A 72,089-nucleotide genomic window follows, 5' to 3' on the forward strand; every position below is an offset into this window, starting at 1 on the left:
GCACATCACTAGCTCTTTGGACCAACAGCTATCTTGGAATACACTTGGTCACCTGGTCTCCCATCTCATCTGTGAGCTCTTTGAGAGCTAGTCCTTATTTTCACCTGTCTATCATGGGAGGTCCTAATTCATTTGTTGAATGAGCAAATCCAAGTTTTTAGCTGAGAAGTTTGGGGACACAGAGAAATTCAATTAACTTACTTAAAGTCACCAGTTTCGCTCGTGGGAGATGTGAGCCTAGAAGTGGAAGTCTTCTCGCTCTTACTACAGTGCCTTCCCTGAGACCGCAAAGACAGCCTCTACAAAGTAAGAGATACATTTGGGGTGATTGTTTTCTTTGCAAATCATTTTTTTAATTTTAGGGGCTTAACATCAATTACCTTCAAATTGCAAGCCACTCCAGTTCATTTTAAAACTAATTTGATTTAGCAAATGTCAATGTATCTGCAGCTTGTCGTTCGAATACCTGTCACACAAAGCAAGTGCAACTGGATCCCGACTTGAGATGTTAACTGAGGGGCATTATCAGGATGACTAACACCATCGGTGAGGTTGGGGGTCAGTTTGTTGTTGTCTTCAAGGAGAAGACACTGAAAATTTACATAAAGAAGTCATGAGTGTAAGGCTGTGATTTGTTCTCAATTTATGGGTAATTCATCCAAATACTCAGAGAAGTAGAAATAAAATCTAATAGCGCAAAACTCAAATTATTTCTCCTCCAGGACAAAGAGGTCTCCTCGTGATGTCAAATCATGATTGTAGAACACAAGGACAGTGAAAAAGAAACAGTCAGTGATCATCCTTTACATTGGCTCTTAGAACTCAAAGACATGTTTTAAAAGCCCAGGCCATTGATTTCTAAGAACCGAGACTGATGGAACATAATACCTAGCTAAAATTTTCTAGCCAAAAGTTCAGATTTATTGATCTACGATATGTCATACCCTATTCTGGTAAATGGGACTCCATGGAGAGCTACACACTACCAGCCACAATACCAGCTTAATGGAGAGGCTGTCTTCCAGATAAAAAGTAACTGGGAAAAAGAAGAAATAAAGGTCTAGAAAAGGGAAAAGCTGAAAAGAGACCCATTGAGAATGGGTCCTCATGGGATGGCGTACATGTATGTGCAAACCCACATAATTCACACACACTCCTCACCTTGTAGCCTTCCCTCAGAGAGTTCCACTGCAATATTCAAACTTTTTCTGCCTCAGGATCTTGGACAAGGCAGAAGGAGCAAGCAGGGACTCTGTGATGGCAGGTTGGCATATGTAAATCAGATCATCCTCTTTGCCAAGGCCACGGCTCCATGCAATTTTCACCAAAATGCTCCATGCCCTTGTCATCACAATGCTCCACGCCCTTGTCATCACAATGCTTCACACACTTGTCATCAAAATGCTGCATGACCCTTGTCATCACCATGCTCCATGACCACTGTCATCACAATGCTCCATGCCCCTTGTCATCACAATGATCCATGACATTGTCATCACAATGCTTCAGGCCCCTTCTGATCACAATGATCCATGACACTTGTCATCACAATGTTCCATGACACTTGTCATCACAATGCTACATGCTCTTGTCATCACAATGCTCCATGCCCTTCTCATCACAATGCTCCATGCCCCATGTCATCACAATGTTCCATGACGCTTGTCATCACAATGTTCCATGCCCTTGTCATCACAATGCTCCATGCCCCTGTCATCACAATGCTCCATTCCCATTGTCATCACAATGCTCCATTCCCATTGTCATCACAATACTCCATGCCCTTGTCATCACAATGCTCCATGACACTTGTCATAACAATGCTCCATTCCCCTTGTCATCACAAAGCTCCAGGTCCCTTATCATCACAATTCTCCATGAGCGCTGTCATCACAATGTTCCATGCCTTTATCATCACAATGCTCCATGCCCTTGTTATCAAAAAGTTCCATGCCCTTGTCATCACAATGCTCAATGACACTTGTTATCACAACGCTCCATGCATTTGTCATCAAAATTCTCCATGACCCCTGTCATCACAATCCTCCATGACCCTTGGCATCACAATGCTCCATGTCATTGGCATCTCAATGCTCCATGACCCCGGACATCACATTGCTCAATGCCCTTGTAATCACTATGCTCCCTGATGCCTGGAATCACAATGCTCCATTCCCTGTCATCACAATGCAATATGCCCTTGTCATCACAATGCTCCATGCTCCATGTAACACAATGCTCCATGTCTCTGTCATCACATGTCTCCATAACCCTTGTGACAATTGTCCATGACATTGTCATCACAATGCTCCATTCCCCTTGTCATCACAATGCTCCAAGCCCCTGGTCATCACAATGCTCCATGCCCCTTGTCATCACAATGTTCCATGACCCTTGTCATCACAATGCTCCATGACGCTTGTCATCACAATGCTCCATGAGCCCTGTCATCACAATGATCCATGACCTTTTTCATCACAATGATCCATGCCCCGTGTAATCACAATGTTCTATGATGCTTGTCGTCACTATGTGCCATGCCCTTGTAAGCACAATGCTCTATACCCTTGTCATAACAATGATCCATGCCCTTGTCATCACAATGCTGCATGACACTTCTCATCTCAATGCTCCATGACCCCTGTCATCACAATGCTCCATGCCTCATGACATCACAATGCTCCATGTCTCATGACATCACAATGCTCCATGTCACTTGTCATCACAATGCTCCATAAGCCATGTCATCACAATGCTCCGTGATTTTTTTCATTACAATACTCCATGCCCTTGTCATCACAATGCTCCATGGCCCTTATCATCACAATGCTCCCTGCCCTTGGCATCACAATGCTCCATGAATTTTGTCATGCCAATGCTCCATGTGCTTCTCATCACAATGCTCCATGATGCTTGTCATCACAAAGCTCCATTACCCTTGTCATGACAATGTTCCATTCCCCTTGCCATCACAATGCTCCATGCCCTTGTCATCACCATGCTCCATGACCCTTCCCATCACCATGCTCCATGACCCTTCCCATCACCATGCTCCATGACCCTTGTCATCACAATGCTCCATGACCCTTGTCATCACAATGCTCCAAGACACTTGTCATCACAATGCTCCATGTCCTTGTAATCACAATGCTCCATGATGCTTGTCATCACAATGCTCCATGACCCTTGTCATCACAATGCTCCAAGACACTTGTCATCACCATGCTCCATGTCCTTGTCATCACAATGCTCCATGACGCTTGTCATCACAATGCTCCATAATACATGTCATCACAATGAGCCATGACACTTGTCATCACACTTCCCCATGACCCTTGTCATCAAAATGCTCCATGCCCCTTGTCATCACAATGCTCCATGACCGTTGTCATCACAATGCTCCATGACACTTGTCATCACAATGCTCCATTACCTTTTTCACAACAAGGCTCCATGCCCTTGTCATCACAATGCTCCTTGAACCTTGTCATCACAATGCTCCATGCCCTTTTCATCACAATGCTCCACCCTTTTTCATCACAATGCTCCGTGACCCTTTTGATCAGAATGCTCCATAACCCCTGTCATCACAATGCTCCATTACCTTTTTCATAACAAGGCTCCATGCCCTTATCATCACATTGCTCCATGGCGCTTATCATCACAATGTTCCATGACCCTTGTCATCACCATGATCCATGCCCTTGTCATCACAATGCTGCATGACACTTCTCATCACAACGCTCCATGCCCTTTTCATTACAATGCTCCATGACCCTTCTCATCTCAATGCTCCATGACCCCTGTCATCAAAATGATCCATGCCCCGTTTCATCACAATGCTCCATGACGCTTGTCACCACAAGCTCCATGCACTTGTCATCACAATGCTCCATGCCCCATGTCATCACAATGTTCCATGTCACTTGTCATCACAATACTCCATAACCACTATCATCACAATGCTCCATGACCTTTTTCAATACAATGCTCCATGCCCTTGTCATCACAATGCTCCACGGCCCTTATCATCACAATACTCCATGCCCTTGTCATCACCATGCTCCATGTCCTTGTCATCACAATGCTCCATGATGCTTTTCATCACAATGCACCCTACCCTTGGTAACACAATGCTCCATGACCATTGTCTCCACAATGCTCCATGCCCTTTTCATCACAATGGTCCATGACCCTTGTCATAAAAATGTTCCATGATCCTTGTCATCACAATGCTCCATGACTGTTGTCATCACAATGCTCCATGAAAATCGTCATCACAATGCTCCATGCCCTTTTCATCACAATGCTCCATGGCCCTTATCATCACAATGTTCCATGCCCTTGTCATCACAATGCTCCATGGCCCTTGTCATAACAATGCTCCACGAACCTTGTCATCACAATGCGTCATGACACTTGTTATCACAATGCTCCACGAACCTTGTCATCACAATGCTCCATGACCATTGTCATCGCAATGGTCCATGACCCTGGTCATCACAATTCTCCATGCTCTTTTCATCACAATGCTCCATGACCCTTTTGATCTCAATGCTCCATAAACCCTGTCATCACAATGCTCCATTACCTTTTTCATAACAATGCTCCATGCCCTTGTCATCACAATGCTCCATGCCCTTTTCATCACAATGGTCCATGACCCTTGTCATAAAAATGTTCCATGATCCTTGTCATCACAATGCTCCATGACTGTTGTCATCACAATGCTCCATGAAAATTGTCATCACAATGCTCCATTCCCTTTTCATCACAATGCTCCAAGACCCTTGTCATCGCAATGCTCCATGACCCTTGTCATCGCAATGTTCCATGACACTTCTCATCTCAATGCTCCATGACTCCTGTCATCACAATACTCCATGCCCTATGTCATCACAATGCTCCATGCCACTTGTTATCACAATACTCCATAACCCCTGTCATCAAAATGCTCCATGACCTTTTTCATTACAATGCTCCATGCCCTTGTCATCACAATGCTCAATGGCCCTTATCATCACAATGCTCCATGCCCTTTTCATCACAATGCTCTATGACCCTTGTCATCACCATGATCCATGTCCTTGTCATCACAATGCTCCATGCCCTTATCAACACAATGCTCCATGACCCTTGTCATCACAATGCTCCATGACCCTTGTCATCACAATGCTCCATGACCCTTGTTCCTTCAGTCTTCATGCTCACCCTCCACAGCTTAATGCCTCTTTAAACTTTGGCTCGAATGTTTATATTTGCTTTCCTGCCCACTAGCAACAAACTTCACCTTGATTGTAACTAGCAGTATGTGGTATAATTTGAACATATTATATATTAGCCTGCAAATTATATAAATATAATCCCTACATTATGAATGTACAATCCCTACATCCCTACATTATGAAGGATATCATGGTAACTAAGTTTTTTGAATATATTTTTAAGTACAACAGTTCTCACATTAGGCAGTAATTTCTGTGTTCATTTGTCTGTCTCCCTCACTAGACTTTGAGTGTTTTAAGTGTGAAGACCACCTTGTTGAGAAAGTTGTGCAATGCCTGACACATCATTGAATTAATATTTGATGAATTAGTGAACAAATAAATGTACATACGTCCAGGGACAATGTAGCTGAAAGTGGAGATTCTGAGGCCAGACTACCTGGATTCTAATCCCAGCTCCATCCTTACGAGCTGTGTGACCTTGCACAAATTTTTAATCTATCTCTTGAATTTTCAGATTCCTCATCTATAAACGTTGCAATACGACTATATACTTCATAGAATGTATATCACAGCACCTGACACAAAGTAAGTGTTATCAAACGCAAGTCCATGTGCCGGACGCACAGTGAGGCCAAACAATACCATAACGTCAGAGTTTGGAGCAGAGAAAGGTTTATTGCAGGGCCATGCAAGGAGACAGGTGACTCATGCATTAAAAACCCTGAACTCCCCAAAAGCTTTCAGCAAGCCCTTTATAGGAGAGGTGAGGGAGTGGCATGATTAGTTGTTGCAGACTTCTTGGTGTCAGATTCTTTGTTCTTGAGGTCAGATCATGGTCAGGTCACCATGTTCGTGTAAACCTCCACCAAAATAAATATTATTCTTTCTTCTGACAAGAAAGGACAAGGTCCCAAGGCTCAACTCTCCCCCTCCGAGGTCCAGGCCTGGCTAAGAGGAGGGGTCCCTGCACAGCCCGGTTACCCTGCCGGGGAGCATTCATCCAGCACCCAGTCTGGGTCCTCCCACCAGTGCCCAGCCCCGGCTGAGGAGGCAGATGTCAGCTGGTGGCACCCTCAGGGCCAGACCCTGCCCAGCCATCATCACTGAGGAAGCCAGGCTCCCAGGACCCAGCTGGCCCTCAGGCTTTTCTTTCTTTTTTTTTTTTTTTAAATATTTATGTATTTATTTAGGCTGCGCTGGGTCTTAGTTGCGGCACGCAGGATCCTCGTTGTGGCACGCGGACTCAGCTGCGGCATGCATGAGGGATCTAGCTCCCCGATCAGGGATCGAACCCAGGCCCCCTGCACTGGGAGCACAGAGTCTTACCCACTGGACCACCAGGGAAGTCCCTCAGGCTTTTCATTTAAACTGGAAAGAATCATTTGCTTAGGATCAATAGGAATATGTGTAGCAAATACCAGTAAGGTTAACTCCCAGCTCACAACTGCCCCTCTTTGGGAATAGCGCCAACCACAGAGGTGGACCCAAAGTAATAATGTGCAATGTCCTTGCAACTTAGCCCTGACCTCTGGCCACCTCCTAGGGGTAGACAACTGATCCCAGCTGGACCAATTTTTGAAACTTGAACAGAGAGACTGAAGCTGGTTGAAGCTGTTACCTTAGTGGCAGTGTCCATATATTCCAGTTGCTGAAGCCTCCACGGACTGTGACCCATGGAGATGCCACCACCATTAGGTCGCAGAGGTGGGGATGTGGGAGAGGTTCGCTGCTGCTCTCTGGCCTGCTGCTTCCAGGCCTGGGCCTGGCCAGCGGGCGGCCGTGGAGAGGGCTCTAGAGCTCTGCGGGACACAGCCCTCAACCTGTCCCCGGGCCTCCCATTTCACCCGCCAGGCCCGAAGCCAGAGGCCCTGGAGGGCCCGAGGGAGAAGGACGCGATCCGCCTCTCACCGCACCCTCTGCCTGGAGGACCACTGCGAGGCTGACTGCTGGCCGCGCTCGGGGTCTCGCGATAACTGTCTGGCTCTAATATCCGCGCTCGCACGGCCCCTATCACATAAGTACTCAATAAATATATTTCTATTGTTACTGCAATTCACAATGTCTGGTCACCATAGCTACCAAAAGATTCCAAGCATTTAGCTGGTTTAATCCCCAACTTTAGTCAAGAAAACCCCATTTTGCAAGCCTTCATTTCACAAGCTGAGACATGATTTAATGGGCTTACAGAACGTTGGAAGAGCTCCAGGCACAGGTGGTGGGGAGCTGCTGTTTTCCGTCTCTGCTGAGGACCAGCTGAGAGTCGTAAGGAGCCACATGAGTGATTTGGGTGGAAAGTACTAGGAATAGCTTCCTAATAATGTGTGAGAGTGTGACACCCTAGCCTGAAACCTCAGGGGAATCCATGGAATCCTTCTCTCTTGAGATTCTTTAAAAATGGGATACTTAATCGGCTCTAAGTTGGATAAACACCAGGAAGGCATCTCACATTAAAAGAACAACATTTGCATGGGTCAGTCAAGTCTGAGTTGCACTGCTGTTGACCTAGTTCCTGCAAAGTACCATTACCTGGAGACACATATAAAAAGGAAGAGAGTATGGGAAGCAGATTCCTCTACTTAGTGAGATTGCAATGAAAACAGTTTAATATGCTCTAAATCCTTATTCAACATAACTTTAAATCTCATTAAGAAACCATTTCTGAAGGATCTGAATGAATGGTGCCTGGTATAAGTACTTCATTGAGAGCAGGCAGTGTTGAAGGCTGTGTTTGAGGCAAACCCAGGTAAGTACCTAATACCCTATCATGTACAGACCATGCCATATGCAATTTCCAGTTTAAGATGACAAAAACAAGAGGGGAAAAGGCACTTCCATGCCACTCTCTTGGTGGGGGAAGTGTCAGAGAAACCTCTGTGAGTGGAGAGACCCAAATTACACACCTATTATTCTTTTCACGTGCGAGAGTGCTTTGCATATTTCCTGTGGGAAGAAAATATTCTGATTTTAGTGAAGAGGTGGATGCAGTCTCCTGCCCTTCTTGGTTGCTCAGAGGAAGAAACCAAAGAGAAAGGAGATTTCTAGGGTAAAGAAAAAAGCTAGCAGAGACTTTGATCCTGAGCAACCTGAAGCTTGAGTTAGGGCTGAAAGAGGAGTATGTATAGGTGACTGAGGAAGCAGGCTTGTTTGCAGTTTTATAGCCATATAAGGGGATTAGACAGAAGGCAGGAATGGTGATATGTGATGAAGACACTTACATGGAATTTAACAGTTTATTCTCTTCCAAATTACGGAACATTAGGTTTAAATGTTTCCATATAAATATTAAATTATATGTATATAGCAGGATCGCAAATTTGCACATTACCACTCAGTTTTTTAAGAAAAATGTAGCTTCTTTATTTCCTATAACTATTCTTCCTCCAAGCTCATACCCCATTGAGGAGTAGGGGCACAAACAAACTTGCCAATTAACAATATATCAGTTTCTTCCCTTTTAAACAGTGTCTTTGGGTCATTCCTTTTTTAAAAGAGAGAGAATTCTGTTTATCTCCTCTCCCTAAAATGGCCTGTGGTGATGGGAAAGAAGGCCTATGGCTGACACGGTCAGCCTTACGCCTTGCAGGTAGCTGGTCTGGCCCGACGCTGACCTGGCATCTGCAGGGGACAACTGGTCCCTTGTGGCCTTTTGGGACACTGTGCAATCATTGCCTGCAAGAGTCCACATACACCAGACTGCAGGGAGCTGGAGGCTCTGCCTCAGACCATGATCAAACCCAAGGCCAAGATGCTATGGCTCCCAAGCCAAAGCCAGCTTCTCCTTGGCCTGCAGAGGCTTGCAGCCTCTCGGGAGCTATAGATGAGGAAAGGGCCCAGTGTTCTCAGGCTCCCCGTTCCCAGCAGCATATTTCTAGCACAACCTGTTCTACTCCCCAAGCTTCCACCTTGTAAAGGAGGAACAGAGTATTTTCTTCTTACAGCTGCATTTGCTTTGTTTCACCACAACTGGTTTTAACCCCTAAAGCTCTAAAACAGTCATGACCTTTAGCAAACTCACCACCATCACGACCACTAAGAAAAGCTGATAAACAACTAAGAACTCTGAGAGACCCCAGTTCATCATACCCTTACTAGGCCCAACTGAGGGCTCTTTCCCGAGCCCTCAGGAAATGAACAACACGACTTGTTTTAACCAACCATGCTCCATGTTAATGGATGCATTCTGACTTTGCCAGAGTACAAGCTTCCAATCATGCATTAGCATAAGTACCATGGCCTCCTCCCTTTCTAGTGCATAAAACCCTCTGATTTTCCCCTCATAAAATGTGTCCACTGCTGCACATATTACTTCCTGTGCCTGGGAAGTAACTAATCTCAGTACCTGCTTTGTTGACACCGTAGTCACTTGTTTTCCATGAATAATCCCAACAGGAGGCAGAAGTGAGGACACAGGCATCCGATGTCTTTACCTTCCTCTTTGGTCCTCACTCTCCTCCTCTAAAGTGCTTCTTTTTATGGGGTAGGACTTCCCCTATGTCATTGTTCCTGGGGGCACTAAGCCACATGACCTAACATTGGTGGCAGGTGGGATTCAGGGAGAGAAACTGGCTTAGTCATAAGAACACCTATTGAGAAGTAATTTTAAATTATTCTTCCCATTACACACCTGTATCAAGAAAGAAAAATCTCATACAGATGGCCAACAGGCACATGAAAAGATGCTCAACATTGCTAATTATTAGAGAAATGCAAATCAAAACTACAATGAGGTACCACCTCACACTGGTCAGAATGCTCAACATTAAAATGTCTACAAATAACAAATGCTGGAGAGGGTGTGGAGAAAAAGGAACCCTGCTACACTGTTGGTGAGAATGTAAATTGGTACAGCCACTATGGAGAACAGCACGGAGGTTCCTCAAAAAACTAAAAATAGAGTTGTGATTCCTGCAATCCTACTCCTGGGCATATATCCAGAGAAAACCATAATTTGAAAAGTGAAATGCACTCCAATATTCAGAGCAGCACTATTTACAATAGTCAAGACACAGAAGCAACCTACATGTCCATCAACAGATGAACGGATAAAGAAGATGTGGTACATATATACAATGGAATACTACTCAGCCATAAAAAAGAATGAAGTAATGCCATTTGCAGCAACATGGATGGACCTAGAGGTTACCATACTATGTGAAATAATTCAGAAAGAGAAAGACAAATACCATATATCACGTATACGTGGAATCTAAAATATGACGCAAATGAACTTATTTACGAAACAGAAACAGACTCACAGACACAGAAAACAGACTTGTGGTTGCCAAGGCGGAGGGGGAGTGGGGGAGGCATGGGTTGGGAATTTGGGATTAGCAGATGCAAACTATTATATACAGAATGGATAAACAACAAGGTCCTACTGTATAGCACAGGGAACTATATTCAATAGCCTGTGATAAACCACAATGGGAGAGAATATTAAAAAAGAATGTATATATGTATAACTGAATCACTTTGCTGTGCAATAGGAATTAATCAACTATACTTCAAAAATATAATTTTTAAAAAAAAGAATGAAAAATCCACAGTTTAATATCACAGGCAACAAGATAAGGCAATTTTACTTATTAGATTATATACTAATAATTTTTTTAAAACACACACATAAAATGCTTAGCATGTACTAGGTACTTTTTTAAGAGCTTGACTCCTTTAATTCTTGCACTGTCCCTATATGGTAGGTACTATTGTAATTATCATCCTCATTTTATAGATGAGGGAACTAAAGCACAGGACAGTTAGATAACCCTGTCCAAGACTACAAGATGAACTGTGGATGAGCCAGGATTCAAGTCTAAACAATTTGGTGCCTACGAAACTCACAAACTACTGACATGGTACCGCCACTGGGTGTCAGCATACCAAACTGAAGGGGCTGCAGTCTTTTTTAGGGAAAAAGGGAACAGCACTTACTGAGGGCCTTCTAGATGAAAAACACTGGTGCACACATTTCCCAATTTAATCTGAGAGATGAATAAACTTTTTAGAGAACAGAACATGCAATATTTAGTTAACAGAGTAACCAATTTGCATCAGAGGAGCTTTTGTCCATATTTTTTTAACTGAAAAAATAGCAGTAGACTTAGAAGTTAAGAGGATCATTCCCTAGATTCTTCATTAACAAAGGGCTTTTACCAGCTGTTTGCACCTATCACACAATGAAACCATTATTAGAAAGACTTCAGGGAAGAGACCACTCAGTGTGCTCTCTCCCTCTGCAAAAACCAGCCGGAGACAAGCATCTGCTATAAAATTATGTGGTTTAATCGCTATCAACATCAGAACCATATTACGTTAAAGTACAAAACCTGTATGTACAATTACACATACAAAGAATGTTCTTTGTGAGGAATAATTTTCAGCAAATCTGACAAACGCAAGAGTTACTCCTATTGTGGGTTTGAAAGGAGAAATGGAAATTTCCAAGATGTCCCCCTCCTCCCTCCGGCTCCTCTGACCCTCCGAACATCCATTTGCAAAGGCCCAAGGCAGGAAGGGAGGTATTAACAAACTCGGGCACTCATTCCTCCTCTCTTATGGAAGGAGTGAATTTTTAGGGAACATTTTCCATCCTTTATTACACTGATGTTCCATCCATCTGCATCATTAGGTTCAGTAGTTACCATGACAATATGATGCCTACAGCAATCTAACTTGATAGCCAGATGCCAGAATGTGGAAAAATAGGACCAGCTAAGAAAGTGAGAGAAATATAATTAATCTGAACCACATAAAAAATGTGCACAAAACTAAAACCAAGAGGGAAACTGCCAAAATGTCACCCAAGAGGGAATGATGACGGGAAACAATGATAAGTTTCCGAGATTCAAAACTCTTTTGCTAACTAGAGCCAAGAATTGGTCTGTAACTAAGGCTGAGGAAGAAGTCAAAGTTAGTCTAGGGCTTCCCTGGTGGCGCAGTGGTTGAGAGTCCGCCTGCCGATGCAGGGGACACGGGTTCGTGTCCCGGTCCGGGAAGATGCCACATGCCACGGAGCAGCTGGGCCCGTGAGCCATGGCCGCTGAGCCTGCGCGTCCGGAGCCTGTGCAAGTTAGTCTAGAATATTGCCCTGAGTGCCTCTCCCCCAGTCATTTCCTGCTGCTGAGCCCAGTGGTGTCATCACTGATTCCAGCAGTGGGATTCTTAGGCCCTGAATCTCCCGAGGATCTCAAGCGACATTCTAAGTGCTGCTGCCACAGCATTCTGCTCACCTCCAGTCTGCTGTTATGCCCAGTTTTTCCATCCGATGAAGCCATCTGCACCATCATTCTGAAGCTAATCTTAAGACACTGAACTGAGCTATGTCCTGGGAGACCCTGTCCCCTTGCGTTCTCTATGTCCCATGGAGGCAACAGGTTAGCACAACCCTCTTGGGGGCCCTGATGTGGCAGAGGGGCTGGGAGATTAAGAAATGAGAACAACATAAAAGTTGTGCTTCAGGGAGACCAGCCTGGGATGGGTGGTCCTTCTCGTCACTGCTGGGTTGGATAGCGGCGCTGAGCTAGGCGATTTGGCCGGTTCAGGCTGGTAGCCATGGAGAGCTGGAAAAGAACAAGCGTGGCACTAGATTATAGCCCCAAGCATGACTCCGACCAGGGCTGACTGGCTGGATTGAGCTTGGGCATCCTGAGGGTCTAGAAACCCTTCTGCTGTATTTGGCTTCCCATGGTGGTGTTCTCAGTACTTGCTTTCACCCAACACCTTCACCTCTTAAATAAGGAGAAAGAAATTCAACTTTATATAGAAGGGAGGTCAGTAATGCATCAGAACAAGGAGTCTGCCTCAGATCATGCAGAAGCAGGGAGTTTAGCTTCAATCAAACTTTGCAATGATCCCCTCGCCCCCAGGACACAGCCCTGGTGCAACCACACCATTGACACCAACACCAATTGTCTCTCCTGAGTCTCGAGACTTACGAAAGGTCAAGTGAAATATTAATAATAGTGACATTGACTGAGCATTTTCTGAGTGCCAGGCCCTTCACATACATGCTCCGGTTTAATCCTCACAACTACCCGCTGAGGTAGCTACTACTAACCCCATTTTACAGATGTAGAAACTGAGGCTTAGAGAGGTTAGTCATTGCTCAAGAACTCAGGCACAGTAATTTGTTATAAGTAAGATATAAACCTTGGTCTCCTTAATCCAGAACCCATGCTCCTAACCCCTCTCCCTCAGGGCCTCCTTACCTGGGGGACCTGGGATGGGTTGTAGAGAGGGACAGCCCCTTTCAAGGTGGGTGGGGGAAGCAGAACACCAGGGTTGAAGTAGAGCCCAGAGGAAACACCCTGTGATGGAAAATAATGGAAAATCCTCTTAGTCACCACTCCCCAGATTCCAGAACATCAAGGGCTTCCCTGAGCATCAACTTTGGTCAAGAGATGCAGATGTGATAGAGCTCAGGGAATCATGAACAAACAAACGGGGTTCAAGTGGGCACAGCCAACCCCTGGGTCAAGGGTGGCATTGCAGAGCCTTGGTGCTGCTGCATGAGAAGAAAAGGCCATAATAAATGTATTAATAGCATCATAAAAAGTAACCTCATATTCTTTGAAAGACCTGGAATACTACAAGAGTGCTGTAACCAGGCCACAAGAAATAAACATGTTTTCCTAGCAGTTGGCATGAAATCCATCCTCGTGTGGACAATTCATCAAGAGTTTATCACAGCCCTTGCCAAGGATACTGGTGAACTCTGGCTCCTACTGGGACAGGGACAGAGGCCGTTCTCTCTTTTTTTTTTTTTTTTGGCCATGCCACATGGCATGCAGGATCTTAGTTTCCCAACCAGGGATTGAACCCACGACCCCTGCAGTGGAAGCACATAGTCTTAACCACTGGACCACCAGGGAAGTCCCAAGGCTGTTCTCTAGACATCACCTAAGGAAGCAGTTATGGGCTAACTCCTGTTCCCCCCAAACTTCATATGTTGAAGTCCTAACCCCAGCACCTCAGAATGTATTTGGAGACAGGGTCTTTACAGAGGTGATTAAGGGCTTCCCTGGTGGCGCAGTGTTTGAGAGTCCACCTGCTGATGCAGGGGACACGGGTTCATGCCCTGGTCTGGGAGGATCCCACATGCCGCGGAGCGGCTGGGCCCGTGAGCCATGGCTGCTGAGCCTGCGCGTCCGGAGCCTGTGCACTGCAGCGGGAGAGGCCACAGCGGTGAGAAGCCCGCGTACCGCAAAAAAATAAATAATAATAAATAAATATTTAAAATAAATAAATAAAATTTTAAAAAGAGGTGATTAAAGGGGCTTCCCTGGTGGCGCGGTGGCTGAGAGTTCACCTGCCAATGCAGGGAACACGGGTTCGTGCCCCAGTCTGAGAAGATCTCACATGCCGTGGAGCGGCTGGGCCCGTGAGCCATGGCCGCTGAGCCTGCGTGTCTGGAGCCTCTGCTCCGCAGCGGGAGAGGCCACGGCGGTGAGAGGCCCACGTACCGCAAAAAAAAAAAAAAAAAAGTTAAAGAGGTGATTAAGGTAACATGAAGCCATTAGAGTGGCCCTAACCCATTATGATTGGTGTTCTTATAAGAAGAGAAAATTTGGACATAGACACACACTGAGGTAAGACCATGTAAAGACTCAGGGAGAAGATGGCCAGCTGCAAGCCAAGGAGAGAAGCTGTGGGGGAAACCCACACGGCCGGCACCTTCATCTCAGATCTCCAGCCTCCAGAACCGGGAGGAAGTAAGTTTCTGGTGTTTAAATGGCACAGTCTCTGATACCTCATTCTGGCAGCCCTAGCAAACTAATACAGAAGCTTTCTCCATATCTTCCACGAGTCAGGCCCTCACAGGGCGGCACCTACAGCCCACGTGAAAGTTCAGTCCGCACAGAGGCGGCTGGTGGGCTGCTCACCTGAGGTCCCAACAAGCCTCCATTCCCCGTGCCCTCGGCTCTCCCCGCCCCGGACGCTGATCCTCGGGCTTCACTGCCACCTAGGAAGCAATGAGTCAGGGGTGTTTCCGCTGCTCGGGACAGAGGAGTCCCCACTCCCAGAAGGCACCCCCACGCCCCCGGGGAGTGCAGAGAGGACCACAGACAGCCCAGAGGACATGAGGTTGGCGGTACCTGTGTCCCTGGAGAAGGCGCCGGCGTCCGGCAGAGACTGGGGAGCTGGGGGCGGCGTCGGGGAGAGGCCCGGGCTGGGCCTGGGAGGAGCAGATGCTCGGGGGGCTTCCTGCTTAGTGCAGAAAGGAAGGTGTCGCTGACGGTAAATAAACCGGTGCTGCCTGCTTGTACTCCTGCAGGGCCCACATGGCGGCCAGATGCTGGCCTTCTCTCCCCCAAGTTCCATTTTCTTTATGCCGGTCCTCTGCTCAATGATCCAAGTTAACTCCTGGCCCTCGAAAGTTAAAATTCTTCATCCTGACTTCTAAGGCCTTTCATCATCTGCCTTTCTCCTCACTGGACCAATTTGTTTCCCACAATCTTCCATCACTAAACCTGTTTCACCTGGCCCAGGGTAGCGATGCCAGCTCCAGACCCTCCTAGGGCCCCTGGAAGGGGGAACTTCCGCGCCCTCCCTGCCCAGGTTACCTCAGAGTCAGTACTGTCAGATGCGTCCTCATCTCCAGAGGGGGGTGCGTCGCCGGTGGGCTTCGGGCGAAACCAGCTAAGCCAGCCAAACCCCAAGCCCTGGAGGGAGGAGGGCGAGTTCTGTGGCCTGCAGGGTTGCTTCTCCCTCTGAATGAGATTAGCCAGCCTCCCCCACCTGTGATGCTGGTGAGACAGGAGGGGCAGGGGCACCACCAAAGCCCAGATTCCCAGCTCTGCTCCGCCATCTGGGAACAGAAGAATCCCTCCACCTTTGTATTCTCCTTCGCGTCTCCGAGCTTTCCTCTCTGGGCGGTGTTTTCGGAAGACTTTTTCTTCTCTGCCTCATCGGAGGACTCCCCGTCATCCTCCTTGACTGATACAGTGGAACTCTCAGAAATATTTCGTGCTCTGGGAATCAGTGGCACCTGGGATTAAAGAAAACAGAAGTAGCATTTTTTTTTTTTTTTTTTGCGGTACACGGGCCTCTCACTGTTGTGGCCTCTCCCGTTGCAGAGCACAGGCTCCGGACGCGCAGGCTCAGCGGCCATGGCTCACGGGCCCAGCCACTCCGCGGCATGTGGGATCTTCCCGGACCGGGGCACGAACCCGTGTCCCCTGCATCGGCAGGCGGACTCTCAACCACTGCGCCACCAGGGAAGCCCAGAAGTAGCATTTTTATAGCACTTGACAGGTTGCAAAGGCACATTTACACATACTCCCTCACCTGACCTGCTCAGTAAAGCAGTGGGGAGAGCCCGTGCTCCGCAACAAGAGAAGCCACCGCTCGAAGCAACCAGAGAAAGCCCAAGTGCAGCAACGAAGACCCAACGCAGCCAAAAATAAATAAATTTATTAAAAAAAAGAAAGGTTAAGCAACCTAAGGTCACATAACTAGTAAACGGCAGAGCAAGGATTTAAACTTAAGCAGTCTGACTCTCCTTCTAGGAATTTCTCCTATTTGAATAAATTGGAGGAATAGACAAGGGCTTATATACTAGAATGTCCATCATTGTGTTTTACATAGGAGGGCAAGAGAAGGGAGGAGTAGTGAGAAAGAGTAGGAAAGAAAAGAGACACACTTGAAGTGTTTTAACAATGGGGGAAAGATGAATTAAAATCTGAGCTCCTTCCAGGGCCTACCAGGCCCTCCATGACCCAGTCTCTCTCTGCCTCTCTGGTCTTGCTTCTTAGCCCTCTCCCCTGTTGCTCCCCACTTTCTAGATACAGTGACTCCATGCTCTTCCTCGACTGTACCAAGTCAGTCCCATCATAGGCCCTTTGCTCTCCCTATTCCCTCTGCCCGGAACACTTGTTCCCTGAATACTCACCTGGCTTCCGTCCACCCTCCATGCTGACCTCAGAGATGCCTTCCCTTCCACTCCGTGTAAAGTAACATCCCTCATGCACACAGTGGTTTATTTGCAGTCACCTCCACGGAACAGAAGCCCCAGGAGGGCAGGCTTTGTCTGCTTCCCTGTGTACCCCCAGCCCCTGTAACAGTGCCAGGTATGTTGTAGGAGCTCAGTATTTGTGAATGAATAAATGCATGAGTGATGGTATTTCCATACAATGGATTTTCTCACACCAATATTAAAAATCCTGTTTAGGAATGACATGGAAAATCTCAATTTTATAGTATTAAATAAATAGAAAATAAAGTTTCACCTGCATATGTTCTTAACCATTTAAAAACACATGTGCGTATGTATACACATTTATAGACACACGTATACACACAGACAGGTCTCCCCCACTTTCTGAAAGTTGGCATTATGTCACTTCGCTTTTACCAAAGACCTACATTAGTACCTGTTTTCCCTCCTAACCAAACAAAAGTCCAAAGAGGATTTTCGCTTTTACAAAAAAAAGGCAGAAAGTGAAAAAAGCATTCAACGTTTGTTTTGTGGGAGCCGTTATAGAGGCAGAGCGTACCCCAAGCAGCGAGAGTGGCCTGCCAAGCTCCTTCCCAGAAACTACGCTCAGCATCTCCGCATCAAGATGCCATAGCGTTGAACTGTATCTGTGAGCACCTGTACTTCCTTTCGATTTATTTTGTGCCTTGTTGGCAAGATGTGTACTGAGGTAACTGCTTCTTCCCTTCATGCCATTTAGACTTACGAAAGGTTTCATGGAAAGGCTCTACATTCGGATAGCAGGAGAAACCCGTACATAGAAAACATTTTAGAAGGAAATAACGAAAATATTTGACTATGGGCTTCTGAGTGATGTCTGTTTGACTCCTTATATGACACTTTTTCTTCATCTTTCAAGTTTTCTATAACAATAACGTACTAATTTTTCAGTTAGAAAAAAAAAAAAAAAAGTAAAGCATAAAAGTGTTTTAAGCCTTGCAGCCCGGTTACGACTTGAGGAAGTTCGCCTCCAGCCAGGCAGGTTTGGGACCAGCAATGCCTGCTGTTGGAGGGAAGGGATTCATTCATTCAACAGCTGGCTGGATGATTACTTAGACGCGGTTCCCTCCAACACTTGATGGCACACCTGGGCAGAAGAGATACAACTGCGGTAGGTCCTTCTTGGGAATAAAGCAAGGTAAAAATTAAAAGGAAGAAAGAAATATCAAGAGTCTTCCATGGTGGGGCAGATCACAGCAAGTGTTCAGTGCAACAGTAAGAAGAGGGCAACAGAGGGAGCAGATGTGTGAGTTCAAAGCTACACCCAGCCCTGCTGGCCCTGCCCCCATGGATACAGGTTGGCAGGACTGGACATGAACTGGAACAAGCCTCCTCTCCACCTCTCAGGATCTGGTGTAGAAAGAAACAAGGTGAAACATGGAAGAGAGGGCTGGTGCAAGGCACAGGAAGGCATCTGTGAAACCGTGGCAACTGAAGGAAACCCACAGCTCAGAGTGGGCACCGCATCTGCTGGGCTCTGTCCTCTCACCTGCGGTTTGGAAACAACCTTCTGCCCATCAGGATGCTGGAAGCTTTCTGGAGACACTGTGTTCTCTCCTATAGCACAAAACACAACAGAAATCGTGATGTGAAGTGGGGCCTTTCCCATCTATCCTGAAGAAGGGTAATGGGGACACAGTTGGCTTTCCTAACTGCAAAGCAGCTGGAGCTCTGAGCTGCCCATAGCCCCAAGTGCATCACAGTAAATGCAGAGTCCATTTGTACAAGCCTCTGAATTCCAGCCACCCCAGGACATGCTGCTCACCCAACCTTCACCCTGAACCAAGGTCCTTCCTCAGGAACCCCGGAAATCAGGGCCACGTCAAGCTGGATCGCAGGGATCCTCCCTGACCTTCCCCTCCATGTGAGTCTCCCATCTTGGACAGGACCTTGTCTTAGAAGCTCTAAGATCTGATCCTTCTGCGTGGTTTCCCGCACTTCCCTGGCATCACTCAGCAATGCTCACCCATACTCGGCCCCTGTTGTCCAAGGCCTGATGGGAGAAGACAGAAGCACGAGCCTCTGCCCGCAGTCCCTGACACTGATGACTTCAGAAAGAGGACTTGGCCTAAACTACAGCTCCAAGGCACAGGTGGCATTTCCTTGCCTTCTCCAGCCGAGATCCTTGAAACTACAGAATCCAAGGGGATGGCAAGAGCGGCTGCGGTTGGCTGTGCTATGCTTGTCCCAGTAGACACGTGGGCTGGACTGGGAGAGAGCCGTCTCCCTCAGAAGAACGTGAAGTACCAGGCCCTCAGTCATGTGCACACCCACCACTCAGGGCTTTACCAGGTCCCACCCCACACCTTGCACTGGTCCCTGCACCTCCCTCTTCTGCTTGCACCCCTAGATACCTCGTCACCCAAGTTCGCTGCCTCGCTGGCAGGTCTTACCGGGGGGCGGGTGCATCTGCTGGGCTTCCTCCCAGGCCCTTCCTCCAGGAGTCCCTGTCACCGCCACGCTGCCACCGGTTCCTGGCAGATGGGCCTCAGGAACTGAGTAAAGAGGCACCGGGACCCCCGTCTGCCCGGAACCTCCTCCTGCTGGGTAGGAGCTGGGCTGGAGGGGAAAGGGCTGCTGTGGGCTGGGCTGGGCCGGGCCCATCGGCTCCAGTGTTGGCCACAGGGCTGAGCGGTCCCCAAGGGCTTCTGAGTTGCCTTGATGTCCAGAAAGATCCTGGTAGAAAGTGTCGTCTAAGGACATAGGGCAAAGAGGAGGAAGTGAGACCTGTAACGTGGCACTTGTGTGGACTAATCACACCAGGAACAATCCTGCCCTTTGGAAAGCAGTGACAAGGACAGGCCACTTGGTGTGGCTGCCATCGATGTGATGACAAGTACAACACAGCAGTAATTGTAACACCTCTCACCGCTGATGACTCAGAGTTTACAAAACCATTTCCCTCACTACCTTGTACGATCTCTGAGCCTTAAGCCAGCGGGTTGGGAGGGCAGAAATTACCATCTCATTTAACTCCACAATTTTTTGCATTTGGATAAACGTTCTCTTTTAAGGATCTCCTAAGGGACTAGGTACTTGAAACTTAGAACGTTGCCAGTTAAAACCCAAATCAGACTACAGAAATGATGGCTTTGCTTTAATGAAGCAGAACCTTGGCCCAGGAAGGGACCTTGGTGGTATTCATTCTGGCTCTGCCGTGTTGCTGAAGAGACAGACCAAGGTGTGGACGGGGACAATGGCTGCCCCAAGGTTATGGAACTGGTGTGGTCATCTGACCCACCTGCTCCATTGGGTGACAGGAGATACAGCTGCTTCCCAGCGGAAGTGGCCACTCAGAAACACCCAGCCTGCTCTCTTGCAGCCCTTCACCCTCCCAGATTCTGGGACGCAGCAGCAAAGCTGGGAAACAGAAACCAAGGCCTGCCCTTCCTTGCTGCCCCCTCGCTTATCCCTGAAGGAAGCAAAAAAGGCTGGGAAACAGCCGGAAGTAAAAAGATGAGGCCCCGTCCTGACCCCACCAGGGAGTGCTGTTTGGGGAAAGGGCACAGAATTAACTGGGGTAACAACGTCTGCCCAACCCAACACTCAGAGGCATCCTGAAGGGAGAGGAGGGGTCTGTTGAAAACACTTTGAAACCTATTTCATGCGTGCGGCAACTGATGCTCAAACACCGTTCCTATGCGCTTCCTATGTCCCCACCGCTAACATGAAATACGGATAACCCACCACCTCAAAGAATGTATTCAGCTAGGGAGACAGTACTGACACAAGTGAAGCAATTAGATAACAACACAACATAACAAGATTAAAACCTGAGTGTGAAGCAAAACCTCTAATAATGCAGAAACAGAAGTGTCAGGGACGGGGGCTTCCCTGGAGGCACAGTGGTTGAGAATCTGCCTGCCAATGCAGGGGACACGGGTTCAAGCCCTGGTCTGGGAAGATCCCACGTGCCGCGGAGCAACTAAGCCCGTGTGCCACAACTACGGAGCCCACGTGCCACAACTACTGAAGCCCACGCACAACAACAAAGACCCAACGCAGTCAAAAATAAATCAATTAATTAATTTAAAAAAGGAAAAAAAAAGTGTCAGGGATGCCTGTGGTCAGCAGAGCTGTGTGGAGAGGGGGGGCCCAGACTACTGAGTCAGATCGACACAGGCAAGGAAGGCACTCCAGGAAGGGAAGGGGGAGAGTCTTTTAGGTTGCGTTATCTCGTCTAATCAGATCCTGAGAGTCAGCTATTACACATTCAGTTCATTGGTTTGGGTACCTGTTGTTTTTCTGGCTCCCAAAATATCCGAGTGAGCAGAGCAAGGATCCCCAATGTCTCCTGCTACCTTTTGCTATTAAGATAAAGTAAACACCTCTTAAGCAACACAAAGAAAAACAAAAACACTGAACCACGGTTTAAAATTAAGTCAGAAAAGAAACTTCAGGAGTGATAAGGTAAGGGAGTCGCAGGTGAATGCAGGGGCTGGAGGGGGAGGGGGAGGGGCAGCCTCAGCCCTTCCTACCTCCCAGCTCTGCCCAGAGCAGTCAGGGACCAGGGCAGCATCCTCTCCCAGGGGAAGGGGCAAGAGGAGGGAATGAAACCGTGGGCCCCAGAGCCCACAGCACATGTAGGAAGCAAGGGCCGTGTGTGCCTAAAAAAATCCCCCTGCCCTTTCTCAGCGACAGAGGGAGAAACAACATGGAGGAGGCCCTGTTCCAATTACTGTATAACAGTTACTACCTGCCGCTTTTGCAATTGTCAGAACAAAAAAAGGAAAGGCCCGGAAGTCTTTTAAGCAATTGCCCTACATTACATGAAAGTGACAAGGGCCACTGTGAGCCATTGTTCCTCACAGAGAGATGGAAGCTTTGATGGTCAGAAAATGTATTTTCTGGGACCACAGAGAAGGGTGGCTGGGTGCTTTGGAAGAGGGCCCCACTGTCTCCCACCAAACACAGGAAAATGTTTCCACCCGGGCGCAGCGGGGAAGCTGAGTGCCACCCCTTTCCCAATCAGGCTGTGCCTCATGGGTGACAGGAGACCCCCAGAGCCCTCCATGCCTACCTACTCTGGGTCTAGGGCAGACAAGAGGGAAACAGAGGCCCACCCCGCTGACCTGCCCCCCCACTTACCTGCAGCTCCTTGTGATGCCCCCGAAGGTGTACCAGCCAGTCCGGCTCCAGGTCCCTGTCTCCTCGGTGACGGCGGTGGCGTTCTAAAACCAGAGGATCTGACAGCTTCAGTCTCTCTGCAAGCTGTGCCAGGTTTCCAGACGGTAAGAGAGGGAAAAGGAGAGAGAGAAGTGAGTGAAATGGACAGACACGGGGAGAGGCAGTAAGAAGAAAGAAGGGAGCCTTGACTCGTAAACCAGATTACAAAGAATTGCCAAACAGCAAATTCAGCAGATATCTTCCCCGAATTGCAACATAAACCAACAGTTAACCCCTCCTGTTGCTAGACACTAAATAAACTAGCAACAGGGGAGGAGGAGAGCAACAGGGAAGAAACTGTCACTCTGCTTTATGTCTCTGCAAGGCTGCCCTCAGGAGCAGCGCTTCTCAAGCTTCAAGCCCGGTAGGAACCACCTGGGACCTTTGCTAAAATTCTGGTTCTGATCCCAGAAATCTGTGGGACCTGAGATTCCGCATTTCTAACAAGCTCCCTACAAGGAGACACCTGTGCTGCTGGTCGAGGGACTGCCTGTATCGTAAGGCTATTCCATCATTAAGTTCCCAGACTTCCCTACTCCTCCATTCTGGGTCCTGAGCTGCCTACAACCGTCATCCTGTTGGCAGAAATTCGCCATGAAGGGGGCTCAGTCCCGCAGATTTTATTGATTACAGAATCCAACACTGGGCCTGATCTAAAGCGAAGAAAAAATTGATGGTAGGCTGCCTTTTTACTCTCAGCTAATGGATTTTTCTTCAATTAATTGGAACAATTATTTGCCTGATGGTTTTCTTTCTCAGGAACTAAAGGTTGATATGTTTTTGTTTCCTCTTTTTGAATGTATCTCACAAGTGATAAAACATTCCATGCATTTAAAAGCATTTTAATAAGGATCATTTCCTGTTTTAACCCCTAAAATATATTTTCTAAGCCCAGCTTTTATCATTAGAACAGTTCACCGTAACAGGCAGTTTTACTGGACCAAAAAAGCAGATGCAAGAATGAATGTCCTGCATAGCACATGCCTGGTTTTCAGTCCCCCAATTTCACTGCATCCCTCCCCACCGCCATCCCCGCCCATAGCATCCTTCTTTGTGCAGTGTCAGGCCTCTGCTTATCACATCTGGACATGCATATGTGGTCAAAGACAGCCACGGGCTCCAATTTTACAGCATGTGCAAAGAAGATGAAATGGGGTGTCTGAGCCACTTTACAATAGCTTCCTCTGAACGCTGAAGATAACACACCTGCAGAGAACCCTCTGAGAAGCTCACCTTGATGAGTTCCACTAATAGCACAGGGTGACTGTTCTCTCCCTGGCTCAGGAGGGCTGTGCCAATGGCTTCGCAGTAATGCAAGGCCTGGGATGCAAGGCCGTAATCTGCCAGACGGGAAGCATAAAGGAGCTTATACACCTGTGAAGAGGAGCAGGGCCAGTGATGAGCCCATCCAGGCAGGGACAGAAGGAGAGAAGTGGAGATAAGACTTCTTGGAAGTCAGCTGACTGCCAACTTCCTCTAACTCTGGATCCAAATATTAAAGAGGGCCTTATGCCATTTGGGGCGTTCTATCTGTGTATGGGCACAATTCCAAATCCAGCCTGCAGTTCTGTCCTCATAGAGGAAGGGCTGGAAGGCACATCAGCTGAATCTCCCTAGGCTCCGGTCAACATGGAAATGCACTGGACTCTTATCAGGCAGCCCACATCTCTGGGAAGCCTGGTGTATGTGGGGCACAGGACCAGGCACCAGGAGGACGGATAAAAGAAGAAAAAATGACTGAGGTGCAAGGGACTTCAAGCCCAAGGGAGTGTACAGACAGAGACAGGTAAGGGTTCAGAGAAGCATGAGTGACAGAACTAAATGGAGCTTGAGGGCTGGAAATCAGACAGACTCAAGTTCAAATCCCAACTCCATGCTGGGTGTGGCACATTGAGCTAGTTACCCCACCTCCTCTCTGTGCCTTGGTTTCCTCACTATAATATGGGGATGATAATATGATCTACCCCTTGGCTGTTGTAAAGATTCAGTGAGATAATCCATGTAAAGTCCTTAGAACAAATGGTACCCAAGAGATGTGAGCCAATAGCATGTAACTCCTTGGAACCTGTCTTGTAAAAGGGGGGTAATCATGCCCGGATTACCACAGGATTAGAAATCATACAGTCAAAGGACCATAACACAGTTCCAGGCGTGTAGAACTCATTCCCTAAAAACAGCTAATCTCACTGCTATCGGCCCAAAGACAGCTGAGAGGTGGGATGACTACAGAACAGAAAGAAAGAGACTGAAGACCTGCATGGACCCAAAGGAGCTGTTCAGGCAGGGCTCTGCTGGAGAAGGTGGGTCTTTGGTAAAACTCTTACAGAAGATACTAACTGGGTCATTGCCCTATAGGCAGTAATTCATTCATTTCCAAGCCTTTGTTTTGTGTTTGGTGGTGGTGGTGTGCATGTGTGTGTGTGTTGTTGCCACCGAGTGCACTCTCAATACAGGCACAGAAGGAGTCATTATGGATTTAAGGGGACAACAGGGCATCCAGTAGAGAGGTTGAGAAGAGAGGTTAGAACCTGCGTGGACACCACCTGCACAGCTGCAGCCCTGGGGGGAAGAGAGGAGGATGGGGGCCAAGGACAGAGCAGGGAGGAATTTCCAGAGTTAAAAACAGAGTCATCCAGGGCTTCCCTGGTGGCGCAGTCATTGAGAGTCCGCCTGCCGATGCAGGGGACGCGGGTTTGTGCCCCGGTCCGGGAAGATCCCACATGCCGCGGAGCGGCTGGGCCCATGAGCCATGGCCGCTGAGCCTGCGCATCCGGAGCCTGTGCTCCCAATGGGAGAGGCCACAACAGTGAGAGGCCCGCGGACCGCAAAAAAAAAAAAAAAAAAAAAAACAGAGTCATCCAAAAGAGATGGGAGCGGCAGGTCAGAGGAGAGGAGGAAGGGTGAAGAGCCCCCAGTCGGGTCTTCTTGCTCCCGCTCCCAGCAGGATGACCGTGGGGCTGAGGAGAAGTGGAGCGATCTGGAGACAGAAGAACAGAGGGAGCTACAGACAGCGGGGGAGCCCCAGGGCTGCTGGCATGATTCTCATTGTCAGCAGTGAGGCAGGAGCCCCCAGCACAGAGGCTGCTGCAGCGTTTTGCTTTCCTATCTTAAAATGCAAACCTTTAGGGGACCTAGAAAGACATCCTAACCCTTCCCACATTCCAGCTAATGAGGAAAAGTCCAGTGGATGACTTAGCCCAGCCACTACGTGCCAGATAGCAAGGCGGAAAACCCGGTGGCCCACAGCCATGTGACGCAGCTAAGGTGGTGGCCTCGTGAGGGTTCAGTTACCTGGAAAGAAGGGATGAAGGATTTGGGGCGGCCCAGCATCTGACAGTACTCGAAGATTTCCGTCCTCTGGATAGCCTCAGTTGTTGCAAATTTCAAAAACTCTTGACTAAAAACCAGGGAATAAGAATAAAAGAGATTGAGGTGGGGACAGATTTAAATCCTAGTAGATGACCAAACACCAGCTGCATCCATTCATGGTAGAGTCTCTGTCCTGGGCTGACCCTTGGGGCAGCTCCAAGAATGGAAAGAGAATCTGCACCTCCAGAGGCTCTGGGGGAAGGCGAGGGGGAGAGACTGGGGGGAGGGGGAGGTCGCTGCCATCTTTACTGGAGGGTCACGTAAGGCAAGCTGCTCTCACACCCAGCTCAGTGGGGCACTGGGTCCTCCCCGTAAGCACGCTGAGAGCCAGCCTTAGTGCCCTGAGAACCCAGAGCGGGCGTCTGTGAGAGGCCACCATAGCCTGAGCAGAAGAGCAGAAAAGAGGGAGTGATGTGATGTTCGGAAGCACTGAAGAAAGAAGGCCCGGCAGAGAGAGGGTAGCACTGTGGAGCCCCAAATCAGAAGACGGTCCCTGTGCTGGAGGTTCATTCCAGTGAGGAAGCAGGCTGGGTGAACGTGATCTGAGGGGCCCTCAGAGTCCTCACGGGTCCCAAAACAGCTGCTGTGAGGTTTGAAATCATAATCACAGGGGCTATGCCTGGGGTCAGGACTGTATCTCCAGAAACATCCTCGTACAATATAAACATAGGAGGGGGACACATTAAACCGTTTCACTTACTGTCCCATTTGGCCCAGACAGGCCTCTTTGACAAGCCAACTAGGTGCTATCAGAGACCGTGACCTTGACAGACAGGCTATGAGAGGATGCGTTTCTACAAAGAAAAGCCTGACAGTCTGGATTCCAAGTCCAACCTGACCCCACACTAGCTGTACCATCTTAGACAAGTTACTTAACCTCTCTGTGCCTTGGTTTCCCTCCTCTATAAAGTGAAGATTAAAAGCGTACCTTCTTCACAGGGTAAATGTGTAATGATTAAAGGAAATAGTGCAAATAAAACGGCTGGCACAATGTAAGAGCTTAGGAAATCTTAACTATTACAGGGAAAGAGAAAGAGAGATCTAGAATGTGGAGGGCAGCTAGAGAGCAAGCCGGTCTTTTTGTCCGTTTATTCATTGTCTGGGGGATTATTAAGGTCCTTCTGTGTGAAAAGCCTAATACTACGGCCAGCAGGGAATAAGTGACAGGCGGGACTCTGAGTAGCTTGTGCCCCAAGTCAGTGTAGGGTGTGGTGGCTAGACAAACGTCTTCCACTTTCGGGTTTTGCCCAAGGCAGGCTCTGAGAACTGGTCCAGAGATGCCTGACGCAGAGGCTCAAGCCGCCGCGCTCCCGCTAAGCATTTTCTGAAGAGTCACTCTCTGATCACGGGGCCAGGGCGCCACCGAGTGGCCATAGGGGTACAATGCAACCCACAGGCACCAGTTCACAGCTTCCCCGGAGCAGGGCCTGGACCTGAGGCCCCCTGGCGGTGTGATGCGGCACCCACCCGGCATCTCCTCCGCCAGAGCCTACCTGTGCGGAAAACCATCCCAGAGGAGGGGACCAGCAGTGGCCGAAATTCACACAAGACAATGGAAAATGGAGCCATGAAGCCCAGCAAGGGCTAAACCAATCCCCTGGAAGATGTCCTTCCCACTCCCTTTCCCCCAAAAGATCGCATACCTGTGGCTACTGCCCAGCAAGGCCAGGTGGTCTGTCTTCACGGTATAGGAACCGAAGGGCACGTGAGCCATGAGGTAGCAGAAGTGAGCTGCTTCCACCAGCCCCTTCCCAGCTGCAGGAGGAGAACAAGCCCCGGTCACGGAACACGCCCACGTGAGGACCCACCATCTGGGAGGGATGGGAGAGGGCTGGAGAGGGGCTTGGGGGTCGGAGCGGAGAGCCTCGTGGGGATAAAGGAACGAGCTTTTCACACTACGAGTCACAGACCCCAAACCCCACTCCCTCTCCTACCGCATTTTTGGCCTCCGACATTATTTCACTTCTCTTCAGCCAGAATAAGGCACTATTTCACGTTCCCCCAATGGATTTTCAATGAGGACGTTTCTAAGCATTTTAGTCCTTCTGGAGAGGGAGAAATGGGTAGAAATGCCTACACCCGAGCAGAGAAGCTGGCCGTTGGGAGTAGCAGTTTTTAAACTAGGCTTCTTGGGGCACTAATGCCTCCCCTGCTGAAGTCAAACAATAGAAGACCTTTCCCAGTGATCATAAAAATTACATTCATTACCAAATTGTTCCCAGTTTTAAAACGTTCTCCCATACATTTTCCATTACCTCAACATTGAATTAATTCAAATAGATAAAGTAACTAGCACGGGGCCCGGCACCCAAGAAGGTTCGGCAAAAGTTAGTTCTCTTTCTACCCCGGTGCTGAACAACCTGCCATTTGACTGGGCACAACCTTACGCGTAGCTATTTTAGGTTTAGCAGAGTGGTATTTCACAAAGTGCCACAAAGCGATGATTTCTAGACGTTCTGGCCCTTGACCAAATCTGAGAACCACTGATCTGGAACATTTAACAGCCCCTAAGTGTTTATGAGGCCACATTCACAGAGAGGTGATAGAAATAAAGATTATACGATTACCCAGGGTAGTTCAGGCAAAAATAGAATTTCCTATCTGGTTGAGCTGGGTCACCACGGGACTAACAACAACAGTAGGCGAGATGCCCCCATGTGTTAACTCCATCTGCACGGGAATCTGACCCAGGCATAGGAATCACCTACTCAGGGGAGCCTCCTACAGTGGCAGACCCCAGAGTCTCAGGGGCCTGGCCTGCACTGGCTCGCAGCGGAAAACAGAAACAGAAAGGCAAGAAGGACACCCCTCTCCCTGGAGTTTCTGTCCCCAAAGCACTGAGGCTCCTGGGTCAAAGGAAAGCCTGAGGCATAGACTCGGGCCCAACACAGAACCTAAGAATCTAAGCACAGAGTGGTTAAAGCTGGCCTGGAAATAGAGGAGAGGAGGGGATGGAACTGGTGTCTGCTTACCCAGGGTGTCCCCCATGGTGACAATCGTGCGCTGATACAGCTCCGGGTCCCCACCTTGATTCGACAGAATCACAGCCAAGTGCGGCCTCCAGTCTCCCCACTGCTCGTCCCCACAACACTGAAAAGCAGCAGAAAAATTGAAAATTGACTGAGCAATGTAGCCCTGACCAGAATATAGGTAAGTAAGGAAGGTTGTTGTCTATTTCCTGGTTTTCCGGGAACGCCCATTATGCTGCCGGCAATGTGGCCACTCATTGATTTTGCGTTCTCTTTTTAAAAAAGCAAAACTCTTAGAAGGATGAATAGGCAGGCAGACAGACACATTACACACATACGTACACACACACACACAGGGATGTTGGGAGTAGATAAATGGAATGACACTCTTGGTCCATAATTTTCAGATTTCCTCCTGGTGCCCCTAACCCCAATAGCTAGGGACAAAATAAAAAAAAACCAACTGATGTTTCAGTGGGAGGCAGAGGATCAAATACCCTTGGTTCATGGGAAGAGTTAGAAGCCAGTTAGAAGACAGGGGAACACTGGGCTCCTTGATACCTATTACCAAATGGCTAATGTTTTCTGGTTTTACAAAGCCAAAGCCGTCTCTCACACATCACCTTCTTTAATCTTCACAACAACCCTGTGAACTCTAATTCCTATCGCCTCTTGAGGAGTGAGAAAACCAGGCCAAGTGGCCCAGCCAGCACTGTGTCCCCTTCCTCTGGTGACCATGCAGAGGCAGCAGAGCTCCACGAGGGGGCGGTAGAGTATAATCAGAGAAGTGGGAGCAGGCAGAAGCCCCTCACGAATGATGGGCCGCGCTTCTCCTGAATGAAGGGGAATTTCAGGACAGGGAATATCAATAAGGAAACAACACAATGTCACAGAAATGACACGGGCCCTGGATTCACCTGGGGTCCTGCCTCTTGAGCAAGTTTCTTTATGTCTTTGAACCTTTGTTTCTTTATCTCTTAAATGGAGATCATGATGTCTACCTGCCAGGATTTTTTTTTTTTTTTTTACATCTTTATTGGAGTGTAATTGCTTTACAGTGTTGTGTTACTTTCTGCTGTACAACAAAGTGAGTCAGCTATATGTATACATATATCCCCATATCCCCTCCCTCTTGCGTCTCCCTCCCACCCTCCCTATCCCACCCCTCTAGGTGGTCACAAAGCACCGAGCTGATCTCCCTGTGCTATGCAGCTGCTTCCCACTAGCCATCCATTTTACATTTGGTAGTGTATATATGTCCATGCTACTCTCTCACTTCATCCCAGGATAACTGTTGATAATAATATAGTTAGGTGAAGCCCATAGCATAGTGCCTTACACTTGGTTTGCACATTATAAATTACATGTATATAAAACACACACACACACACACACACACACAGAAGCACAGCAAAGGAAAGAGGTGACTTGCAGACCCGTCTCTCCTCCAATTTGTTATACTGAAAAGATAGAGCAGGAGATTGACAGTAATAGCTAAGATCTGGAGGTCAAAACAATTCACAGTTATTTGGTATTGTCTTTGTAATTATCCCATAGAACAAAGGATGCTTTATCCAACTCCATTTTATAGTGACTCTGTTTATCTGGGCAATGCAGTGTGAATGAGGACGAGGATGACAATAAATCACAATAATAACAGCAGTTCTCACTTACTGCACCCTGACCCTGGGCCACAGCCTGTGCTAATAAGCATTTCTCCTAAGAACAGTCACGTGCATTAGGTACTATTATTATCCCCATTTTAACATGTGAGCCAGGCTCTTTCTTGCTGAAACTAAAGGGACTAGCAAAAGAAAAGCCCTTGCTAAAAGAACAAAAACTTAGAAATAATTCTTCTGTCTCCTCCCCCCGGCGATTTGGAAAAAAAATCACTGTAAAGCAGGTCTATGGAGGGAGAAGAGAGAGAGAGAACGCTTATTAACTAACTTGAGTGGGCCAAGCATGGTGGTTGATATGTTCAGATATTCTCTCCCCTTTAATTTTTACAGTAGCTCTGTTAGGCATCAAAATGCCCACAAAGAAGAAAAGCTGAGGCTCTGAGATTAAGTAGCAGGGTCCAGTTCCCACAACAGTGAGGAGTAGAGTCTAGGTTAAGCCTCTGACAGAAGCCCACGTCTGTGTTTTCCAGCTGCCATGCTTTTTCCACTACTCCTCTTATTATAAGTACCAAAGTCTAGCCTTTTACTGGATGCTACGATGCTAGGAAACTCTCAAACACTAGGCTCAAATACTGCAAATATCACCTCTGGCTCCTCGGTTTTCTCACCCAAGAGTAGGGAACATTTAGCAAACTCTACCAGTGTAATGAGACCCAATGGACTGTATGCTGATTACATCTTTTCCTGCATTTAGTGCTTTGTGACATGGTGCAATTTCATTGCAGAGCACAGGCCCTCAGCAGAATTGTGAGGTGCACCCCATGTTCCAGTATAGCCAGCTGGTTTGACGAGGGGGCATGAAAGTCATCATTTCTCTTTTCTTTTCTTGAAATTGTCCACAGCAATAAGAGAGGCAAAAAAGCAAAAGCGTGAAGTACATTTTCATTGAAACTAGGTGTCAGCAAAAATCCAAGCCTCTAAACACAAGAAAAGGCTTCCAAAAGTAATGGAGATTGAACAGAGGTGGGTTTAGGAGGCAGAGAGAATACCAGAAGGAGGGGATCCCACAGCCATCTCCACTGGCTGAGGAGAAGCAAAAATGGTCACAGAAAACACCAGGTCATGCGGAAATGCCAGCTGCCCTGGAATATGGCCCTGGCACCTCCCCAGCTCAAACCTCCCATAAATAACCCATCCAGGGAAGACCTGAAGCCTATGAAGGAACAAGTACAGAATCGCTACAAATATACCATCAAGATAAAAGGAGGGGGGAAGGTAGAGAGAACATTCACCAGAAAAATGTTTCCACAAAACAAAGAATTGTCACCAAACATTGCATCATGAATTTAAGTAAAATAATGAAACAATTTGTTCTATGAAGCAAGGGTCTAAAGCTAAGTTACAGGAGCAGAGGAAAGAGATGGTGGAGAACAGGAGGAGGCAAATGTGACCTGCAGAGCTCAGGAGAGAAGTGGGAGAAAAATCAAAGAAATAAAGACAAAAATGGAAAAAGCACAGAAGCCAAGAGACACTGATGAAAACACAGTAAGCGACACACAGGATGGACACACAGCAAAAAAGAAGAAAGAAAGAATTGAAACCAAAAAAAATTTGTTTTAATTAAAGAGAGAATTATATATATATAATTCACATGTATATATGTATACAGTTCATATATATATATATATATATATATATATATATATGAACTATATATATTTTGTGTATAGAGGGTGTTCCTGAAAAGAAAACCAAAATAAGAGAACAAAATAAATACTGAAGGATATAATTCAAGAAATTTCTCTGGAACTGTAAGATACGGATGCACATATTAAAAGAGCGTGCTGTATCCCCGAATAACTGACACAGACAGTCAACAACAAGATATATCTCAGTAAAGTTATTGGACTTTGAGGATAGGGAAGGAATACCTTGGGACAAAAAGATCAACGCTCTTATAATGGGAAAACTATCAAGCTGGCCTCAGGGTCTCCTGAGCCACATCCCACACTGATGACGTAGAATCTAACATGTCCAGCTTTGAAGGGTCACGTGCAGTGGTGGGGAAGAAAGAAAGCCTGGTTGTGGGAAGCGTGGAGAGCAGCCTCGGGTTCTCTCGCTATTTGCCACACAGCGGGTAGCGGTGGATTGTGGAAAGGGCACAGTCTTTGGAATCAGACAGACCCGGGCCCATCCTGACTCCACTACTCTTAGCTCTGTGATCTTGGTCATTTTACACCTTTGGGACTAAGTCGTCACGTCTGCAAAACAGGGCTAATCATTCCTACCTCCGTGCGTTAAACGAAATAACATGCATCACAGCGCTTAGCACAGGGCCAGGCACCTGGGAGGTGATTAACCAACAGTAATTACTTATTTTTCATCTCTAAAGCCATCACCTCATTCCCGAGCAGTCCCTACCCCCTAAACCCTTAGGGTGCTGGGGTGTTGAGGGGGTCCTGTCACAGAGGGTACCGTGGCTGCCTGTGGGATCCTTCCCGACATGAGCTGGAAGAGGGTCTGCAGTGGGTCGTTGAGCGCCAGCGTGCTGGTGAAGCTGCAGAGAGAGGAGACCGTCCGTCAGTGGGAATCCAGCCAAGAGAGCCTCTAACCCCTTGCCTGTGAGGCACAAGGCCTCATCTACTTGTATTTGGTTGCAGCAGCTTCTTTCGGAACTTGAGTCTCTCTTTTCAGTTGTGCTTCTGCTCCATCCCACGTTCGGATCTCCATCCCACCACACACGCCAAATAGACCTCATTACTGGGGAAGATCTTCGGTATTTCAGCACTGACTCCCTAACTCTTGAGTAACTATTTTGTAGGCCTCCGTCCATCACGGAGGTGAGCCACAAATACTTCAAAGACCCCTGAGAGCCCAACGGTGGGCACCTCCTCCCCAGGCACCCTCCACGCCCACTGCCCCACAGCAGCCCTCCTTCCCAAGCCCACAGCTCTCAGTGCTGTTTTCCGGGCTCATCGCTAGCCTGGGTGTCTACTGCTTTTGCTCACAAGCACTATATAGTCATTTTCAGTAACCAAAGAGGCGCAGAGCAGGGACCAGAAATGATCATGCTGATGACCAACCATGGGATCTGCTTAACAAGGACCTAATAAGCTCTATGGCTGATTTGAGATTTAAGCATACTCAGTAAGAGAGTTTTCATGATTCACTGGGCCCCATCAGATAGCAATGGCCCAAGGCAAAAATCTATAGCCGAGATATATGCTACAGTGTGGAGTTGTGGGACGTTCGTTTCCAAAACCCAAAGGAAACTCATCCCTCGGAACACCATCTTTTTTTTTTTTTTTTGCGGTACGCAGGCCTCTCACCGCTGTGGCCTCTCCCGCTGAGGCGCACAGGCTCCGGACACGCAGGCTCAGCGGCCATGGCTCACGGGCCTAGCCGCTCTGCGGCATGTGGGATCTTCCCGGACCGGGGCACGAGCCCGCGTCCCCTGCATCGGCAGGCGGACTCTCAACCACTGCGCCACCAGGGAAGCCCAACACCACCTTTTTTTTAACAGCACCTTTCCTCCGGAGCTCAGAGCGCTTATCCTAATAGAAGTTCAGTGCTTCTCACCATTCCGGTCTCTGAACGTAATGAAGTACGTGGTGGTGTCACTAGTCCCCGGGAAAACCGAGGGTCAGAGTAATAAAGAGATTTCATGGAAGCCATGGTGAAGAATGGGCTCCCAGGTAGTGACAGACGTTAGCCCCACAGACTGAACTTAAAGTGTGGGTGTCCATTTTCTCATCCAACTCTCTGCCCAATGGGATGTACGGGGGATTGAAATATAAGATAAGCAGAGACGGTAGCTTCGCGGCTTTAACCAACATGAGAAGATAAATTTTGAGGTACCATCCTTTTCTCCGTCTAACCCAAGGCTGCTCCTTATAGGAGGGCTCCCACCCCAGCCCACCCCTGCCACACATCTGTCCCCGACAGTCCATGGATGCTAACTGCAGCCTGAAGGGCTGACCCCTTACAGCACCCCATACACCTCCACCTCCACTTGGTTCTGAGTCTCTTCAGCTGTTTCATTGCCCTTGTTCTAAACTCCTGGCTAGGTACTCACACCTCCATTCCTATTCCGTCCTGGTTTGGGTATTATTTCCGGTCCCCCCGGCACCCGGGTCCTGGTGGCCCAGTGTAACCTGAAGGGACGCCTTCAGTCTTGACATCTCCCAGTAGATGAAGGCTGCTGGATCTAATCCCCAGTCCTATAAACCCCTTTCTACCACAGCTTGCAGTCCTGCTACCCTGTATCCCTCCCTACTTCCCAGCACCCACACCCGTGCTGCAGGACGAAGCAGGAAGTTACTAACTCTCAGTCGTCAGGCTCTGTCAGTTTCCCTTAAGTGATCGACCCCCTCACTGATGGAACTCTCCGGAGCAGACCCTCCCAAAGAGAGAAGGCTACTGCAATGTAGAAACCTACTTACTTTTTGGAAACTTTGACCCTGGGAAACATTAGTAAAATGTTTTATTCAATTTACCAGCTAGAAAGAATGTGTCTGTGTCTAGTTTATTAGGATCTGGAGAAGAGAAATGCTACGTCCAACTTAGAATTGGAAAGATGCTTGGAGGGTGGGGCCTTTCAGCGCATCTTGCATTTCTCCCCACCCTCACCTCCACCTTTGGAGGGGAGGCCGCTCTGCTCCATTGGTCTTCTTGGCACGTCCCCAACTCACCCACTCATGACCCAGCTGTAGGTCCTTGGGTCCATCTTGCTGGCAAGGAACAAAGCATGACCCCACAAATGGTTCTTCATGGCCCACTCCAAGGCTTCCTGAAAACACAGACATCACCTTCAGTACCACCTTGCTCACCTGCCTCTAAGAGCAACAGCAAACGACTGTGCTTGGGGACTGCCCCACCCCCACCCCCGAGCAGCAGAGGCCGAGCTTCCAGGAAGACTCTCAGAGCCTCCCCTGCGAACGTGAGAAAGGAACGGGAGAGAAATGGCTTTAACTGGCAGGTACTTCTCTCTAAGCTGCCCCTTTCTCCAGGCTTCACCTTATCAAACCCCTTATGTGATTGCATTAGCTCCCCCTCAGACATAGTTTCCAGTTAGCTTTATCTCTTTAGCCAAAGTCACACAATACTTTTATGAACCTAAGCACCAAAAAATGAGAGAAGCATCTCACCCCCAGCACTGGGTCTCAAAAGACGAGTTGCGAGATGGTGTTCATGGGGGCGTGGTAGAGGAACCATTTCTTTCTTTCTTTCTTTCTTTTAATTAGTTTTTATTGGAGTATGATTGCTTTACAATGTTGTGTTAGCCTCCACTGCACAACCAAATGAATAAGCCATACACATAAAGATACCCCCTCTTGAGGAATCATTTCTTTTTTTTTTTTTTTTTTTTGCGGTACACGGGCCTCTCACTGCTGTGGCCTCTCCCGTTGCGGAGCACAGGCTCCGGACGCGCAGGCTCAGCGGCCATGGCTCACAGGCCCAGCCGCTCCGCGGCATGTGGGATCTTCCCGGACCGGGGCACGAACCCGTGTGCCCTGCATCGGCAGGTGGACTCTTAACCACTGCGCCACCAGGGAAGCCCCAAGGAACCATTTCTTTATTAACAACTGTGGCAGAGACTGCTAGCTCCTCACCCAAATCCAAGTTCCCCTTCCTAGGCCAAGAGCCGGACTGCATTTCCCACCTCCCTGGCACTGAGGTGTGGCACTGAGATGGGAAGGGAAGCGATGTGTGAAGCTTCCAGGTCTGGCCCGTAGAACCCCTCCCCGTGCTCAACCCTCCACGGCCTCTTCCCCGTCGGGCTGGAACGAAGATGACTCCCAGAAACTTTAGAGACTCTGCATTGAAGATGGTGGAGCCTCCTACAGCTGAGTCCCCGGGTGAGTACATGGAGGAGGGCTGCCCCATCTTCTGTTCACCTGCCCGTTACTCTCGCATGAAAAGAAAGAGGCTGCTATTATGGTCTGGAGGGGGAGGGTTGTTGGTTGGTTTGTTTGTTTTTGGCTGCACCACGCGGCATGCAGGATCTTAGTTCCCTGACCAGGGATCAAACCCATGCCCCCTGCTTTGGAAGCGTGAAGTCCTAACCACTGGACCGCCAGGGAAATCCCGAGGCTGCTGTTATGTTTAAGCCAGTATACATAATAGTTAACCTACCCCCAGCTAATACTATAACTAACTGCTTACTATCAAGTGCTTGTTAACTATCAACTTCATACGTCAAATTAATGACACTGTTAACTTGGTGACATGGGTTTGAAGCTGCAAATTTTAAAACATACACACACACATACTCACCTCTTCATTTAATTTTCAAACCTATTTAGTAAGAACTTAGTTTATATGTGAGGTTGACCTGGTATTAATAATTTCCTTAGTGCCCCCCAAATAATGTGATTTTTGGACAGGAGGTCACTAATGAGGTATTTCCACCTCCAAACGAAAATTTATTTGATTATCCCAACATCTCCCATGTTATCTTCTTTGAAGAGAGAATAAATTTAAACAATCACAGTTAAGAAATTCAGCCTCATATCCAGTGGAAGTAAAAATGACATTAAGATTGCTCTTTTTGAAACGACAAGGTCCTACTGTATAGCACAGAGGACTATATTCAATATTCTGTGATAAACCATAATGGAAAAGAATATTTAGAAAAAGAACGTATATATATGTATAACTGAATCACTTTGCTGTACAGCAGAAATTAACGTAACATTGTAAATCAACTATACTTAAATTTTTTAAAAAAGAAAAACAGGTGAAATCTTTAAAAAAATGCTCTTTTTGTATGTTAAACTATTTCATAATAGTATTTTTAAAAGGAGTTACTAATGATTGGTTGAGAATTACTAGTTTACTCAAAAATCTGCATCTCCAAAAATATAATTTAAGAATAAGTGAAGAAATTGAGAACTTATATCAAGGATGTCAATCTCACACAATGCCAGAAATAAGACCCCAGTCAAGTGTTAAAGGTTTTAAAGATATTGTGGTGTCCAGCTCCTCATAGATCACCGTGAACTCCCATAGTACTCTACCTACCCACCGTTTACCTTTGGGTCAGTGTATGACAGGAGATGTGGTGGGTGATTACAAGCCCAAGCTTAGGCACCAGGCTGCCTAAATCTAAACCCTGGCTTTATTATTTACTAACTTTCCTCCTTGGTAAATACATAAAACAGGAATAGGACCTACTACGAAGATAAATGAGATAATGCATGTAAGGTGTTAAGTGAGTATCTGGCACATAGAAAGTATTTTTCAAATATTCGCTTTATTGCTGTTGTTATGGTCATTATTTATCATTCTTAAGGAAAGAGATTATCACTGATTTATTTCTGTATCCCCTGACTGGGTTCAATGTCTTAGAAGTAGCGGCTGCTTAATAAATGTTTATTGAATAAATGAATCACTGGTGAAATAGCAAGTCCCTACTATATAATGAATACACACACACACACACACACACATACACATATATACATACATATAGATGCTATAAGTTGATCCCATTAATTTTCACTGAGTATATCTTGCACTCATTTAAAAGATAGCATCACATACAAATACATACACACAATTAAAGATTTAAATGTAAAGGTGAAGTCAGAAAAGTACTTCAACTTTATTTTCATAAATCAATTTTGAAGCAGGAAAAACCTTTCTAAATATGACCCCAAAAAAGTGATTTTGGACAGAAAATCCTAAAAAAGTAAAGCGCTTCTACAAATCAATAAGTGGGTATCAAAAATCCAACAGGAAAATGTGGAAAATCCATGACAAAAAATAATCACAGGTTAAAGGATATTCAACTTCATTTATAATGAGAAATGCAAATAACTACTATACATTTTTTCACCTCTCAGACTGGCACATATCCAAAAGTTTGGAAACACACTGGGCTGGTGACAGTGTGGGGAGACAGGCACTCTCATACATTGCTGGTAGAGTAATCGGTACAACCTCTAAAAGAACAATTTGTCGATATCTATCAAAATTACAAACCATATACCCTTTGACCCAAAGCTTCCACTTCCACAAACTTTCCTTACATATATTCTCTCCACAGGGCAAAATGACAATGCTATTCATTGCAGCATTATTTGTAATAGCGAAAGACTAGAAATAATCTAAATGTCAATCTATAGAGGTTTAGTTGAATCAATTATAATTTATCTATAGAAACCTATGCAGCCGTAAGAAATAATGAGGAAGGTATTTATATACTATAAGGAACAGGAGACAGCAAAACGTGGCCTGAAGACCAAATTCAGCCCACTGCCTGCTTTGGTACAGCCCACAAGCTAAGAATAGTTTTTACATTTTTAAATTATTGGAAAAAATCAAAAGAAGAATAATGTTTCATCACATGAAAGTGATATATATTTCAAATTTCTATGTCGATAAATGAAGTTTTATTGAAACACAGCCACACCCATTTATTTACAGATTGTCTGTGGCTGCTTTCAGGGGACAACAGCACAGTTGAGTAGAGACCCCATGGCCTGCAAAGCCTAAAATATTTACTGTCTGTCCCTTTACAGAAAAAAATTGCCAACCCCAACATAGAGTGTTTCCTAAAGTATTTTGCTAAATGACAAAAGGAAGGTAAAGAAATGGTACATAGTATGCTATAAGGGAACAAAGGAGAAAATAATTATATATGCAGAAAATATCTCTGGATATTTCAATGAGAGAAATTGCATGGCTGCGAGGGGGTGGGGGACAGCATCATTTCTCCCATTATATCCCTTTCATCTTTTGATTTTTTTAATTAGATTGATTCAAATTGATTTCAGTCATATATTCAAATATTTAAGACTTTTGTAAAATGTAAGTTCAACTTCAAAACTAAACAAGGCATAAAATAATAGGGAAACACGTGAGGTGATGGATGTGTTAATTATCTAAATGGGAGGAATCCTTTCACAATGTATATGTATATCAAACCATCACACTGTACACTTTAAATATCTTACAATTTTGTCAAATATACCTCAATTTAAAATTTTTAATTAATAAATTCTAATTTACATTTCAAAAAATAAACAAGGCATCACTTCATCAGTGGAATTAAAGTATTCAGTATTGATAGGTATATTTTAGATATAACTGATGGGGATATCATTTGTAAACAAATTTTCTGGAAACTGACTTAGTGTATATGTGAAGAACCTTTTAAAAGTGCATAGCCTTGGGACTTCCCTGGTGGCACAGTGGTTAAGAACCCGCCTGCCAATGCAGGGGACATGAGTTCGAGCCCTGGCCCGGGAAGATCCCACATGCCACAGAGCAACTAAGCCCGTGCACCACAACTACTGAGCCCACACTCTAGAGCCTGCGAGCCACAACTACTGAAGCCTGTATGCCTAGAGCCACAACTACTGAAGCCCACGAGCCTAGAGCCCGTGCTCCGCAACAAGAGAAGCCACCATGATGAGAAGCCCGCGCACCACAACAAAGAGTAGCCCCCACTCGCCACAACTAGAGAAAGCCCGCACGCAGTAACAAAGACCCAACGCAGCCAGAAGTAAATAAAATTAAAAAAAAAAAAAAATGGTGCATAGCCTTTAACTGAGTAGTTCTACTTCTAGGAATGTATCTTAAAAAATCAGCCAAAGGTTTATACAACAAGATGTTCGAATGGTATAATTTATAATGGGTGACAAATCTGTACATAGCCTATATATTCAACAACAGTGAACTGGTTAAATAAAATGTGATACATTCATATAATAGAATACAGTCCATTTTTTAAATGGTACGTTTTAATGCTATGAGAGTATTTCACCATATACTCTTAAGGGGAAAAGAAAGAAGTAATTGTATATGTAATTTAATTTGATTTTTAATATATACGCATTGAAAATGCTAGAAATAAATATATCAAAATGTTAACAGGCATTATCTTTTAGTGATAGGATTATGGGTGTTCTTCTTTTTCTTTGTACCTTTCTGAACTTAAGTGCTATAAAATGAGTATATGTCACTCATACAATTGGGAGGGGTGAGCGGTGGGGATGCTGGTTACTTTTTTAAGCAGAAGCGGGCACAGCACTTGCCTTTTTCCTTCCATAGTAGAGCAACTTAGTGAATTTCTCCACGATCTGCGCAGGCGTCTCCACGCTGGGGGGAACCTCCCCAGTGAGCAGGTTCCGGGTCCCCAAGCTCAGTACTGGCCAGTCCTCATCCGTCAGGTTGATGAGGTTGGCCACAGGCGGCTGCCGCTTGTACTTCTCCAGCTTCTTGCAGTCCTGCACCAGCAGCTCCGCGATGTCAGACCCCACCACGGACTGCAAGGGAAAGAGGGCCATCCTGGGAGAGAATCCTATTCATCCTCATGCTGGCAGCCCAGGCTGAAGAAGGAAGGCACCAGAGCACCTGCCCTCTTCAGGAAGAGGCTGACGTGCAAACACAAGACAGCCCCTTCTTAGATTGTTGTAATTCAAACTCCAGCTTCACTCTCATGCTTGCTTTCTGCCTGTCAGGAGCCACAACGATGACCAGAAATATGCACACTCTCCCAGGTGTATCATCTGCTTAGCGCAGTAACCCAAGAACCGGGAGATAACCCCAGGCTAGTGGAGAAGGGCGGGGGAAAGGTTAGCATTAGCAAACTGGCATTGACATCTGAGCAGTTTTTCCCCTTGAGGCCATTTGTTGCTTCTTTAATGTTACCTTTTATAATCAATCATGCCACAAGCCAAATCTTCTCTCTCCCAGGAAGACTTCAGTTCCAACCCAGCCTGCACCTGCCCACCTGCCAGCGCAGTGATACTGACCCCGTTCTGCCGACAAAGGAGAACCAACAGTTGCCACAGTAGAGCCGAGTCTCTGCTCCCTGGTGTCTCAGATTTGCGACTCTGCGCTGCTTTCTGCTGGCAAAACGTCACGATGTCCACCTTGTGTACATCTTCCCTATGGAGAGATTTCAGGGAGCAAAGAGTGAGGGACAGATTCCTCCCCCGGGTAGGACCACAGTCCCCTCCTACAGTGTGAGGGTGTTGCTGGGGCTGGAGATGGGATAGAAGCCTGACAATCCAGGACGGGGGTAGTGAGTCTATAGCTACAGAATAGTTGTTTCCTTATAGAACAGGAAGGGACCTCAGAGATTCTCTCGTCCACCCTCTCCATTTTACAGAGGAGGAAACTGAGGCCCAGAGACCTGAAATGACTGTTTGGTATCAAGGAAGAGCACAGACTTTGGGCTCAGACAACCCTGCGTTTAAATCTAGCCAGCCACTTCTCAGCTTACACAAGTTTCTTATCTCCTCTGAGCCTCTGCTCTTTTCGCTAAAATAGGAATAGTTAAAAAGTCTACCTCCAACTCAGTATCTTGTAATAACCTATAACGGAAAAGAATTGGAAAAAGAATAGATATATATACCTATGTATATATATCTATATGAGTTACTCTGCTGTACACCTGAAACTAACACAACATTGTAAATCAACTATATTTCAAACTAAAATTTTTTTTAAAGTCTACCTCCGTACAAAAAGGAATTAGCCAATTGTGTAGTGTATATAAGTACCCAATAAACAGGAATTATTATTTGCTTGAAATCATTCAATGAAATCAATCAAACTGGGACCAGTACCCTAGCGTCCAAATACCCAGCTCGGTGCTCTACCCCACATCTGTACACCCGTGTGTAAGAAATGGAGACAACACTCATTTTTACTTGAAGGAACTGTCAAAATACTATGGGGATTTTCTTGGAGGGGGAAGCTTCAGGATAAGAACACATTTACACAGTAGTGATGATATTGTAAGGGCTTTGGGGTGCATTATCTCACCTCTGACACCAGCCAGGACTCCTCTCTCCACGACAAAGAGCATCCTGAATATTTATCGGTAACATGACTAGCAATGTAAAAGCAGTTCTAGCTCAATCCTGCAGAGGGCAGACTTGCACACTGTCCAGTAACTCAAATGCTGGCCATGTTACTTACCTCTCCAGAAAAAATTTTTCCATATGATCCACTTGCCTATGATTTCCCAGGCTGTGTTCCACTCTTCTACCAGTTTAAGTACTATTAAGTACACAGAACGCTAAAACCCCTTACCATGGAGGCTTTGTAAAATAGAACTGATTTCAGATTTTTAAACCTTTAAGTTAATTTTTCTTTCTGCCTTTCAACACTCAAATTGCTTGTCAAAATGGCTCAGGCCACATTTGGCTCCAACTTGTAGCACGGAGATTCCACTCCAATGGGGAGAGACATTTTCTTTCAAGGAAGTCAAGAACAAATCCCCAAAATGCTGATCTGGGCAGGAAGATTTTATAGGTTTCAAAAGCCCTTATTTTGCAGCTCTCATGGTAATTTACCTAATCAGGGGTCCTGAGAAAGTCCTCATCTTTTCTTGTTCCTCAGAATCATTAAGAATAACCTGGAACAAAAAATCAAGTTTGGTCTTTAAGACTATGTCCCCCCAGTGCCCCATTGCTCAGTTAAGTCCAGCATCAGAACCCAGAGCCATGATCCTAGGATGTGGCTCAGTGCCTCATGGAGAAAGCAGAGGACAGAAATGAGCTCTCTAGTTGCTGAATATGACCCAATAGCATCTCATGAAAAACAGAAGTCTAGCATTACTTCTCTCACAGAAGAGCCCCAGCCATTCCTTCATACACACACACACACACACACACACACACACACACACACCCCAATCCATAGGGTGCCTGGCCCAGTCCCCTCCAAGAGCACCCTATTCCTGGAGATGCCCAGGGCTCAGGCAAAGGGAATCAGGGAGCAGGGTGCTGACATTCCGAGGACACAGAATCTTGTTTACCTCCATGCTGTGCAGTTCAACAAGGGCCGTCTGTCCATCACTGAGAGATCTGGGACCCACACACACCAGCTGACCTCCTGGCCCAAAACTCACAGGCACGTGAGGGATGTAGAACTTCATGGGTGTCTTGGGACCAGCTGCCGAGATGTCCTCTAACCAACAGACACAGACGGACACTGTTAGCATTACTGCCACTGCTTTGCTTTACTTTAGAAATACTCCACAGACACACTTCTTTCCAAATTCCACCTGGGACCAAGATAAGATTCTGGATGGGCTACATAACTAGAAGAAGCCCATGCTCCAATAAGAGCTGAACCTCTGAGAATATGTCAGAATATAATGCAAGGAGTTGATGGTTTGGCACAAATGATAATGTACCAGGGCCAGACTCCCAGCAATGGTGACACGCTGGGAACTCTGGTTCTCATAGCCCCAGTACTCAGGGCAAGTCTCCTACATCCAGACCTTTGTGACCTGCCTTCACTTTCCCAAGCTGACTCTGGTCTTTATTTTCTTCACCTATTACCTAACAGTACCTCTGAGTTCCGCCTCTCCCAGCCTGGTGATGGCTAGGGGCAGTGTTCTCTTCCAAGAATCAGCTATGATGCAATCTCCAGTACCAGAGAAAAGGGGGGAAATGGAGCCAAAGTTGGCCACTCTGCTCAGGAGACCTACCTACAAAAATGAGGCAGACAAATGGTCTGCTCTTGGAAATACAGGGCAAAGGTGACTTTCCAAGACATGTGCCACCCAGCCCTCTTCTCAACAGACTCAGCCAACTCCTTTGATCACTTCAGTACCCACCAGCCTGAACTGGACTCCAACCTGCTGCAGCCATGGGGTCGCACAGCTCAGAGGCATCTGTCATGTACTGACTGAGCTCATAGCTGCTGGAGGTGAGACCAGACTCGTGCTGCCGGAGAAGGTTGGACTCCTCGGTCAGTGATGGCTGAAATTAAAAACAACAAAACACATGGGAAGAATCAGAAGCGCTTTCAGAGAGACGGTCCTCCCAAGTGTTTCTTCAAAGGCAACAAAATTCAAACTCTCAAATAAATATAATGAATGTGGATGTGCTGAAAGGAAAAGAAGGGATCATTCAATCGACAGGTGTTTGCTAAAGGATTCACTGTGGCCTAGTGGGAAGCATGCAGGTCCTGGGGTCAGGGAGGGTGAATTCAATCCCAGCTTTGTCAATACCAAGTGCTGTGAACTTGAACAAGTGACTTAGACTCGCTGAGCTCAGGACCTTTATCTGCAATGTAGATAATCATACCTACCCTATATAGTTCAAGTACTTACTCTTGCATTCATTCACCAACTGTTTAATGAGCACTTACTATGCTCCAGGTGCTATGCTTTCCCTAAGGATACAGGTGTACAAGAAATTCACGGAATTTACATCCTGAGGACTGTAAAACAATGGATGCAAACAATGGATACAAAAGCTCTTTGTCCACACTGTAAAGTGCTGTACGTGTGTATGGCTGCTGTTACTGTGTTGTTGTTACTGTTAGTCATAATAGGTGCCCCGCCCTGTGAAGCATCAGGTGTACAGAAGAAACTGGCCCCACAAATCATACAAATCTCATCAGGGATACAAAATTAATACAAGACTGTCAAAAATGAAGAGTTTTTCTCTGTAGTATGTTTGTAACTTTTCCATAAATCTAAAATTATTCCAAAATTTAAAGTTTATTGTAAAAAAAATTCAAGAGCTCCATTTTGTAACCCAGCTGGTACACACAGTAAGATTTTAGAAAAGAGAGATGGAAGAGTCAAGAAAAGTTCTGCTTTTCAGACCTGAATTAAAAGATTCTAGCAACTTCCCACTTCCTGGGTAAACCGAATTGCTAATCCACTGGGATACCGGTGACAGCCTCTTCTCTTTCCTACCTTGGAGTGACTTGGGTGACATTTCCTGATCCAGCCAACTTGGCAAAAAAAATGCAAAAGGGCCAGATCAGGGCCCCAGATCCAGAAGACTGAAACAGGGAGCAGGGAAAGGAAGAGGTGGGTAGAGGCTCTGCCAATTGGGGAGGAATGGGACCCCTCAGACTGCTGGCCACTGGGGACCCCGCCCCACGGGGCCCTGCTCTGCCCCTACTGACGAGGGCAGGTGTGATTCACTGTCACAGACCACCAGCCCCATGTCACTTCAGGTTACCTTGTTTTTCTGGGCCCCAGTTAGCGGACTCTCCACAAATAAGTCCCCAGGCATCTCCTGTCCAGAGTTAGAAGCAGGACTGTCTTTATAAGGGTTCCAACGCTTAGATCTGCGGCAAAATGACAGGAGCAGGTGAGAGGGGGTCCAGAGCAGGCCAGCAAGGCTGAGCTGCTCTCTGCTGGAGGCTGTTTTGCTGCAAAGCGTGGGCAGGTGTCGGGTTGGCCCGTGTGTCGCAGGGAAAAGCCTTGTCCTCCATTTCTCCGCCTCAGTCTATTGGACCAGAAAAACAGGAGCTCCTGGGGTTCATAGTACAGTTACTAGAAGTGGCCCCAAACCCTGCAGAGGAGGCTCAGTCTCTGTGGCCTGACGTCCTGGAATAAGTTAAATCAGAGCAGCTGGGCTGGTGAGTTCCAGGCAGGGTTAAGGCATCAGGTCTAAGGGCACCAGAGAGGTGCTTGAACAAAATGCTGTTCCCTGCTCACCTTATCCCACGGGAGAGCCCATTCTCAGGGCACAGGAGGGGGCAGAGAAGAAGCACCCCAGCCCCAGGCAGGACCCAATCAGGAGAACTTCTGCAAGGCCACATCTGTTCCGAGGCCAACATAGAATTAAGGCCCTCCTCTAAGATGGACCTCAAGTAATCTCACAGGTTTTGGGAACCACCTCTCAGAATTAAGAATCCCTCCTCCTAGTGTCCATGGGAACAGCTGGTCCCAGCCAACCCAGGCTACTCTCACACCCCTGTGGCCAGAACAAAAGCAGACGGGCTTCTGAAGATGAGGGACCAGCACCAGATGACATAAGGTTTGCCTAACATAGCCTGCGTTTGGCTGAATCATGTTGAACCGGCCTCTCCTTTCACACTTACTGGAACTGGGTCTCACTATTTGTTCCAAACGGACTATTCTGGTTTTCATGTTGGTGTTCATTCAGGTACTTTTGATCTCGATAATCTTCATGCGAGATATAAGGACTCCCTTGCCTTGCCACTGCACCCTCAGAAAAAAACAAAATAAAGACAGGTCACTTCCTATTCCTAAAAGTTCAGAAAAACACTAGCAAGCCATGAAGCTGAGTTACTGGAGCACAGCAGGTATAAAAACATACAATCATCCCTCCGTATCCATGGCGGGGATTGGTTTCAGGACCTGGGGAAGTTCAAGTCCCTCATATAAAATGGTGTAGTGTTTGCATATAGCCTATGCACATCCTCCATATACTTTAAATCATCTCTAGATGAATTATAATGCCTAATACAATGTAAATGCTATGTAAATAGTTGCAAATACAATGTAGGTGCTCAGGGAAATAGTTGCCTACAAGCAGCAAATTCAAGTTTTGCTTTTTGGAATTTTCTTTTCTTCGAATATTTTCAATCATCAGTTAGAGGCAGACCCGCAGATTCGGAGGGCTGACCATATTTGCCACATTGAGTAAAGTAAAGTTGATAAGTAAAAGCCAACAGTGAAAGTCCATAAGATGCATCTCTCTGAACCAATGAGCACGGCTCTATACAATGGGGATCTTATGTGTGTGCACAGATGTTTGTGTTTTCAACGTTGAAACAGGTTTCTCTTTGCTAGCAGGTCAGAAGATGCCTTTAGTACCTACCTAAAGCCTTACTATTGGTGTAAGGTTTAAATTCTTTTTTTGTACATATCTGCCTCCCTCAGGGTAAATGATGGTCAGACTCATTACAGCCCAGCCACACACTTGATGACTTCACTGTTAAGAACTGGCTTCACTGTTACTTGGTCAGAGACTATAATCTTAGAAGAAAAATATGGATGAAGTACAAACTACCCATAATACTAGTAATGTAGTAACAGTGTCAGTGCCGTCATCTACACGTACAAAGAAAAATGACTCTTTTCTATCTCTTCTTCTCAAGACATTTAGCAGTAGTGTCATTGCTGTGGCCTCATCTGGCCAAGCAAGAAGCAGGTGAGGCTGGGGCTCTACCTCAGCCCAGCAGGAGGCCCAGGGTGAGGCTCCGAGCATGGTCCCTTTGCCCTCTGCCCTATCCGACCAGCTGCACCATCCCAAAGGCTTCTTGGAGATTATTCCGTACCTCCTTCTTCCCGCAGCTGCTGCGGGTGTCCATGGTAGTAATAACTTCCATAAGCATATTCTTCCCTTAGGGCTGGAGAGTGATAGCTTTGATAGAGATCCTCAATGCCCGGCCTAAAGGATCACAAAGAAGACCAGTCATTCAAGGATGAGCATGGTAAAGAGAAAAACCAACGGAGGACTTGACAAACGAAACAACTTCAGAGGACAGAATTGTGACCCCTGTCTAGAATCTGCTCTAAAGCCACGGTTCATTCTGGATCCCATAACCAAAAAATCCAGAATCAGAGCAGGAGTAGGACCGTTGTGTCAGAACAAGGCTGCAATTTTTATAGCAAAACCGTAGCCAAGTGTCTCATTCTCCCTCCCCATGGTCCCTCTTGCTCCTCCAATACACACACAACCAACAACACAAAATATTATCTGAGAAAACCCTGCTCTGACATCACCTTAGGAAACCCCTTCCCAAGAAGACTGTGTAAGTGCCTCACATACCACTGCAATTCCCATGCATATTATAGATGGCAATGAGATGAAAAAGTCAAGTTGGACCATCTTAAATCTGATTGCTTTTATTGCCTCTGTCCTTAACATACCTTCCTTCGTGAATTCAACAAAGGAACGTCATGTTGTTAGTATCTTTATCAATTAATAATTCTTTACTATTTCATAGGGGCAGAATTCTTTACAATAATTGTCATAATTTCAACCCTAAATCTGGAGGCAGGAAAACATCACCCCACCTGAAAAAGTTAAAGTAGAAAATAGATGGCTTGCAACATTAAATATGAAGTCCAGGAGGAGGAACTCCAGATTCTCCAGATTCTCCTAGAATTACCTCACTGAGACCTCTTCATTCTGAATTTGGAGCCTACAAGCTTGTATTTGCTTTCTCTGATTTTTTTTTAAGTTCCCATTCATTCACTCAATACATTGTTTATTTCTGTACCCATCACACTCTAGGTGATGTTCTAGGCACTAGGGCTCTTCTTGGTGCTGGTGGGTCAGTGCTAACCCTGGGTCAGAGTCTTCCAAAGAGGATAAGGAACTTTTTATAGAGGTCCATAGGAAAAGCTTTTCCAGAGTCTACAAACATTGCCTTTTGTGATCCCAGAGTAAGAGGGTCTCATCTGCTGTCTTGAATTTCATCATTCTTTCTACCCTCTCCCCGCATCACCCAATCACATTGTGATGGCTTCTTTAAGAAGCTCCCCTAGGGGATAAAGAAAGGAAAATATTATATTTTCAGTCACCAAAATCCAATTTGGGAGAGGAAAGGGTATAGCTAAGTCAGTGTAGTAGGGTGGAGAAGGAAAAAGAAGAAAAAGAGGAGAAATAAAAGGAAAAGGAACAAGGAAAAGAGCAATCTGTTTGTAAGCATTTAGGAGAGCTGGGTCAATTCCAGCTCTAAACCCATACCTTGAATACAACTGACTGGGATAACCACCTTTATAATAGTCATCCCTGGACACAGGCGGATGCCATTCCCCAGGCCTGGACGCGTAGTGAGGCTGCTGGTGGTCTGCCCCAGGGTCCTGCTGTGGTTGGGGGCTCCTGCCCATGTCTTGTTCTTGTTGGACCCTCTCTCCATTGTGCCAAGAGTGACGAATAGGCCGATAGTATCTATCTCTCTGAAGCCCTCGGTCTGGATCCCTTGATGGTGCTGGGGGCCTCCCCTCTGGCTGAGGCGGCCACTGGGGAACCCAAGGCTTCATCCCTGACCTTCTGAATTTCTCTCGTGTTTTGAGTCAGTTGTGTAGTTATTTTATCTTCCTACAGACAAAACAGAAAGAAAAAAATTATCATCATTTTAGGCCTATATCCAAACATGAAGGTTAATTAGGTTTTGTGAAAGAAGCACCTACGGTCCTCAAAATCTTCTATCTAAAACAAACCACACAGGCACTGATACAGAGATAGCTGAAAAAAATCTTAAGGAGATATTTGAAATAAATAACAGGCTAGACAACTATACTGATGTTGCTATAAAAATTAAAAAGTATATTTGGAGCAACAATAGATGTGGGAGGCATGGGAGAGAGAACAGTAATAGATGAAGCTCCAAAACACTATCAAAGTATCCCAATTAAATACACGTGTGCTGGACTTCCCTGGTGGCAGAGTGGTTAAGAATCTGTCTGCCAAGGCAGGGGACATGTGTTCGATCCCTGGTCCGGGAAGATCCCACATGCCGTGGAGCAACTAAGCTCATGCACCACAGCTACTGAGCGCGCGTGCTGCAACTACTGAAGCCCGTGCACCTACAGACTGTACTCTGCAACAAGAGAAGCCACCGTAATGAGAAGCCCACACACCACAACGAAGAGTAGCCCCTGATCGCCACAACTAGAGAAAGCTCGCGCGCAGCAACGAAGACCCAACACAGCCAAAAATAAAATAAAAATTTAAAAATACATGTGTGTTCACATATTCCACCAGTAAATGTTTATTCAACATTTACTATGGAGGCCGTATGCTGTCATAGAAATAGAGTGGGCCTTAGACAGAGCTAGACCACAGTTCAAATCCTAACTCTGCCACTTATTAGCTAGTTAAATTTTTCAAGCCTTAATTTCCTTACTCATAAAATGAGGACCATAATGAGCTGACAGGGTCACTGTCAGAGTCAGAGATCCTTACACTCTGGCTGGTATATAGTAATTGTTCAATAAATAGCAGTTAGTGTTATCAGAGATAAAGATTAGGGTAGTGTGAGCAGCTGAAGACATTTCCTAAATAAAAAGGAGCTTAAAGTGACCTCAAGAGACATATTTCCTGAATCCTTGAAGTCTTAGAAGAACTAGGCCCTATAATCTGGCCATTCCTGCCCCTGCTCCAGGGGAGGCGATGAGACGCAAGTTTGGGATTGCTTCCCTGACAAACTATAGAGCCATGTCTGGAGATTTTAAAACCTGGAAGTCTCCCCAGCATCAAACTGATTTTCCCCACTTATGCTTCAAAATGGGAAATAGCTCCAGAAGACAAGATACCTTCCAAGCTTCTCTGCTTGTATCACAGAGCAGCACCCGTGTCCAGCTGCCCCCAAAGAAAAAGCACACATCACACCTTACTGCTGCTCAGGAGTCTCTCGTGTCAGAATACACAGCTCAGTCACACCCCGTGTTTCTTCTCCCTTGGGAACTATTTTACGTTGAAAAGTTCTGATCGGATCCAGTCAACTTGCTCCCACTCCTGAAACTCCCAGCCCAATATAAAAATGAATATCAGAACAAAAGGTCAAAGGGTGTGTGTTGAAATCAAGACGTCACACTGCTCGAACGCGGCGGAGCCAGGGTCCACAGCTATGAGCCGAGAGCTGTAAGCAGAACATACCAGAAGAACAAAGCACAGAAGTGCCTTCCACCTCGAGAGCAATCCAGCTCAGGAAAACCTGCACCTTCCTTCCCGTGTCAGCCCACTTGCTTGAAAAAGTCAGGTGCGATGAGAGCCTTTTCCAGCAAATCCCAGCAGAGGCCAAATGCCCCGGACACGGTGAAAGGCTAAATGGGTTTTTCCTGAAGGCCCACGGAACTTGATAGCATTTGGACACAAGGAATTTCAACAAGAAGAAAGCTTCTTCCACCTTGTTCCCAGATATTTTCACTAGACAGCCCTCCTCCGACTGCAAAGGCACAATACCCAGTCCCTTTGCCAAAGTCAACTACAATTGATTTTCGTTGCCAAGATATCAACTCCAGCAGGTTAGACCTCAGGTTACAATTAAGGACCCCAAATGAAAAGCACCTAAGATTCTCCAAATGAAGGCATTACATCTACGGTGACAAGTCATACTCACACATCACGTAAATGACCTTCCCTGGTCCCACTAAGGTCAGTATTGCCTTTCCTAATTCGACAGCACAGCAAGTACAGCCAAGACAAAGCAAGCAAGGGCGCTAGCATTCCCACACACCTGCTCTGACGGCTCTCCACCACCTTCCCTCAGCGCAGCTCCAGGAGTGTCTGCTCTCCTCCTGGACACTGTCAAAGTCCAGGTGCCACATCTACCAAGACTTACCTGGCCCTCAGATCTACAGCCTGTCAGCTACCTTTGCCACGGCCTCCATGGAGCCGATTCACGAGGGCAAAGTACAGCGCAGCTCCCCCAGTCGGCCAGACCCGGCTTGGAGTATTTGTTCACAACCCTGTCAGAGGCTGCTGCTTCTGTTTGCCTGGTCGTAGGCTGAGCCAGGTTCACTCACATGTGACATGTGACAAAGCATCCAGACCCCCACAGCAAACAAGGAGCAGAGACCCGAGGGAGAGGAAATGCAGAAAGCCTTGAGGCAGCCTGACCCGGGGAGAAGAGCGTGGCCTATGGGCTGTGAACTCCTGGCTCGGCCACGAGTGGCTCTATTGCTCAGCCTCTCAGCTTCTTCTCTAAAAGGGGAATAACAGTACTTAGCTTATAAGGGTCATCGTGAGGAGTACAGGCAAACCTCAGAGATATTGCCAGTTCAGTTCCGGACCACTGCAACAAAGCGAGTCACAAGAATGTGCTGGTTTCCCAGGGCGTATAAAAGTTACGTCTACACTGTACTGTAGTCTATTAAAGTGTGCAATAGCATTATGTCTAAAAAACAATGTACCTTAATTTTAAAACATTTTGTTGCAAAAAAAAAAATGCCAAAACAATTACAATAATAACAGCAAAGATCACGGATCACAGATCACCAAAACAAATGTAATAATAATGAGAAAGTTTTAAATATTGTAATAAATACCGAAATGTGACGCAGAGACACAAAGCAAGCGTTATTGGAAAAACGGCACCGACAGACTTGTTTGACGCAGGGTTGCCACAAACCTTCAGTTTGTAAAACACACAGTAAAGTGAAGCGATATAAAACGAGGTATGCCTGTAAATGTTGGCAAGGTGGCACATGATATATAATGATGTATGCTCTTTAAATAAGTATTATCTGTTCCTTTCAAAAGAGATGAGCGAATTCTACTGGTTGAGGCAGGCAGAGTACTCCCTGGTGGGTAGTAAATGCCCAGTTTGGGTTTTTCTCATTCATGTTTCTCTTCATTGGATTCTGGTTGTGCATCAGTTGTGCTATCTAGATGGAAGGCAAATTTAAATTCCCAATATTGAACTGAAGGCACTGAGAAGTTTTCTATTACAAGAAAGTAATTTCTTTGTTTGAAAAATACATTTCTTTAGGTAAGTACAGAGTAGCTCATGTCCACTTTTGAATTAATATTTTAAAAGTCAGCAAATCATCATGCTGTACACCTTAAACTTATATGTTATATGTCAATTATATCTAAATAAAGCTGGGGTAAATATAAATAAAACTCAGAATTTGCTCTAAAAAGGCTCAAATCGTTTATTCTTTCTTTCAACAAACACTGAGTCCTTATTATGTATCAGGATTTGACACACATAGACATGAAGGACACAGCCCTTGGTTCTAAAAAGCTTCGAGCAAATTAACTTCTCATGTTGTTATTAGTCCAGGGAAGACCGCCACTGTTGGTCTCATGGTCAGATAGGGTAAGGTACCGGAGCTATAAGACTTTGTCACGGCCCTACAACTGACTCCTAGGACTTGACAACTGAGTGTAGAATTCTCTGACTCTGGGTCATGGTTTCTTACCCCACTGGTGAGGTTTGACTCACTAATGGCTGCACTGCCATTTTTAATCCTCCTGGGAAGAGGTACTGGAGAAGGACACACACATTGACAGCAGGAGTCAGAACATGGTTGATTATGACACAGACTCAGATATCAAATTATCTGTCCCAATATCTCACAATAACATTCAGAAAAATCTGATGTAACTCTTCTGGCTTATAACATGACGTTAGTCCTGCCCTATAACACCAGCTACATTACTGAAATGTTGACTTTGGAAGATACCTTACAGGTTATTTTAGCAACTTCACTTTGTTGGTAATAAAACTAAGATCCAGAGAGATTAAGTGATTTACCCAACGTCACAAAGCTAACTAGAAACTCAGTTAAGATTATATTGATTACATTGTATTGGACCTGTCTTGCATTGGGCTTACAAGAGCTGATTATTAAATATTCAGGAATTGTGTGAGCCAGTAGTTAAGACCATTGATCATTTGAAATCCACCCCAGTGAGAGTATTTACACCACAGAAATTGGCAAGTCCTACAAAGCCAGGTTGTTGTTGTTTTTCAATAATCAGTTTATCGGCATAATGATTACAACTCCAAACTCCTAACTCCTATTCCAGTGTTCTTTCAACCACAGAATTGTCATTCTTTTACAAGCCTTCATTGCATGTCTCTGGTTTAAACATCTAGCTCAGTTATTCCAAATGCTCCTTTTGTGACATCCCAAAGCGTCCCTAATTATCTCAAGTGTTATTATGAAACTCTTCAAACACTCACCAACCAAAATTAATTTTAATTAGTTTTAATTATTTTATATAGACATATGGCATACCACAGTTATATGGGTCATGGAATGAAATAGATCGTGTGGGATCTCACCACTCCAAAAGTTTGGGATTTACCAGTCCCTGCCTTCCCCAGCCCCATATATCAAGAGTTACTAAGTCTTTCAACCTGGCAACTCAAGTCTTCCTGATTCCTAACAAAATTCACTCAGTTTGAGAATACATTAGCAGCTCATCCCCAACAGGAGTTGGGCTAAAATTGGTCTTGTCACCTCAAGTCCTGGCTGCAGTGTCCTGGCATGATGCCACAGGCTCCCACATGCTAGAACAGTTATAGGCTTCACATTATCTCTTCCCCAAGTGTCCTGTCCTCTTGCCTGATTCCTGCTCTGCATTCCAACTATCCATTGGAATTGGAGCCCTGGCCAGTTGCTAATTGTTGTGAATTTCCCTTCCCAGTCCCTGCCACCCTTTCCAAATGTCAGACCACTAAGAGGATCTTGCTTCAACCAGGAATAACTACCCTAGTTTGACATCTATCTAACGAAAGCATCATCACTGCTAATGATGCTGCTAATCTCTTCCCACCAGAATAGTGCTGATAGATGTGAACACCCACCTAGATCTAGGTCAGGTTTGCCACGAGTCCGTGAGCACTATGATTTAATGACTGTTGACTCTTGCAAGGGACAGCTCAGCAGCTGAGACATGCCCCAGGCTTGACCCCATTTCTTTACTAAAAGTAAAAATTTAGGAAACAAACTGAGAGGCCCTATGTCAACAGATGAACAGTAATTATCTGTCTGGGTAATGGGATTGCAGGTGATTTTATTTTTCTCTTCTTGTTTGTCCATATTTTCTAACTTTTCTACAATAAACTTACATTATTTTAAAAGACAAAATCAACTAGCATTATTTTTGATTAATACTATATCCAAAGCAAGATTCCTGGGTCAGAGGTTATATTTTTGTTAATTTTTATAAATTTCTTTCTAAGAATATTATAGCAATTTACACCCACACCAGCAATGCATGAGAATACCTTTCTTTTTTTTTAAGTTTTTTTTTTAAACATCTTTATTGGAGTATAATTGTTTTACAATGTTGTGTTAGTTTCTGCTGTATAACAAAGTGAATCAGCTATATGTATCCATAAATCCCCATATCCCCTCCCACTTGAGTCTCCCTCCCACCCTCCCTATCCCACCCCTCTAGGTGGTCACAAAGCACCGAGCTGATCTCCCTGTGCTATGTGGCTGCTTCCCACTAGCTATCTATTTTACATTTGGTAGAGTATATATGTCAATGCTACTCTCTCACTTCATCCCAGCTTACCCTTCCCCTTCCCCATGTCCTCAAGTCTATTCTCTACGTGAGAAGAACTTTCTGAACATTCTTATCCACACTGGATATTCTTTTTAATATTTCCCAATTAAAGGATGAAAAATAGGAGCAACAAAAAATACTATATCCAGGGCTTCCCTGGTGGCGCAGTGGTTGAGAGTCCGCCTGCCGATGCAGGGGACGCGGGTTCGTGCCCCGGTCCGGGAAGATCCCACATGCCGCGGAGCGGTTGGGCGTCCGGAGCCTGTGCTCCGCAACGGGAGAGGCCACAACAGTGAGAGGCCCGCGTACCGCAAAAAAAAAAAAAAAAAAAAAAAAAATACTATATCCAAATGTGGTGTTGTCATATCAGTAACTAATTGCACTCATGTTGCTAAAATGGAGCAGTGACTCCCCAAAGCATCCAAGATTGATCGATTGTGCTCAGTCTGCTCTTCTGGAAAGACGACTCTGGAAGTCATTTATTCACTAAGCAACTGTTTTTTGAACACCCATTATATGCCCAGCATTGTCACTTGCACTGGGGATACTGAGATAAACGGCATATAATCCTTGCCCTAGCTTTCAGTCCAGTGGAGCAGTAGAAATTCAAATACGCAATCAATATGCAATGCAATCATTATTCTAATGGGTATAATCACTACTTTTTCAAATAGGAGGAAGCACGGGGGCATGTGCAAAACTAGAAACAGGGAGATGTGCTGTTCAAGGTTACCCCACAAACAGGCAAGACCAATGAATACCTCAACTAGAGCAACTGCAAAGAGGTTGGAAGAGAAGGAACAGATATATGAATATAAAGTAGAATCAACATGAATTGACACTCTGTTGAATGTAGAAAATGAAGGAGAAGGAAAAGTCAAGGACAATCTCAAGTTTTCAGGCTATAAAGACAGGACCACACTGCCCCTTTTTGGGATAATAATCTTGGAAGAGGAGCCAGTTTGGTGGGAGAAGATGACAACTTCAGCTCTGAACGTGCTAATTGTGAGGGGCCTGTGGACAGAGGTAAGTGTGGTCAGTGAGAAGTCAGTTGTAAGAGTGTAGAGCTTAAGAAAGGGGTCTAAGGAGAGAGACGTGGTGATTGAAGCCACAGGTATGGGTAGTATTGCCTAGGAAAAGCTTGAAGTTAGAAGAGAAGTCCTAGGGAGAAGTTCTGAGGAAGAGCAACATTGAAGAGCTGGACACAGAAAGAGGAGCCTGTGAAAGACATCAGTGAAGTGCCGGAAGGTGGGCAGAAAGCCAGGAGAGGATGGTGTCCTAGAAGGCAGGGGAGGTGATGGCTTCAGAAATGGGAGCGTGGTCAACAATACTGACAATAGGAGAAATACTGAGAGAGGCAACAGTGAAAGTGTTCTCCACACACTGGGTTAACCACCGAGGAGGTTTGATGATCATAACATGAACAATCTCAGTAGAACTATGGTCAAGGGAGTGAGGAATTAGACACAGAAATCACTTACACAGCGAATGGAAAGTAAGGAAAAGGAGAAAGCAAGTAGAATTACTCTTTCGAGAAGCCTGGATGTGAAGAAAAGGGGACGATAGCCGGGACTACTATGAGGCACTTGGGATTGAAGAATTGGTTTAGGGTGGACAAGATGAAAGGGAGTTACATGCTGATTCATACGGAGATTGGAGATACAGAAAGCAAATACAATTACTGGAGGAATAAATCTCAAAAGAGGCTGATCACATTGGACCCAGAGCATAGGAGCAAAAGTTAAGCCTAGCTAAGAGGAAGGGCATCTCTTCCTCCGAGAAAGAGATAAAGGGGGTGAAGACGGGCATGGATGGAGGCAAGTTTGTACAAAAAGGGACTGGATACTGAGACCTCTCTGTGGGGTAGACTGCTAGAGATCAGGGTGAGCATTTAGAGAGAGACCTGAGAAACGTGATGAATGTTTGGATTGGCCCGTGTGGAAACTGGGAGTGGGCTTTAACCAGGAACATGTCCTCAGAGGAACAAGTAGGCAGGAAGTGCAGCTGTTATGGGACCCTTAGACAGATTTGAAACTCCATGGGGACATTGAGCATCTGTGTTTGGTCCAGGCTATGACCACAGTGCCTAGACGGTGCCCAGTGTGTGATAAGAGCGCAATAAAGATTTTATTTATAAATGAATGGACATCTGAAATTTATAGCAGCAACAGCCTTACTGCAGATCGTATCCAGTAGTTTTTACAGCCTGAGTATAGAATTAAACTCTAACAGGGAGTTCCTAGAGAAAGTAAAAGGGAATGTTGAGGCAGTGAGTTAAGCGGACTGACCAGAGAGTGGTTAAAGGTATGCCACGTGGGTCATAACTGAGACAGAAACACAAATTCTCTGCATACCTTGTTAAACTGAGGTCCCTAGAAATACTTAAGAGACCCTCTCCAATAGGACAGTGAAAGAAAAACATTCAATCACAATTCAAACTAAAAAACCTTAGTTGAAGTGGGACTGACAGGATAATGCCTATACCCGCCTTTCCAAAAATATCTGATACACTGAGATGCTTTTCAGTCAGCCAGCATCTCATAGCTGTGACTCCAGGAAGGAGACCTGGGGAAGGTTTAGCGTCGAGCAGCCTCTTGACTCCAGCAAAGCCAGACCCTGAAGCCAGCCTTGGAGATCCGAAGCTCATGGCCTTGGCCAGGGATTGGCCACCAAGGCTTCAACCCCTTCCTTCCGGTAAGCTGGGTGGCAGGCGAGAGGCAGAGCAGCATGTGCCTGTCAGCAGTTCCATTATCAGGAAGGACGAGTGCCAGGAAAACATGGTCTAAGGGCCAGAGACAATTAGCCTGGCACAGGCATCACAAGCTACTCATGCCAATCCTGGGAATGTTGCTCTCACCACAGTCCTAGAAGTGAAGGTTTGGTTACTTTATTGATTTCCTACAGGACCAAGGAACTCTGTATGTGAGCCCTGACAAAAGGGGTCCTTTAAATGGCACCCCTGTGGCTGCCTGCACACCTGACCCCCCGATTCCGCCTCTGCTGCCAGGTGCTAGAGAAGGAGGGTACCACTCATGAAGACAAAGGCCTCCATTCTTCCTTATCAGCCCTGGGCTAGCAGAGGGGGCCTCACTTTCTCCGCTCTTTGCCCCTCCCATTTTATTGATGCCCCCTGAACCAGGATGAGTGGGGTGGCAGTTGGATGCTGCTGTGACTTTTAACCCCACATCAAGCTCCATCAGGCAAAGGTGACTCATGCACCTGCTAAATGAAATAAAAGGCTATAAATGCTGGGAGTGTCCTCCGAGGCCGCAAAGCCAATAGGAAGGAAGAAGAATAAGGCTACCTGAGGGTGAATCTCAGCCCCACTGTCTGCTGGCTGCAAGAAGTTGAGCAAGTTATTCTGTATCTCCTTTTCTTCCTCTATAAAATGGGGATGACAATAATAGAACTTTTCTCAGAGAGTTATTGTTTAAGAGTAAAATTAGGTTAAAAAACTACAAACTACCTGACATATAGTAAATGCTCAATAAATGTTAACTGTTACCATTTCCCTGAAAATGCTACAAAGTGCTTAGGAAGCGTTCTGTACAAGTCATCAGTCAGGAATTAATTGATTATCCATTACTGCTCTGAAATCCACAACTCCTCCTTCACATTTAACCCAGAGTCCCCACTGAACCATGAGATCAAGGAAAATTGAGAAACTATGTCTCATAACTACATACGACAAAAAAGAATGGGTTAACGTAAAAACATCAGAATTAGAAACGTCATGGAAATGCAGTCCTATGCTTCTCACTCTGGACTATTGTAGCCCCAGGGACAGTGCAGGATGTCACAGGATCAGCACTAATTTTATTTTATAAGCTATTTAAAATATTTTAATTTTTAACAAACACAAATATTGTACTATTGAATATTATGGAATAAAATTCAAATTTGTATTAATTTTTACAACGATGAGAAACTTCAAAAAATTTTTGTACTTGCAACGGACAGGTACACACCACGCACGCGCGCACACACACACACACACACACACACACACACACACACACATTCACATATACATCCCCTGCACCCCCAGGAATCACTCCCTGCCATTTGATGGAAATGTTTGAGAGACACATTCCGAACAAGAGCAGACATTCAGACATGTAACTGATGACCTGGAAAAAAATCTCTGGAAGGAATCCATCCCTGCAGGTGAAGCAGTGTCTAAGCCAGGGAAACTCAGGCCAAGGCATACAGCTCTTTGATTTACAGACCTGTAGCACTCCAAGCTCTCCACTGCTGGATAAAAATCCTCTATTATATAAGATTCTACAGGGTACCCAGGAGGCCAGTGACTCTCCCAGTTTAGCTGGGACAGGAAGCGTTTGGTCTCCAGTTAAGGTACATTATCAGACTCCTAATAGAAACACACCCCAATATTTTAGAGTCAAGATACTCTTCCTTGATGGTAACACACATGCATGACTCAGACCCATTTAAACTCTTTGAATAGGGGAAAACGTCATGCCACTCAGCCTCCTTCTCCTCTCCAGGTTACATAGTCCCAATTCCGTTTATGTTTCCTTGTACAACTTCCTTTCCTCAATCATTTTGAAGAGTAGCAAAGGCCCAGGGGAAAGGAAACAGGAATTGAAACCTGGATTTAGTTTTAACACCGCCATTTCCCAGCCATGTGCCTTTGTAAAACCATCATTCAGTCTCTATGAGCCCCAGTCTCCTCCTCTTTAAAATGCAGTCTAAAAAGTACGCCACAGGGCCGTGATGTGGATGAAATGAAATGTTACATGGAAAAACACCAAAGTGCCTGTTAAATAGAGGTTTGCAATAAATCTCTTTGCCTCTTCCTCTTCTGGGTTCCTTACCTGCTGTTAAAGGGGTAACAATCTAAACTGTATGCAAAGCTCATGAGTGTGGTACAGTATAAGTAAGGGTTAGGAGCTCAGGTTTTGCAGTCCAAATTGGATGAGTCCCAGAGCCTCCCCTGACTAGCTGTGAGACTTCAAGCAGGTTCCTTAACCTCTCAGGCTAAGTGTTCTTATTTGTTAAGGGATTGTATAATAATGGATATCTTCAGAAGGTTGTTGTGGGATAAATGAGACAAAGTACTGTTCACGGCATGTAGGAGGTGTGCAATGAATATTTGATTCTAGATGAATGCACGAGCTAGGAAAAGCACGTGGCACAGCGCCTGCACATAGGAAGTGTTCACCAAGCGCTGGTCACGCCTGCACGTAGGAAGTGTTCACCACGTGCTTGTCGCCAGTGTTGTTGTGTAAAAGAACATAGCAGGAGAGTTCCCTTCTGGGCTATTCAGGGTATATGTTCTTATGTGCTTTTATCATAGCTGTTCATATTTAATTTTTGTCTTAGCTATTCTTTATTACTGACTTAGAATCTAATCTTAGGTTATTGTTTTTAATTTTTCTCCTGCCTTCTCTCTCATCATCATAATCCACTGCATTCATAGCTTGTCTTCCCCAGTGGTGGGCAGCCTTGGCTCTTTATTTACATTACCCAGTGGTAACAACAGAGTTTGTCCATTTAGAGAGCAATGAAAGTGAGACCAGAAAGGGTAAGGGCTTTCACTAAATTCACGCAGTGCCAGTATCAGTCATCAATTGGAGGAAAATCAATTACAGGACTTCTAGTCAAAGCTTTGTTCAGAAAAACATACTGGTTAGTAATAGCCATGTGATATATTTAATACAAAAATGCAATTATTTCAAAATCTATTCCATAATCTTCAAAGCTATCAGTCACTGTAAATAGGTTCATTCAATTTGACATATAAATAGGAATATATATGTTCATAAAAACAGAAACTCAAAGCTTAATTTCTGTATTTCCTCCTTGTCCCATTTGTCAGTCAGTAAAGGCGCATATCACTTTGCTGGTCCTACTCCTCTGCCTGATATTCCGCGTACAGAAATAGCCCGTGTGTGCACAGCGTGAGTGCACACACGTATTTTAGTGGCACTCACATTCTTGTTCTCTCAGCCTGGAATAAGTGACTGCAGATATAGCCAAGATCCCCAGGAGTGCTGCTCTATTGCTGAATTTAGCACATCAGGGCAATTTCCATAGGAGCCACTTATGATGCCAAAAAACAAAGCTCCAACTTCAGTTTCTGGAGGACGCTGAAGGGCACGACAAGCTGATGGAGAAGTTTCTTTTCTAAGCATAAATATCTGCAGTCATCACAAGGGAGATGGCCAAAGTTCATTATTTTCTGGGAGCAGCCCATAAGTGAATATTATAGAGTCTCTGCATGCTGAGTAAATACTTACTGCCTTTCCCAACATTGTTTCTGTGACATTTCTGTACAAGCCTCCTAAGAATACTTCCTTTTTCACTAAAGATGCGATACTTTCTATGCTCCACGACATCGTGACACTATGACACCACGTCTTAGTGCTGGTCCAAACGTCGTTCATTGGATGGATGAGGCCACTGAATGAATCTGACTGGGGTATATAGCCTTGCCCCTGGGAGAATTTTTCAAATGATTTCCTTCATTCAATAAATAATATTTTGGACAAATATTAATTTATTATTTATTGTAATAAGAATATTTTCTCCTGTATGAGCTGGCTCTCCACAGTCTCTCTAAAAAAGCTGCTAAGGGAACTTCCCTGGTGGTGCAGTGGTTAAGACTCCATGCTCTCAATGCAGGGGGACCAGGTTTGATCCCTGGTCAGGGAACTAGATCCCACATGCATGCCACAACTAAGGAGCCATCAAGCCGCAACTAAGGAGCCCTCCTGAAACAACTAAGACCCAGCACAACCAAATAGAGATTAATTAATTAAATAAATATTTTTTTAAAAAAAGAAAGAAATACTACAAGACTCACTCTTCTTTGAAGAAAAAAAAAAAAAAGCTGCTAAGCCCCAGGACTATGTAGAAGGAAACCAAAAGAATCCTGGTTCCTATTTAATAACCAAGAAATGGGTGAGAAACTGAGTACTTCACTCATCATGTATTTATTGAGTGCTTACTATGTGCCAAGCATTGTCTTAGGTGTTAAGTGCAGGCCACAGGAAGTGCCCAAGGTGAGATTGTTCCTTATCCTCTTGGAGTTAGTTTACTGCAGACAAAGTAACAGGCAACACCAATAATCAGTGCTAAGAGGATGGCAGTAAGAAACAGATGAAACACACAGCAGAGTTGCCAAACCTAGTCAGAGAAGGCTTTCCAGCAAGGAAAGATGTCTCAAGGGAGACCTGAAGGATATGAGTTCATTAGCCTGGAAGGAGGGAAGGGAGAGCACGAGAGAAGGTGATCCCAGCAAGAGGATGGATATGATAAGGGCTCAGAGGTGAAGGAGGGCCTGTGCACTCAGCACATCATCAGTGGGTTTTATATTCAGTGTAGTTGGAGCCTAGAATGCAAAAAAAATTACTAGAGACTGAATATTTGTGTCCTCCCAAAATTTGTATGTTGAAACCTAATCCCCAATCTGATGGTATTTGTGGAGACTTCGGGGGGTGATTAGGTCATGAAGGCAGAATCCTCATGAATGGGATTAGTGCCCTTATAAAAGAGACCCCAGAGAAATCCCGTGCCCCTCCTTCCATGTGAAGACACAGTGAGAAGATGGTCGTCTATGAACGAGGAAGCAGGCCCTCACCAGACACCCAGTCTGCCAGCACCTTGATCTTAGACCTGCCAGTCTCCAAAACTGTGAGAAACAAATTTCTGTTGTTTATAAGCCAGCCAGTCTATGGTACCACGTCATAGCAGCTTGAATGGATAAAGACAGAAGTGATGAGGGCTGAGACTGAAGAGACTGTCCTAGCTGCCTCCGCCAGCAAGTAGAGCGGAGTGTAGCCCCAGCTGTCCCCAGTACCCAGACTGTTTGCACACAGTGTGGCAAACATGTGCTATTTCTGCCTGCCCTGCATCCTATCCTCCAGCTTCTGGTAATAAATCATTAGTTTTCCTTTGATGAGCTTCCCTGCCCCCTCTCAGTTTATACAGCATGTATGTGACTGACCCCACCCCTTGTTCTATGAATGGACGCAAAATTCATACCTGACAGTAAGAGTCCTGCAGCTCCCTGGCCAAAGTGATTAATTTGGCAGTTAGCAGATGTCCAGGGACATGTCCAAGAAGCATGCTCCCAGAACTTATACTTGAACTACTGGGAAAGAAGTGTGCTTCCCATTGGGTTGACTGAAGTGATAGAATATCAACCTGGAGCTGGAGGCAGCCATCTGTCCCCCATTCATTCACCCACTAATAGTTTCTTGAATAAATACTATGTGCCTCATGCTGTTGTAGACATTAGGGACACAGAAATAAAGGACATAATTCTGTTGTTTAGGTTTTCACCATCAACTGGAAAGGCAAATAAATTATCACTAAAAGTGATAAATGTTACATAGATTATTATATGATCACAGAAGGGCAGCCAACTCAAGCAAATCCTCCTAGGGGGGAAAACGCTCATTAAACCTTGTTAGATAATTAGGACTTAGTCAAGTGAACTGAGGCATGGGGGTGGTTCCAGAAGAGCAATCAGTAAGTTCAAAGGCATGGAGGGGAGGCCCAGCTGGACAAGCTCTGATGACCCACCATATTCAATCAGTCTGGAAGATAATGCCCTTTCAGGGGAGCAGGAGAAAGGAGGCCAGATGGCCAAACTGGCACTGAATGGTGAAGGCCTTGGATTTTTGCTGAAGACTTCAAGCGGCTTCTAAAAGACCCAAAGCAGAAGTGACATCATTAAGTTGGTATTTTAGAAAACCAGACAAGTCACAATGTAGAGAACAGCTTGGGGAGTGCCAGACTGCGGGCAGGGTGAGCCTTAAGAGGCAGTCACCACCATCCTCCGTTTTAAAGTCAATGCAAACTTAACTAAAGCACTGGTGGAAGGGGAAAAGCGAGCAGGAGGTAGGTGTCGGATTCAAGAGAAAACAAGGAAGCAGAATAAATGGGATCTAGAGGTTCACTGTATTTACACAGCTCTGGCCTTGTGATGGGATCTAGAGGTTCACTGTATTTACACAGCTCTGGCCTTGTGATGGTAGATGGCGATGTCCCTGATCAAGATTGAAGTGCATTTTACTGGAAGAAGCACATATTCTGAGGAAATGTAAGTTCTGGGTGGACCATAGCAAGTTGAACTGCTGTCCGCAGGACAATATACTTAAGGGTGTCTCAGGCAGTGAATATGAGTCAGGAGCTCCTGACAAAAGTCTGCAGGGACACACATGTGGTGGGTGGTGTTCATTTGTTTATACGTTGCTTCTTTCCTGAAGATTTGTATGTGCTTTGATTTACATGTTATCAGCACACAAGTCACAATTAAAATCATGGATATGAATGAGATTGGCAAGGGATAGCACAGGCTTCAAAATTTTAAAAAACTAATAATAATTAAGGCTAAAATGCAGAGAATGAGAAGTTCATGAAGACTAAGAAGGTAGAGTCATAACAGCATCAAGGAAGCCAAGGGGTCAAAACAGAGGAAGAGTAAAGAGAACAAAAACAGTAAGAGATCAAGTTACATAAGAACTTGACAGTAGGGAGGGACCATGAGTGGTTGTTCACTGGCTGGTTGGTTGGTTGGTTGGTATAAAATGGGAGACACTTGAACATGTTTTTACCTATGGTGGAAAGACAGTGTAGAGGAGAAACTAAAGAGATGGGAGAATAAGAGACATGAGTGATGGATGTGGTGGGCGGGGACTTCCCTGGTGGTCCAGTGGTTAAGACTCCACGCTTCCACTGCAAGGGGCACGAGTTTGATCCCTGGTCAGGGGAACTAAGATCCCACAGGCCATGCCCTGTGGTGTGGCCAAAAAAATAAACAAATTTAAAAAACAATTTTTTTGCACACACACACGAAAAAGAGAGAAGGCCAAGGGGGATGGAGCTCATAGCCCAAGAGAAGAGATTACTCAGGGGTCAAAAAGTACACTTTTGCCATTGAGAAGGGAGGGAGGCAGCAAGGAATGTATGAATGCCCATGTGGATAATTTTGTGAGCTAGGCTAGGCAAGGCTGATAGAAAAAATATACATACTAATTATGCTAAAGAAATTGACTTTTCCTTCATTCTATTAAAACATGTTAATGAGACACCCACAGTTTCCAAAGCTAAAATTGACTGAGCTGATTTTGCTGGGTTTCAGGAAGCTGAGGATGTATCACACAGTCCCCAGTGGTGGGTATTTTCTATTATTTTTCTTTTCTTTTTTTTTTTTTGTATTTTCTATTCTATTGGAAACCACAGTCTGGCTTATTTTTGACTCAGTTTAATTCCTCTGAAGCTGTAGCCTGTGGGTCACACTTATTTTAAGAAATTTCATTTTTCTTAGTGTCAGGCTCTTGTGTCTTTGCTCCTCAAAAATCAGCAGCAGTTGGAAAAGTACCTGTTCTCATCCATAACCATTTGAAAACAGATATTTAAGGTGAGTCTGTGTGAAACTGCTACCTTTAAGACATCTTTCTCAGATACAATCTTTCCTCCTATTAATATCATATCATATGTGGGCCCGTCCAGGAAGGATCCTTCAAGTTTCTGTTATAGAAAAATCACCATTTGATAGAGCCTGGTGGGTGACATGTGAGATCTATTTTATAAATAAAACACCCGTTCCCAAATTGGATGTGGAGCAAATTCAGTGCTATGTAAAAAGCTGTTCAGCAAGGGAAAAACTCACACTAGATGAGGAATCAATTACTGATGGGGTTATCCTTCCCACCCATTCATTTTATAGCACATAAACTGAAGCCCAGAGTGCCATATGGTTAATGGGATCAATGCCAGGACCCAAATCCAGGTCTCCTGACTCCCCATCCACTGTTCATCCCTCCTCTCATAACATCTGTTTTTCTTTCTGGGCAGCAAACTCCACTGGGCCAGGGACCCCTTCCATCTTGTTCACTTAGGTGTCCCCAGTATAGAGGTAACAATCAAAAATATCTGTTAGTAAGTTAACCACACTCAGGGTGGACCACTGTTGGTCTTTGTGAGGTTTTATGAAGAGCTGAGCATCAGAGTAAAAGGTCTCAACAGAAGAAAAAAAAAAAAAATCACCAACCCCTAAACACATGGTTTAGAAACTCTGAAAATACCAGACACTGAAGACATGATTTCCAGGGTGGGAGCCTTGGGAACAGCAGCTCAACCTAAGGATCCGTGCCAGGGCTTCATTTGTCATTGGGTTGGCAGGCACCATGCCCCTAGTCATCTATATACCTCGAGAACAGAAGTTTCCACCATTGCCTCTAAGTCAGCTTTAACCAGCTTGAATCCACCTTAAAATATTTAACAGGCTCTCTCCTCTCCCCCAAACACTGTAACTGCTAAGCCTCCTTTCATCTTCCCATAACCAAACCTGCCTAAGATTTTTATATAAGTTGAAATCACATGTCCTTTTGCACATTAGCAATGCACTCTATCCCACAGGGGACAGCCCCTGCCAGAGTATGCAGGTACTCCAAGGAGTTAGGACTTGAAAGTGGCATTAGCCACAGTTGAAGTTTGTTTGTTTGTTTGTTTTTTTCAAGCAAGACCCTGTGAGTTTCTTCCTTTTGCTGAAAACCATGTGCTGGCTTGAAACTTTCTACTCTGGTTAAGACAAAATGTTTCTCAAATGAATCTGGTAGAAGGGTCTCTGGTGGGAATTGTATTCCCTCAGTATTCTTCAGTTTGAGTTTGGTTTAGGTTAATTGGTTAATGGTGAAAATAAGTACTTACATCTTTTGCCCCTAAATCAGGAGTTGCTGCTGCTGCTTCGGCTATATCCCAACATGACAGCCTGCTGTTACTCACAACTGGCAGACACTGTAAAGCGTGATGCCACGTCAGCTGCCCAGAACCTTTCTGCTTCAGCAACAGTTTCCCAACGGAATGATTTGTGTGTAGATCCTGAGGCTGGAAACATGATCTGACCACCATATTGAGAAGGTCTCAGTAAAAGAGCTCACTACCTCTTTTATTACAGAATTACAGAAAGAAGGCACATACCCCTTCATGTATCTAGATGAGAATTCCAAAAGGAACCTAAATATTATGTTGACTTTCTAAACAATCATGACAGCAAGTTGATAACTGACCAAAAAAAAAATCAGGATTAGAAAGTGAAAAAGTAAAATTTAGAGACTTGTAGTCAGCATTACAGATTTTAGTTCATTAAAAAATTATGAGCTTGAGCTGAAACAAAATGATGAGCTTGGAGTGGCAGAAAACCGAAAGTGAATCCTCATGAACAGGAATATTTTTAATAGATTGTGAGACATTTATGTTGTGGGATATTCAGATATCTAATGACAAATAATGAATTAGAGCTATATCAGTTAACTTGAAGGGGTTTCTACGGAACATTAATGAGCCAAAAAAGGTATAATATTATTCTGTTTGGGGTTTCTATGACATATTATTGAGTGAAAAAGTATAATATTATGCCACATGCTATTATATATGCATAGATATATATGATTATATGTGGTTATATATGACTATGTATCTATATAGATAAAAGTATACAAAAGATATGTACCTGGCAGTTAATAATACTTCCTTTATTTGAGGGGGAGGATGTACAAGGGCAATGACTAGGGATGGGAGTAACTTTTTTAAAGCCTTCACAATAAACAGCATTTATTACATCTCATTCCTATAAAATTATCTGCATGTATAAAGAGAAGTATGTGTAAGTTTACAAAAGTGTTAATTAGATATCTTATGGTGGTGGGCTTCCACATGATTTTTATTTTATTCTCTGTAATTTTATGTGTGTTTCAATCTTTTTCAAAGAAAAATTTTATTTATATAATCAGAACAAACAATAAAGCTGTTTCTATGAACGTTCTTTTTTTTTTTTTTACTTTTTGGCCTCTCACTGTTGTGGCCTCTCCCACTGCGGAGCGCAGGCTCCGGACGCGCTGGCTCAGTGACCATGGCTCACGGGCCCAGCCGCTCCGCGGCATGTGGGATCCTCCCGGACCGGGGCACGAACCCGTGTCCTCTGCATCGGCAGGCAGACTCTCAACCACTGCGCCACCAGGGAAGCCCAAAGCTGTTTCTATTATGTAAAAAGTATTGACAAGTGGTAACTTGCCTGAACTCTTATGCTTCTGAGGCCCTCTGCTGAATTTTAAACAGATTTGGGTTTTTTCCTTTGTGTTCCAAATACACTCCAGAATTCTGAAGATGTTCTTGTGCTTATCTGGAACAGACAAGCCATGCCAAAGCAAAATGTAAAACACTCTTCTAGCCCAGACCTCACACGGCTCTCCTCTCCTTTGAGATCGATGGCAGAGGTGGGTCACATCTTCACACCTTCCCATGAAGTGTGGTACAGAGGGAGGGCCCCATGGCACCTGCACACATAGAGAAGTTGTGACGGGGGCTGTAACCCATACTGCCTCAGATTATGCCTCTAGAGGTGACTCAGGAATCATTTGGGAAAATGCCAATTGAGGAAAAGGGAGTTGGAATTGACCAGTCAATTCTGCTTTCAGCAACAGAGCCAGAAATTGGGAAATAAGCTCTTATTGATCAATGACCAAATAACCAACACATTTTACATAATTAAAATATGGGCAAGGTCACTATGTATTCACTGGCCACATTTTCTGAATTAAAATGAAGTGAGGTATATGAATGTACTTGGATGTAAAATTATTTATATGGAAACACCACAGAGTTTTTTTAAATTGGTGCAATCATAGAAAATTCAAGATGTCCCATCACCATAAAGACTGTGAATTAAGTAGATATTTGTATGAACCAGAAGGCATATATCATATGTATATATTCATTACTCAGGAATGGGTGAAGCTCTCAATTTTAAACTTAAATGAGAAAAAGACCTGATTTAGATAAAATTTCTAAATTATAGAACTGTTTTAGAAATAACCTTTTAAAAATAAATGTTGTTCTTTTACTTTAAACTACAAAAAATAATTCAAAGTAAAGGCAAAAATTTTTTATCCTAAAAGGATCTTGAATTCAACTCATCATTTTAGATAGAAATAATTAGAGATTCAGAGAGGTTAAATAACTTGCCCAAGGTCACACAGTAGAACTTAGGGCTCTGGCTCTCAGAGATCATCTCACAACATTGTGCTGTAAGTATTAAGAATAGATCCTACCTAACCTGACTTGTCATAACTAGAGAAGGCACTTATAATTATCATATTCTTGCTTTATATGCAAAAAGCACCTCCTTAGCTTTATGCAAAGAATATTTAAATAAATATGACCTGCATTTACCATCTTGTCTTATGATTAGTCTAGTCTCCATTACCTTGTTAATAATCACTCAACTAGATGAAATGAAGAACACAAATAGAAATCCATAAAAAGCAGAATGTAAATAAATGCCAAGTGTGTGATGTCAGCTACGAGAAATCAGGAGAGGAAGATAAACTCAAGGTGATTTCAAGGGTGGTGAGAAAAGGAATCAATGCAAAAAAAGATAGGAAAGAATATTCAAAATACAACGTTTCTTCTTCGAGAACACTTCTACTGCTCAGGCTATTATTGACCATACTGGGCCTTAGTTTACATGAGACTTGTGACCCTGATCCGAAGACCATCTAGCGGTCTCATTTTCCACACATTTCCCTCACTTAAAAAGAGACACATTAGGAAAATGTGCAAAAAGCATACATCCATATTTTCAAAAACCTGCAATTTCCTTGGCTCAGACATCTCAGGTAAATTGAGAAAGTTATAGACCTGTCTGTATGTAACTAAACAGTTAAATAAAAAGGAGAAAATGCAATGGCTGCTATGCTCCGAAGTACATACCTTTTGGGTCGCATAGGCACATACTTTGCAGTATCATCAGCAGATTCAAGAAATTAGCTCAGACTTTGCTAAACCAAAACCACAGCAGGAAACAACAAGCACAAATGTTGCTTCTTGAAAGAATTTTAAGCTCCAACCCTTAAACTAAATTACTTATAATAACAAACCAAAAATCTCATGTTTACCCACCACAAGACTAAGTCAAAAGATAGGAAGACATCTTGAACTCCCCAGGAGAGATCACACAAAAGGTTTTTGAGCAGAGGAAGTATACCACAATGGTTATGTGTGTGGGCTCTGAAGCCACACTGTCAGGCTGAGGTCCTGGCTCATCTGCCACTCTCTAGCCCCATTGATGTCAGGTAAGTAATTGAATCTCTCTGGGCCTCAGTTTTCTTATCTGTAAAATGAGGTTAAAGAAGAGAAATTGAATTGTTACAGAAAAAAGCGCTTATATTAATTTTATGTAATCCACACAGCAGCATATGAAGTAGCTCTTGTTACTGCTCTTCTTTTTTCCTATTTTTGCCCATGTTAAGCTTTATTTTTCTTTTTATTATGATTTGTAGGAGTTCTAATTCTGGATCCAAGTCCTTTGTCAGAGATATCTATTGGGAATATTTTCTCCCAGTCTGTGGCTTGCCTTTTCAATTCTTAACTGTCTTTTTTTTTTTTTTTAACGATTTTTTTTATTATTGAAGTATAGTTGATTTACAATGTTGTGTTAGTTTCTGATGTTCAGCAAAGTGATTCAGATATATATATATATATATATATATATATAATTCCAAACTCCTAATTTATCCCTCCCCACTTTTAACTGCCTTTTAATAAGCAGAAAATTTTAATTTTGATAAAGTCCAATTTATCAATTCTTTTTTCTTTTAAAGTTAATGCTTTGGGGATCTCATGAAAGAAATCTTTGCCTGCCCCAAGGTTATGAATATATGCTCCAATCTTTCTTCTAGAAGCTTTATAGTTTCAGCTTTCACATTTAGGTCTGTGATCTATCTCGAATTATTTTGGGGTGTGAATTCAGGAACAGCCAGATGGGAGAGTCGCACAGAACAAGGTATGTGGGAAGGTGCCAGGAGCTTCCAAATCCTCTCCCAGCATGCTACTCTCCCCATATCTTTGTGTGTTCACCAACCCAGAAGATTCTCCCCTTTCTTTATAAATGAGAAAACTGAAACTTGCAGACAATGAGTAATTTGCTCAAAGTCCCACAGCTAGCAAGGATAACCCAGATTTTGAATCCAGGGCTATGAATCTTTCATCACTGTTTATATTGCCTCTCAAGACAGCAGTTCAAAAACAGACAACACACAGATGTAGAAAAAAAAACTTATGGTTGCCAGGGGATAAGGGGGGAGGGAGGGATAAATTGGGAGATCGGGATTAATATATTCACACTGGCTTGGGTTCGGGGGAAGATGGCGGAAGAGTAAGACGCAGAGATCACCTTCCTCCCCACAGATACATCAGAAAGACATCTACACGTGGAACAACTCCTACAGAACACCTACTGAATGCTGGCAGAAGACCTCAGACCTCCCAAAAGGCAAGAAACTCCCCACGTACCTGGGTAAGGCAAAAGAAAAAAGAATAAACAGAGACAAAAGAATAGGGATGGGACCTGCACAGTGGGAGGGAGCCGTGAAGGAGGAAAGGTTTCCACACACTAGGAAGCCCCTTCGCGGGCGGAGACTGCGGGTGGCGGACAGGGGAAGCTTTGGAGCCGCGGAGGAAAGCACAGCAAAAGGGGTGCGGAGGCCAAAGCGGGGAGATTCCCGCACAGAGGATCGGTGCCGAGCGGCACTCACCAGACCGAGAGGCTTGTCTGCTCACCCGCCCAGGCGGGCGGGGCTGGGAGCTGAGGTTCGGGCTTCCATCGGAGCACAGGGAGAGGACTGGGGTTGGCGGCGTGAGCACAGCCTGAAGGGGCTAGTGTGCCACAGCTAGCCGGGAGGGAGTCCGGGGAAAAGTCTGAACCTGCCGAAGAGGCAAGAGACTTTTTCTTCCTTCTTTGTTTCCTGGTGCGCGAGGAGAGGGGATTAAGAGCACTGCTTAAACAAGCTCCAGAGACGGGCGCGAGCCGCGGCTAAAAGCGCGGACCCCAGAGACAGGCATGAGACGCTAAGGCTGCTGCTGCCACCACCAAGAAGCCTGTGTGCGAGCACAGGTCACTATCCACACGCCCCTTCCGGGGAGCCTGTGCAGCCCGCCACTGCCAGGGGCCCGGGATCCAGGGACAACATCCCTAGGAGAACGCACAGCGCGCCTCAGGCTGGTGCAAC

The 72,089-nt window shown here is 45.3% G+C and overlaps 1 protein-coding gene across 1 annotated transcript; it reads right to left on the reverse strand.

Moving 5' to 3' along the window:
- Positions 1-11,509: 11,509 nt before the first annotated feature.
- On the reverse strand, positions 11,510-51,388 carry SEC16B (SEC16 homolog B, endoplasmic reticulum export factor). Its single transcript, XM_082680338.1, has 26 exons — positions 51,257-51,388; positions 48,763-49,116; positions 47,345-47,457; positions 46,142-46,262; positions 45,274-45,382; positions 43,911-44,055; positions 43,104-43,255; positions 42,640-42,701; positions 41,089-41,224; positions 40,369-40,599; positions 35,017-35,114; positions 32,801-32,882; positions 28,710-28,827; positions 27,381-27,492; positions 25,660-25,765; positions 23,602-23,742; positions 22,291-22,413; positions 21,437-21,509; positions 19,596-19,895; positions 18,692-18,759; positions 16,060-16,215; positions 15,791-15,889; positions 15,323-15,434; positions 15,110-15,189; positions 13,436-13,534; positions 11,510-12,787 (listed from the first exon to the last, which is right to left on the reverse strand). Exons 2-26 carry the CDS (start codon positions 49,056-49,058, stop codon positions 12,719-12,721), a joined length of 3,201 nt encoding a protein of 1,066 aa, XP_082536464.1. The 5' UTR covers positions 49,059-49,116; positions 51,257-51,388; the 3' UTR covers positions 11,510-12,718.
- Positions 51,389-72,089: the final 20,701 nt, after the last annotated feature.

The sequence above is a fragment of the Grampus griseus genome, assembly GCF_964374135.1.
Source record: "Grampus griseus genome assembly, chromosome: 1".
NCBI lineage: Eukaryota > Metazoa > Chordata > Mammalia > Artiodactyla > Delphinidae > Grampus > Grampus griseus.

Bases quoted from the DNA above. Each gene is read 5' to 3' on its own strand.
- SEC16B (XM_082680338.1), bottom strand. From the start codon at position 49,058: ATGAAGCCTTGGGTTCCCCAGTGGCCGCCTCAGCCAGAGGGGAGGCCC. The intron at 21,510-22,290 runs GTAAGTGGGGGG...TTATCTTAATAG, and splicing joins GGCATCACAAGGAGCTGCAG to CAAAAGGTAGCAGGAGACAT. The intron at 12,788-13,435 runs GTAAGGAGGCCC...GTTCTTTTCCAG, and splicing joins ACCCATCCCAGGTCCCCCAG to CTCTCCATGGCTACCAGCCT.